General features: G+C 35.0%; 9 protein-coding genes and 1 non-coding gene across 31 annotated transcripts; 5 read left to right on the forward strand and 5 right to left on the reverse strand.

Moving 5' to 3' along the window:
* The first annotated feature begins 86 nt into the window (after positions 1-86).
* Positions 87-3,136, forward strand: LOC109858629 (asparagine synthetase [glutamine-hydrolyzing]). Of its 12 annotated transcripts, none has more exons than XM_020436078.1 (10): positions 87-208; positions 449-759; positions 840-965; positions 1,121-1,357; positions 1,454-1,628; positions 1,721-1,935; positions 2,046-2,173; positions 2,268-2,557; positions 2,629-2,863; positions 2,916-3,136. In XM_020436078.1, exons 2-10 carry the CDS (start codon positions 634-636, stop codon positions 3,067-3,069), a joined length of 1,686 nt encoding a protein of 561 aa, XP_020291667.1. In that variant the 5' UTR covers positions 87-208; positions 449-633; the 3' UTR covers positions 3,070-3,136. The 12 variants fall into 12 exon arrangements, with proteins under 12 accessions (XP_020291667.1, XP_020291666.1, XP_020291668.1 ...); XM_020436077.1 differs by having other exon boundaries at positions 1,706-1,935; positions 2,916-3,135; XM_020436079.1 differs by having other exon boundaries at positions 449-688; positions 1,706-1,935; positions 2,916-3,135.
* An 866-nt stretch (positions 3,137-4,002) lies between these two features.
* Positions 4,003-4,075, reverse strand: Trnar-ccu. The gene has a single exon. It is a non-coding gene; the product is annotated as a tRNA-Arg (tRNA).
* Positions 4,076-5,177: 1,102 nt separating this feature from the next.
* On the forward strand, positions 5,178-6,576 carry LOC109858626 (probable oligoribonuclease). Of its 3 annotated transcripts, none has more exons than XM_020436072.1 (5): positions 5,178-5,319; positions 5,610-5,698; positions 5,777-5,938; positions 6,040-6,260; positions 6,360-6,576. In XM_020436072.1, exons 2-5 carry the CDS (start codon positions 5,693-5,695, stop codon positions 6,487-6,489), a joined length of 519 nt encoding a protein of 172 aa, XP_020291661.1. In that variant the 5' UTR covers positions 5,178-5,319; positions 5,610-5,692; the 3' UTR covers positions 6,490-6,576. The 3 variants fall into 3 exon arrangements, with proteins under 3 accessions (XP_020291661.1, XP_020291658.1, XP_020291659.1); XM_020436069.1 differs by having other exon boundaries at positions 5,182-5,466; XM_020436070.1 differs by lacking the exon at positions 5,178-5,319 and adding an exon at positions 5,441-5,531.
* A 464-nt stretch (positions 6,577-7,040) lies between these two features.
* On the forward strand, positions 7,041-11,712 carry LOC109858625. The gene is made up of 5 exons (XM_020436068.1): positions 7,041-7,289; positions 8,022-8,147; positions 8,225-10,240; positions 10,368-10,533; positions 10,717-11,712. Exons 1-5 carry the CDS (start codon positions 7,224-7,226, stop codon positions 10,929-10,931), a joined length of 2,589 nt encoding a protein of 862 aa, XP_020291657.1. The 5' UTR covers positions 7,041-7,223; the 3' UTR covers positions 10,932-11,712.
* Positions 11,713-20,040: 8,328 nt separating this feature from the next.
* On the reverse strand, positions 20,041-25,683 carry LOC109858637 (CCR4-NOT transcription complex subunit 10). Of its 5 annotated transcripts, none has more exons than XM_020436103.1 (12): positions 25,509-25,683; positions 24,955-25,423; positions 24,217-24,542; positions 24,034-24,140; positions 23,701-23,852; positions 23,188-23,387; positions 22,724-23,000; positions 22,307-22,651; positions 21,828-21,937; positions 21,620-21,698; positions 21,448-21,529; positions 20,041-21,070 (listed from the first exon to the last, which is right to left on the reverse strand). In XM_020436103.1, exons 2-11 carry the CDS (start codon positions 25,361-25,363, stop codon positions 21,474-21,476), a joined length of 2,061 nt encoding a protein of 686 aa, XP_020291692.1. In that variant the 5' UTR covers positions 25,364-25,423; positions 25,509-25,683; the 3' UTR covers positions 20,041-21,070; positions 21,448-21,473. The 5 variants fall into 5 exon arrangements, with proteins under 5 accessions (XP_020291692.1, XP_020291691.1, XP_020291690.1 ...); XM_020436102.1 differs by lacking the exon at positions 20,041-21,070 and adding an exon at positions 22,096-22,176 and having other exon boundaries at positions 21,392-21,529; positions 22,388-22,651; XM_020436101.1 differs by lacking the exon at positions 20,041-21,070 and having other exon boundaries at positions 21,392-21,529.
* A 3,379-nt stretch (positions 25,684-29,062) lies between these two features.
* On the reverse strand, positions 29,063-38,652 carry LOC109858631 (transcription initiation factor TFIID subunit 1). Of its 2 annotated transcripts, XM_020436092.1 has the most exons (16): positions 38,041-38,652; positions 37,452-37,864; positions 37,116-37,361; positions 36,894-37,022; positions 35,595-36,775; positions 35,193-35,455; positions 34,691-35,052; positions 33,329-34,576; positions 32,929-33,171; positions 32,277-32,715; positions 32,013-32,155; positions 31,602-31,739; positions 31,358-31,481; positions 31,075-31,287; positions 30,660-30,904; positions 29,063-29,143 (listed from the first exon to the last, which is right to left on the reverse strand). In XM_020436092.1, the coding sequence occupies exons 1-15, from the start codon at positions 38,387-38,389 to the stop codon at positions 30,690-30,692; spliced, it is 5,706 nt and encodes a 1,901-aa protein (XP_020291681.1). In that variant the 5' UTR covers positions 38,390-38,652; the 3' UTR covers positions 29,063-29,143; positions 30,660-30,689. The 2 variants fall into 2 exon arrangements, with proteins under 2 accessions (XP_020291681.1, XP_020291680.1); XM_020436091.1 differs by lacking the exon at positions 29,063-29,143 and having other exon boundaries at positions 29,650-30,904.
* A 1,360-nt stretch (positions 38,653-40,012) lies between these two features.
* On the forward strand, positions 40,013-42,715 carry LOC109858632 (nuclear transcription factor Y subunit B-4). Its single transcript, XM_020436093.1, has 2 exons — positions 40,013-40,252; positions 41,598-42,715. Exons 1-2 carry the CDS (start codon positions 40,138-40,140, stop codon positions 42,146-42,148), a joined length of 666 nt encoding a protein of 221 aa, XP_020291682.1. The 5' UTR covers positions 40,013-40,137; the 3' UTR covers positions 42,149-42,715.
* A 456-nt stretch (positions 42,716-43,171) lies between these two features.
* On the reverse strand, positions 43,172-50,568 carry LOC109858636. Of its 2 annotated transcripts, XM_020436099.1 has the most exons (4): positions 50,225-50,568; positions 46,639-47,400; positions 44,527-44,673; positions 43,172-43,787 (listed from the first exon to the last, which is right to left on the reverse strand). In XM_020436099.1, the coding sequence occupies exons 2-4, from the start codon at positions 47,158-47,160 to the stop codon at positions 43,290-43,292; spliced, it is 1,167 nt and encodes a 388-aa protein (XP_020291688.1). In that variant the 5' UTR covers positions 47,161-47,400; positions 50,225-50,568; the 3' UTR covers positions 43,172-43,289. The 2 variants fall into 2 exon arrangements, with proteins under 2 accessions (XP_020291688.1, XP_020291687.1); XM_020436098.1 differs by lacking the exon at positions 50,225-50,568 and having other exon boundaries at positions 46,639-47,718.
* Positions 50,569-53,675: 3,107 nt separating this feature from the next.
* On the forward strand, positions 53,676-57,534 carry LOC109858633. Its single transcript, XM_020436094.1, has 10 exons — positions 53,676-53,771; positions 54,160-54,499; positions 54,625-54,844; positions 55,181-55,366; positions 55,460-55,574; positions 55,661-55,845; positions 55,936-56,167; positions 56,455-56,624; positions 56,708-56,951; positions 57,020-57,534. The coding sequence occupies exons 2-10, from the start codon at positions 54,234-54,236 to the stop codon at positions 57,214-57,216; spliced, it is 1,815 nt and encodes a 604-aa protein (XP_020291683.1). The 5' UTR covers positions 53,676-53,771; positions 54,160-54,233; the 3' UTR covers positions 57,217-57,534.
* Positions 57,535-57,625: 91 nt separating this feature from the next.
* LOC109858634 (leucine-rich repeat-containing protein 59) lies at positions 57,626-60,518 on the reverse strand. Of its 3 annotated transcripts, none has more exons than XM_020436097.1 (7): positions 60,389-60,518; positions 59,946-60,051; positions 59,673-59,732; positions 59,462-59,584; positions 59,106-59,319; positions 58,825-59,010; positions 57,626-58,738 (listed from the first exon to the last, which is right to left on the reverse strand). In XM_020436097.1, exons 2-7 carry the CDS (start codon positions 60,045-60,047, stop codon positions 58,440-58,442), a joined length of 984 nt encoding a protein of 327 aa, XP_020291686.1. In that variant the 5' UTR covers positions 60,048-60,051; positions 60,389-60,518; the 3' UTR covers positions 57,626-58,439. The 3 variants fall into 3 exon arrangements, with proteins under 3 accessions (XP_020291686.1, XP_020291684.1, XP_020291685.1); XM_020436095.1 differs by having other exon boundaries at positions 59,946-60,132; XM_020436096.1 differs by having other exon boundaries at positions 59,946-60,132; positions 60,313-60,518.
* Positions 60,519-69,671: the final 9,153 nt, after the last annotated feature.

A 69,671-nucleotide genomic window follows, 5' to 3' on the forward strand; every position in this document is an offset into this window, starting at 1 on the left:
GAAGTGCCCGCAATTGAAACAGAAAAATATATCTCTCTTTAGCTGCTTTCCTTTTAGGAGACACAGTCGACACAAAAGTCATTCTGTCTTCGTTCGGTATTCAGTGAGAAACAAAGATAGAATGACTCTTGTATCGACTTGTGTCGACTGTGTCTCCTAAAAAGAAAGCAGCCTTTGTCGATTCTCCTTGCGCTCCCATGGCCTCTCCGTGAGTATAAGCTCTATGATCCAAACGCACCGCATTCACAGGTTGCACACATACACACACATCAGAGTTCATTCATTTGTCATTCNCACACAGTCGCGCCGCAAACACACGCACGCAACGGCGCTCGTTAAGTAACACTTTCATCTGCAACAAGATACTCGAGCGCATTAATTCCAACTATCACTGCTAGGAGGCAATCGACGTAAATTATATTCGTATTATATTTTTTTTTTCTTTTAGTACGTTTGATGTAAACGCACCCGTTCTAAATTTTTGATACGCCCCAAGCTTAATACGCGTATCAAGTTTTGACGATGTAAACTAAGCCTATCTCTTATATCTTTATGGTTTCAACCACGTGGCACCGTGGCAGTGTGATACAACTGTTGGAATAAATCAAGGAAAGCAACAANATTGTAGTAAAAATGTGCGGTATTTGGGCACTTTTTGGATTTCATACGCATTCGTTCACTTGTATCTGTGAGAATTTTGATAAAATAAAACATCGTGGTCCTGAAGCTTTTATAATAGAATTTGATATTAGAATGAAAGTATGTTTTATTTTGTTGCATCAGTCACATTATTCACTGTATAATACTTTTTTTTTTTTTGTTTTTGTTTTTTTTTGCAGAATGGATATTTAGGATTTCATAGATTAGCCATTGTCGATAGCTTGTATGGAATGCAGCCGATGANAATACATAAATATCCGCATCTTTTTCTTTTGTGCAATGGGGAAATATATAATTTTGAAAAAGTATGTACTCTATGTTACATATATATAGATATTATATTAGTTACGTAACATTATATATATAAGTTTATATTTTTTGGCTGTATATATAGTTATTTTTTTACATTGTACATATGTAACATTTGGTATCGAAACATGTATCTATATACCAATTGCAGCTAGGAAAGCAACATAAGTTTGATTATAACACTAAATGTGATGTAGAAGCACTTTTGCATTTATATGCTCAATGTGGCGCAGACAAAGTTGCTCGATCCTTGGATGGTGTGTTTGCATTTTGTTTAGTAGATGTTGATAAAAGAAGAATTCTCATAGGTAGAGATCCTTATGGCGTAAGACCTCTGTTTAGATTGCGTTCGGATAATGGACAACTGGCTATTTGTTCGGAAAGCAAGGTACTGTTGTAAAATAGCTGTATTGCAAAAGTTTTTTATATATTACCGAGTACTACATCTCGATAACATAATTTGTTATGATAAATATATTATTAGGGTTTGATGAAAATTTCGCAATATATAAATGGCAATTCGAAACTTGAACCATTTCCTCCAGGTTGTTATGAGGAATACGAAATTTTGCATGATGGCCAGACAAAGTTTTTGAAAAGTGTCCATTATCACGAGCCTGGTGATAAACCTTCTTTTCAAGTACATGTTCCTTGGTCTGGTGAATATAAATTTCTACACCACATATTTACATTGAATTTTTGTGCGAATGTATCGTAATACTCGTAATTTTTACAGCTCTGAATCTTACAGATATTCATGGTAATATTCGAAAGCTTCTTTCAGAAGCTGTTGAAAAACGATTAATGGCTGATAGACGAATAGGTTGCCTGTTATCAGGTGGATTAGATTCTAGTTTGGTGGCAGCTTTACTAGTAAAGCATGCAAAGAAAAACAATTTTCCATATAAAATACAAAGCTTTGCNATAGGAATGAATGATAGTCCAGATATTATCGCTGCCAGACAAGTTAATAAAGTTTTCACACAGAGTTTCTCTCTTATTCTCTCTTTTTTTACTTTTTTTCTTTCTTCNTTACTTATTTCAAAAGTGTTTAGGCAATGATTTTCATGCTACAGGTCGCAGAGTATATTGGAACTGAACACCATGAAATTATCTTTACGGAACAAGATGTAATTAGTGTCTTAGATAAAGTTATTTATTCTTTGGAGACATACGACATTACTACTGTTCGAGCATCAATCGGGTAAGACAGTCTTCGTAATAAAAAAAAATAAATAAAAAAGAAAATATTTGATTGTTTGATCAATTTTATACTGAAGAATTTCCTGTATTTATAGAATGTATCTTATTTCGAGATACATCAAACAAAACACAGAAACAACTGTGATATTTAGCGGAGAAGGTGCGGATGAAGTGGCGCAAGGTTATATTTACTTTAGAGACGCACCAACCGCGTTAGATGCGCACAATGAATCTCTTAGATTATTGAGTGATATATATTTGTATGATTCGTTGAGAGCAGATAGAACTACTAGTGCTTTTAGCTTNGAACTTAGAGTTCCATTCCTAGATATTCAATTCACTAATTATTATTTATCATTGGATCCCGGTAGCAGACAACCTCGAGGTAAAAATAATGATTGTTTGGAGTTGTGAGATATTCGTTATGTTAATATTGATTATTCATTTATTTCACAGATGGAATTGAAAAACATTTGTTGAGATCTGCGTTTAATGACAGCGGTTTGTTACCAAACAATATACTTTGGAGACATAAAGAAGCTTTCAGCGATGGTGTTACTTCAACCAAGAAATCTCTTTTTCAAATACTACAAGAAATTGTTGAAAATCGTATAGAGGACAAAGATTTAGACGAAGCTTACATTAAGTATCCTCATTGCACACCCAAAACAAAAGAAGCTCTTTATTATAGGTAAATATCAACAATATTGTTTATTCGTACAATAACTTTTTCTTTATTTTAGAAATGTCTTCGAGTCGTATTATAAGGGCCAAGCGGAAAGTTTTACACCTTATTTTTGGATGCCTCGTTGGGTAAAAAACGTCACTGATCCATCTGCGAGATTTATTACACATTATGCTGTAAATGATGAAAAGAGCCGTGTGGAAATGATTTAGAGGAAAGAAGAAAAATCTGTGCAATATATAATTTCTCATAACCATTTTTTATTGTTCTTTCATTTTTTAAAATAATAACTTTTTACAATAATAAAAATGAATTTTTTGGTTGTCTACTTATGGTTTGCATATTTTAAGGGCCTTCTACAATAAGATAGTAGTAATAAATCAGAAGTAAGAGATTGACTAATCACAATCGATTATTCTTATGTGATTTGTATGTGATTGGTCAATTTCTTGCTTTTGACTTCTGATTTATTACTAATATCTTATTGTAGAAGGCCCTTTACAATTTTGACCAATATAAAATTATTAAGTTAGATTAGGGCACAGACTCTTTTGTACAAATATGTTGCTTGGTTTGGTGCAAAAATGGCACAGTGGACCGAATTAAGTTAGTTCATACACCGATATATACATAAATGTATTAAGCCCCTTGCACAATGCGAGAGAATAGTGATAGAGATAATCAATAGACACAGAATTCCAACTCGTTGGAAATTTTATTGCTACTGCTTATTCCGTTTTCTGACCTGCATTGATACATGTATATTTTTTTAATATTGTTGTTGTTTTTTGTTGTCAAATTGTACATATAATGTTCTACTACCATCGATGTCGTTGTGCATGCGTCATTTGACAAGAGAGGTCTCGAGGCATCTTTCTTTTTCCAAGTCTCTATCGCATCCATTTACTCGCTAGCATAGGACTCGCGCACTCTAGTCTTATATTTCTATGCGCTAGACAGAAAATCAACGAATCAAAGCCTTCTAAAACGAGAAATTGGGATGAAAAAATATAAAAAAACCGGATTGATCAATTTTTTTTATGTTTTATGCAAAAGTCTGTGCTCCGACTGTTACAATTCGTGTTTTATGTAAGATAAATGGTTAACTTGCAAACATTAAATGATTAAATTACAAAAAAAAGATTTACCCCTGGTGGGACTCGAACCCACAATCCCCGGTTTAGGAGACCGATGCCTTATCCATTAGGCCACAGGGGCGAACGATTGTCCGAGTGTTATTTTTGTCAAATATGTATGATTGATTTTGCATATAGAAGATTGTTTTTTATTATTTATTACATATTGTTTAATAACACATACATATGTTTGCGCGCGAGTAATTTGACTTATCGGAATTGTGTTTTGTAAAGCCCCTTGCACAATGGAAGGAATAGCGATAGCGATAGAAATAACACAGTTTTAAGCTCCTTGCACAATGGAAGGAATAGCGATAGCAATAGAAATAACACAGTTTTTAACACAGAATTCCAATGCGTCGGAAATTTTATCGCTATTGCTTATTCCGATTTTCTGATCTGCATTGATACATGTGTATTTTTGTATGTTAGATTCCGCTGTTCCTATCTTTATTTTTATAAATAAACTCTTTAAAACTTTTGTTATTTCTATCGCTATCGCTATTCCGTCTATTGTGCAAGAGGCTTTAGACACAGAATTCCAACTCGTCGGAAATTTTATCGCTATTGGTTATTCCGATTTTCTGATCTGCATTGATACATGTGTATTTTTGTATGTTAGATTCCGCTGTTCCTATTGTTATTTATAAATATAAACTCTTTACAACTGGTATTATTTCTATCGCTATCACTATTTCGTCTATTGTGCAAGGGGCTTAAGAATGGTTTGTTCAGCTTACGAGCGTTCGGAAACACTACAGTGTGTAGTACACTACGGCTGTGTTCCAAAATTCATTGCCAGTACTACAACCTTATAGTTTATGTCACGTATATTATACATTTGTAGTACTGGCTGTGAATTTTGAAACTCAGCCAGTATATATATCGAATTCGAAATTGTATTGCGTTCAATTGCCGCAACAGTGGTGTATGCTGTATGTATGCCACGCGCATGCGCGAAAAAAGCATCGTATTTAGCAACACTGGTGGAATAGGGGGACTTTCTAGCAGAGCTGCGTTCGGAAACATCACTAGTGTATATTTTATCTTTATTACTCATTATATATAAAACAAAGATAGAATGATGCTCGTGTGTACACGAGTGCTGGGGGTCGATTGTATATCACGAAGTCTAGTGAAAATCATAAAAATGAGCAAATTTACTAGTTGTTGACCAATAAGATCATAGATATTTTAGTAAATTTGCTCACCTTTGTACTTTTCACTACACTGCGTGATACACAATCGACCCCCTGTTTCCGAACGTGACGCAGGAGAGATGCGTAGTCCAGAGAGTCCGTTGTCACGCCATCTGACGACACACATGTTTGTGTATTTAATTACAAATTGTTGTATATTGTTATATATGTGAAAGAGATCAAGAGTTAGATCGAACTATGAGTGTTGCGCGTGTTATTAATCATTTTTCGAAATATTTGCAATTTTATGTGGCACGACATTTTAGTGACAATTGTAATTATACATATAAGTAATAAAGAGATACAATTGTGAAGTTATTAATGCGTTGTATCACACACGTATATATTTTCTCTCTCTCTCTTTTTATTAACAATAATATCATTTTTAAATAACTGAGTATTTTCATTTTTATATAGATCGTGTAACTTCGTCTCTAGTCAAGATACAAGATACAGAAATCCAAAGTAATAATAATGAAAACTATATTGTCTGGCTTGATATGGAGGTAATTCTTTAGAGATTATACAAGTGAGATATTTAAAAATTAAAGAGGTTTAAATTTCAAAAAGCTGGATTTTTTCAGATGACAGGATTAGAAGTGGAAAAGTGTCATATTATGGAAATTGCTTGTTTAATAACTGACAAATACTTAAAGCCTGTGAGCAATTGCTTAAATGTTGTTGTACATCAGTCGGATGAAATTTTGGAGAATATGTCTGACTGGTGTAAAGAGCAACACAAAAAGGTAAATATGTATCTTTCTTTGATAATAATAATGTATTTGTGTTAATGTGTTAATATTTTCAATATTTGTGATTTAATGACAAGTATTGAAAACAAATATAGACTGGCTTGATAGATGAATGTCGATCGAGTAAAATTACATTAGAGGAAGCTCAACAAAAAATGCTGCAACACTTGGAAAGTCATGTTTCGAGAGGCGTGTGCCCGTTAGCTGGAAATTCAATTTACATGGATCGTATATTTCTGAGGAAATATATGCCTTTGGTCGATAATTATTTGCACTATAGAATTATAGATGTCAGTACGATCAAAGAGTTGGCTAGGTATAACAGGAGAGTTAATTAAATGTTTTGTAAATAAATATAAATTTTATATATAAATATAAACAGTATTTCTAAAGCGGTGTTAAACTCTTGTTTCAGAAGGTGGCAACCGGACGTGGAGAAAACTGCTCCGAAAAAACATTATTATCACAGAGCTTCGTTTGATGTGAAAGACAGTCTGAATGAGCTTTCTTTCTTTAGAAACCATTTGTTTGTAGCAAAGAAATAGCAATAAACTGAAAACAAAAAAGATGTATTATTTGAACCCTGATATTGTAATGAAAACTTTTTCAAAATAACAAACTGTTTTGTTGTATCCTGAGTTTGTACTTTGTTTTACCGAGCGCAAGTTTTACTACTTTGTAACTTTTGTAGCTTTACATTTAACTTTTATTTGTAACGTTTGTAAATATTTTTATTAGATTGTCTTTTTTTCTATATCGAGAGTGCGCAATTTTCTTGATTTTTAAATATACAATTATCGAAGCTTGAATAAAACACGTGGTGTAAGTTTATTAGGAATACTTCGAAAGATCTGTATTTTCGATTAAACTTGAAACTTATTTGCGCGAATCTAACTTGATTTTTAACCTAAATTGCAAGAGTAAAGTTAAGTTAGAAGCTATTCGTAAAACAAAAATGAAGGGAAAAATATCCATATTCCTTTATTTATATACATATTACGTGTATCGCTGCGGTGTGAAAGATTCATGTAGGTCAGTATGGAACTGATAGCGTGGTGGACACAGTACCGAGACTAGTCGATGGTGGTGACAGTGGTAACAGTCGGGACTAGTTGGAATCGCACGGAATCGGATTTGGTCGAGACAGGTCGAGACTGGTCGCACAGCCTAGTGGTCGCGCCAGAGCGAAATGGAGCAAAGAAGCAATGGCGAGCAGCGATGGTGGAGGAGGAGTCTGTAATGGTATGTGGTGATGGAAGTCGAGAATCTTTCTTAACGAATGGCTCTGTCTGAAGTGCACAATTTAACCGCGATTATCGGCAACAATGCTTTCGCCGTTAGTAAGGTGAGAAAATATATATTTTTTTTTTCTTTTTTTCTTTCCCCTTCCGTTTCTCCTGCCCGTTTTGCTAGTTGAAAATTTAACTTTTGTTTCGTATTAACGGTTCGATGAGACATTTAAAGATTTCTTTTTGTTCCATTATATGTTACGTGTGTTTTGTAACACACATACAATAGCCCAAAGATTGAGACAAAAAAAGAATAGAAAAAGAGAAATTGCAATTGAAAAGAACGAGTCTGTCGTACATATACTTATATGATCGTACATTTGAGTAAGAGAGAAAAGGAAGAAGACGGTGCGATGCGATCCGTGTTTGTTTGAAGTCGCTACGAGAGAAAACGAAAAAACGCCCGTGAAGAGAAATTGGTCTCTCGTTTATTCTATATACGTTTGTTCGACGAGCAAATTCATTTGCATATTATTGGAGTTGTCCATTGAGTAAAGTCGCGATTGTAACAGCGACAAACGTTTTTTTTTTCTTTTTTGACGTCGCGTCGTTTATTAAAATTGTGTCTCGGTAGTTTACTCCGTTTTTGCACTTTGCTTCTCGTGCGTACTGTTCGAATCGCAAAACGCTTTGTAAATATTTCGCTGATTGATTGATTTGGTTATTCTCACAATACACCTTGATATTTTCGCGTTGAAGAATTTTTGTTGCGATATTCCATCTCTTGTGCTCGTTTAGTTGTTATAGTCGACGGTACTGCTTTTAAAATGGTAGGTTTTCTTCTGCAGGATAACAACATCGAACGCAGTGTCAGTATGCTGGAAGTACCGCGAAAGATTTACTCTAGAGACATTCGTGGTGTAGAGTACAGTCGTTGGAGCTATGACTTAACAAGTTGCAGCGCGAAAGGAAATGTAAGTAACATAGAGATTTGCCGAGTGATTGTTGAGTATTTTTTCATTTGAGATCTTTGAACACAATCTCTGTTTAGATGAATATCGAAGACGAGGACAGTCAAGATTTAAATAATCCAATGGTCAACGACTTGGTATCAAAGATTCTTGATGACGATTCCATTGCTATCGACAGTTGTTGCACGAGTTGCAACAACAGTGCTAACGTGCGTTATGAAACAGAATTTGCTAATTCTTGCCCCAACCAAGTTGGAGATAGTCTGGATGCCTATTTGACGGATATGAATCATTTAGAGATTCGTTCGCCGTGCGGCAAGTTGACGAACAATATTTACAACAACGTTAAGAATGAATATCATTATTCGAACAACCTTTGCAACGATATGAAAACATTGAGTTTTAACGCGTGTATGGGACAGTCTGTAGAATCGCAAAGTACTGCATGTGGCAATGAAATTGCATCGAACACGTATTTGTCCAATCCTCGATCGCACGTTATACATGCAGACGACGGAATAATGTACACGGGTGGTACCAACGTGCCATTGTGTAACGATTTGCTAACCACTACGAGTGGAATAAACTATGGCAAACAGTCCGAGAACTGGACGGAACCTCTTGTGACATATTCGATGGGAAATTACGCGAAAATTTCAAATTGTATCAAACCGGATCTTAATTTTAACGTAACTGCGTTAACTTTAGCTTTGGACTCGCCCAATTCTGTTCCTATTAATGAGCTAGAGTATCGTAACGATATGAGACATAATGCGTCGTCGGGTTCGTATGGTAATACTATAGTGAATAACATTCACGATATGTACAGTGTTGCCGCTAACACTTGTCAGAGTAGTTCCGTTGGGTACAGGCCCAACTCGGCGATGACTGAACTGAGCGCCGATTCTGGTTTCTTGTCCAACTCGCCGTTGCAACATTCAATTTCATCTGCTGATACAACTTTGCACACTTGTTTCGGAAGTAGTGCGCAACAACGTAATAGTATTGGCGATTTCAAGGATGTTCACGACACTGCTAAATTAAATATGACACGAGGTATTAATGTACCTAATGAGCAACTTCAGTTTTTGCACCAGCAAACAACACGTAGCTACAAATTGGATCAAGTTGTGGACCAAGATTATAAAAACTTGATCGACTATTATCCCGCCGTAACGAATAACTTTGTCGCATCTTCTGTGAATTTAGACACAAATGAGAATGTTTGTTCGCCTAATGATTACAGAATTGATAATAGCTTATTGAAGGTAATTAGTCCGAAGTCAAAGTCTGTCGAAACTAAAACTTATTCGCCGATCGGATTTCCGAAGAATCTGAGTTCGCGCAACTTGTACCAACCTATTGCTAAATACGGCTGTCACAGTTATCAACAGTACACTGCCAACAGTGGCGACACTCTTAAGATATTGCAACAAAATTCCCCGTTTTATCACAACGATTTGAAGCAGCAGCAGCAGCAGCAGCAGCAGCAGCAGCCTAAACTCAACGCGTACAAATTCGACGGATTTGATTTGACTAAAGAGATGGCTTTCCCTTCGGGAAGTCACGTTACCGATCGTATTACGGGATCTACGCTAGACAAGGACGCCTTTAGTCACATCGCGAAACAACGACATCATATATCGAAGATGCAGAGCATTCCCGCTGGTATTTCTCCGGGCGATATCATTTTCAATTCGGGAATAATATCGGGACCGAATACTATGAGATCGGCGGCAGCGTTTCCGTCGATGATGTCAGTTCCTGTTTCTGTTCCGGTTCATCCTCTTCCGCGGCTGTTCTCTGCTCTCTATGGAAATAACTTGAGTTTTAGAAACGGCAGCGGCGCAGCCAGAAAGACAGGTCCCTCGAGTATACTACATTTCAATCTCGAGCAAACGTATGAGCAATTTAAGCAATTGGAAAAGGAGCGCAAGAAATGCGAAGCCGGATTGGCCGCGCATTTCCCGGGAAAACGAGTAACCAGCGCGAATAACATACCTATCCCGCGTCTTCAAGGAAATCCATCGAGAGTGGATCGTTTGATAATTGATTATTTGAGAGAGCACGCTCGTGTCATTACACTGATAGCAAAAGTGAGTAAAACTAAATAATGATCTTTTCTCCTTTCCTCCTCTTTTTTCCTTTTCTCTTTTTGCATATCCGTGCGTGTGTTGACACATGTGCTTTGTACGTCAAACTTTCAATTTTGGGAATTTACAGATGGAGCGCTTACGCGGGACCACGATGAATCAACGTGTGCATAAAGCTATGGAATATTGGCTGGAAGCTATCAAATATGTTCAAGAATGTCGCAAGCAAGAAATCACGAACGTTATCAAGCGCCAAAAGGAGAATCCGCATTGCATCTTGGCGTACGATGACAATGGTAAGTATTGCAATCACTTCTGAAAAAGATTTTGATGTTGTAACACGCGTTGATAATCGATTTGATCGAAAGTAAATTACTCGCGAGTAAATATCGCGAAAGAATGTTTTCAAAGAGTTAAAATACTGATAGAGCAACAAATGTTATCGCTAATGATGATGAGCAAAGTCTGTAAACGCGCAGATATTCTAACCTTGGCTGGGAGCGTGCACGAGCTGACGAAAGCATCGCGGTACGCGCGAACGGGTATGTATAATGCACTTCAGGCCACGTTGCTCTATGACTTGGAGATAGAGAAGAACGTCGTCGAGACCTGTAAGGATCCGGTTCTCGAAATGAAAATTCACAATGAGAGTCAAACGACGGACGGAAGCAACGATTACACAAGCAATACCTAGCAAATTTGCATTCAACTACCCACTTGCTATCGCTCATCTTGAAGTAAATCCAGCAGCTTTTTACTTACGTACTTACGTAATTACGTTTTTGAAAAGCTTCCGCTGGTGTTTATTCACTGTTGAAACGAAATGCCGCCCATTATAAATTCAAAACTATCAGTCGCGATACACAAAGTAATTCAATTACGAATGAAATTATAAGACATAAGACGGAGATTTGAAAATGCGCGCAACTTTTTACTGGTTATTAATAACTCCATAGTTTTCTACCGTATGTAAATTTTACTGCTTACGACAGTGTGTAATCGATTTAGCTTTTCGACAGAACGCCGATTTAGATACGAGAAAAAAAAATTTATATATATATATATATATGTGTATATACATATATATATGTATGTATGTATGTATGTATGTATCAATCGTGTTTGAACCGGTGAACACCCGCTAGCTTTGAAGTCGTTGACAACAAGTAACTCGTGACAAAAAGGAGATTGCTCAGATATATTATATCCTTTAGAAGTTGTTCTTCGTACAATTGTCTGTTTGTATACGTATCCTAAGTTATAAACGTAATAGATAGCGTAACAGAAAGCGCCTATGTACTCAATGTACTCGTTCGAAATGTTGAACAGTAACTCGTTAGATTAGCTCAATGTGGCCTTCCTTAAATGTGCGACCCGTAATGTGGTAGTAGATGTTCTAGAATTTGAATATTTCGCCAAGTGTAAGTGCGATATCAATTTAATCGCATGTAACACGAGCTTATATTTATATATATATGTGTGTGTGTATATATATATATATATATATATATATATATATATATATAAATGTTTATAGTACTAACGCAAGAATTTTCGATATCGTTCCGAATAATGTGTATTCTTATACTTGAGAATACAAAAATTTTACGCGGAGTAACCATCTACATTACATTTGTAAGTATTACGCACAACGACATAAAGTTACATCTCTGTGTAAGAAAAAAAACATTTAAAGAGAATCATTCATCCGCATATACGTACATAAGCGTATATATGTGTGTATATATGCGTGTATACACACATGTGCATAAATTTATGTCGTTGCTGTTGTTGATCCTTTTGTTTCACGAATCGCTTATTGTTACTTCTATATCGTACGATATGTAAGAAGAACAACAAATATATCACGATAAAATCGCGGATAATGCCAATTGTGCAAACTTATATTAGATGTTGAAGTAGTAACGAAAGTTTTTATTGCTGCAAAGAATTTATCTTTCCAGATTGTCTTAAAAATATATCTTGTCTTAAAACTATATCTGTGCAAGATAAACAGGTTTAAAACAATTTGGGAATTCGTCGACTATATATTCGTCTCGAGAAACTTGACTTTAATGCGTAATACGTATCAACATGTATATAAGAATTATTTAACTTTTGTTTTTGTCTGTTTTTAAAAGAACATAAAGACTTACGTGTTACCAGAATGATGTGCATTATGAACATCTATGAACGTATGTACAGTTTATATATTACCGTAATACATATAATACATACAATAGATATATGTGACAATCGCATTTATAAACTGCATGCGATATTATGTATTATTGCGAGTTTTATATACGCATGCACGCAAACCGCAGCAAAACAGTATAAATGTGCAGTGTATATACACGTATAAATGAAAAGAGAAAGTTGTAAAAATACGGCCAAAAATTTGACAGAAACTGACCAATATTTTAAAAAAAGCTCGAGACATTATGCTGTCGTGCATATAAAACAAACGATATGTATACATAGACCAAACTCGTTATACTACGTAGATCATTTGGAACGCTTTTGTTGTACGAATATGTTAGAGCTCCGTTTGTTGAAATCTGTTACTATCCGAGTATTCGGATAGTAGAGACTGTGACATTTCAGGTCTTTTTGTACTATGCAGCAACATATATATATATATATATATATATATATATATAAAATTCTTCCTTATGATCATATATTGTACATTAATCAGTTGATAATGTGCGCGCATGCACACTAAGAAAATAACCGAGAAATTATGTGCTGTTGCAATAAATGTTGCATAGTGTAAAAAGCTTTTAGACTCGAATATTAGAACGATAGAATTGAATCTAAAAAAAATCTTAATGAAGCTTAAATACTTGGAATCTCTATCGCAAATTAATAATTAAGAGTTATAAGAAAAGTTAAAAAAACTCTTTCTTTCTATTTTCAAATTTAAAATAATTTAGAACGCTTGGCTATGTATATATTTCGTTACACAGAGTTTAAAATTTTCGGATGTATATTCGAAATTCATATCTCTCGTCGTAGTGAAATCGTGAAATTTTATTTGTTCTCTATTTCGGTACATGAAAGTAATAGTGCTTGAAAGTGATATTTAATCGACAATGGCGTTAGATTGCAATTGACAAGTGATTTGCAATTATTTTTCTAGTTATTTTTCATAGATTGATTAATACGACTGTTTTACATTGGAATAGTTTTAATGGTGGAAGCTTTTATAAACGATCAGTATTTATATTATGTTAAACACTGATGTGAGATATGTTGATTACTTTAAAGTTTTAATGAGTTTGTTGTTATTTGATTTTACTTTTTAATTAGTTGCTCGGTCTAGGTTTTATTTATGCGTCGTTACACAACTACCTTCGTAATAGATGATTTACTCGTTCAATTGTTCCTAAAAAAAAATATAGAGAGAGTCTATTATACGTAAAAACTCGCGACTAGTCGAGTATAAGTACGAAGTCTTTTTCGAGTACTACTTTGTATCACGATTTTTTTGTTCTTCCTAATAATTATTACAACGTCATTCTGAGTTTCAAGCTGACGTAGTAATAGCTCGTATGCTTATAAATTTACTATACAACACACGTACACGTTCAATAGTAATAATTCAATTTTCGGTACCACGTTTCAGATTTACATTGACGTATAATATATTGTAAACTTAAATTTAATAGTAATTAGAACTCGACACATGTGTATAAATACTTTCGCGAAAGAGCTTTCGCTCTGTAAGAATAAAGAGAATAAATAGCGTCTGTACTGATTTTGCATGTATCGTAGTTGATATATATCCGACGTGTAAAGGACAAATAGGCGAGTAATAAAAAGCGAGAAGCAATTAATTATTAAACGAGATGCAATTAAAAGGTAATACTTGCGTTAAAAAAAAACACATTTTATTTCGACGTAAGTATTACCTTTTTATTGCAAAAATCTCCAAGGCCGAGGAGATAAATTTTTGTTTTTAAAAAAACGTTGAAAGAGATTAAATTGATCAAATCTATCACCGGAAATATTATTTCTAAGTGACATACACGAAGAGACACACACATGTATTAATATGTTATAAATTCAGTATATATTCGCTGTACTGTGTATTAGGAATCGTTTTCGCGATTTTCATATATATATTGAAGAAAAAACGTCCGTTGGTCTATACATGTGATTGTAATTACTGGAAATATATAAGAAAATATTATATAAGAAAATATTCGAGAGCTTCGTAGGCAAAGCTAGGGAACAATAATAGCTCTCATACACACACACACACACACACAGACTTTCTTTCATTCTTTTCGCAATTGTAATCACAGAAATGAACAATGAAAGTCTAATGGTGAACTCAGCAGATGTTTAAGCTCCGCTATCGGTCAACGTCCTCAATTATTTATCCGACTGTGTCGGAAATCGCGACAACGGATAGCGACAGAGAGATAGGTCGATTATAATAGATAGTTGAATAAATAGTTCAGTACGCGCGATCTTAGATGATTACGAATAGCGCGAATAAGCTCAGGTCGTGAAGCTTCCTGTTCAACTGTTAACGATGTTAGACACTTAACTACGAATTTCAACAATTCTTCCCGTCGTATTGTTTGTCAATTTTTGTTTTATTTATGTTATATCGCATAAATGTCAAAGAGATTAAAACTATTGCTATTTTATCGAGTTCAATCATATATCCCTTGCGAACGATAAATGAGACAAAACTCGCTGGAATTATAGCGATTATTTGATTGTTTAAAATCGATCAGCATTTCTACGTGATACGAGAAATGGAAAGCGTTCAATTGTCGCTCGGCCGTCTATGAGTAATAATAACGCTATTTTGCCGACCAGTTTACTCGTAATGCATTGCCGCTTATTTTCGACACGATATACCTACTCTGTAAGTAAACGATATATGTGTCTATTTTATGCGAAAAAAAGAGAAAAGCTTGTCAACATGTTTTAGCAAATATCGTTAATCATTTGTCTCAGAGAGATAGTTACGTGACTCGGAAGCCATTTATATACGTTACTTGCGCTCGTATTTCGCACAGACACTAAAAAATACTTGTAATCATAGCGTTTCACAGAAAATCCTCGATTAAACTCGTCGACGTGGTCGTCGTCGTAAAAGCGTAGCCGTTGATGCTTCAATTATTTATACATCAATTAAAGATTGTTACCATATTTTTCATGCGTGGAAAGTTTTCTAAACCTGAACCTTTAAGGTTTAGGAAAAAGTATATAAGCGCTTCTCTCAATGCACTTGAGAAAGTAACTCGTTAACCATATTTACAAATGTAATTGCCAGTAAACGTAAAACTTGTCATTCGTACTTCTTATATATCAATGCTGAATAATCTTGCAACTTTTTTTCACAAACTGCAACATGACTGCATCAACTAATTGATGACTGACCGCGACTTTGCATTTCGGTTTTTTTTTTGTTTTTTTTAACTTGTTACGTCGCGATCGAGAGTTGTTAGAAAAACACGAAAAGTTTGCTATATTTTTCAATTGTTAAACTCTTACTAAAGCAATTAGACTTCTTTGCGGCGCGTCTCGACAAAGGCGACTCTTCTCTTTAACAATCAATCTTTTTTCCATTTCTCCAAATCATAATTCGTAAAGCCGCGAGAAATCAAATTTAACCAAGACAATCGCGTCACACCGCTTTGAGGCGGTACGTGCGTTTAGAATAAGAAAAGACGTTTAAAAAAAAAAAAGAACACAAAACGGTGTAACCGAGGATCGGCCTAGTCACGTCGACGAGATCGAGCGAAGGTGCTCGGTTTGCGGACCATAAAAAACAATACTGTACAACGATTATGCTACAATAATATTTAATGTGTATAAATGAAAACGGATATACGATGGTAAGGTCTCTTGTGCGGTGTATTGTAACACATTGATTCATTTGTCAAATGTATTTGTGAAGCTAATCCGATCAAGAACACGACGCATGGCGAGATCCTTTGTGTTTATATCTCGAATAGCATCAACATCTGATACGTCTGAGAGATGTATAGTTAGCGCGTCAGAATAGTTGAGATACTTTTCTTCAGTACGTGATCTCTACAGATCTATTTTTATACAGTTGCAACACACAAACGATACACGCACGAACACACACATAGAGAACGATAATTTTCAGTGGCAGCAAAATCTCTTTTTAATCAAAACAAAAAAAAACGATATTTTCGTTGAAATGACTAATGTCCTTTGTGTTGTTTCATAAGTTGTTGTGCGAACAACAATCTTAAACTGTCTTATGTCACTTATTATATTGTTACATAATTACAGAAGTAAAGGTATTCAACCATATTCTGATACCGACTATACATATGTGATTTATCTGTTCTTTTTTTATATTTTATTACAAAAGTAATATCTCTGTCGCATTTTTATAACACTTTTCCAGAATAATTGTGTTTTTCTTTTTCTCTCTCTTTCTTTCTCTTTTTTAAGTATATTTACTTTTCTCAAACATAATTCGCATAAGTTTTTCAAACGTTATAGTACGTAAATACGCAAATAGGAATGTAGAAAAAGATGTAGCAAATTTGTTCTTCGTTGTATATTGTATACTTAATTTATACATATAAAGGACACAAGAGAGAAGATTATTACTGTAAAACGTTTTTAATTTTTGTCAAACGACTTCTCTAAACGACTGTTTCACATGTACCTCTTTTTTTTGGTTCGTACGTAGTAAAAAACAATGGTATTATATACAATGTCAAAAATTTATTCAAACGCTACTTCTGCTAGTATTTGTTATTCTGTAGTCTGAAAAGAGCACTGTTTTAAAATAATAATCCATTTATGCTAATTTGATTAATTGCTATCATTAGTGAGTATTTGAATAGTTGAGTATCGCTGTGAGTGTAATTTTTCTATTTATAACCATAAGATTTTTTACTAAAAACTATTATACGATTCTATTTGCGCAATAATACGAACGAGAAAAAATATCACTTGAGAATTTAAGACTTACAGTGCTCTTTGTTAACTTTCAAAGTCTGTCAATGTTATAAAAGAAACAAACGTATTGATGTGTATTGATGTAAAGCATTTTGATATTCTCAATGTTATCGTTGTATTGTCGTCGGTCTCGTCTATGATTGATTTTCTGACCATGACGGTTCGGGCGACAGTTTTATCAAAAAAACAAAACAACAAACATATCGTGAAGGAAATCAGAAAAACACGTGCAATGTTTGCTTAAAAATTACATTGAGATAAATATATTCTACGCTCTTTGTGACGTGTAAAATTAGCCTTAGGAACGGTTAAAATGCTTTTTGTTACGTGGTTTGCGCAGATTTGTTTCTATATAGAATGAAATTATATACTATACATATATATGTATATATGTATGGTATGACAATTTTAAATATTTATATGTATAAAATTGTTGTACGTACATAACATTAAAATTATATAGTAGAGAATAAGTATATGTGTATACATACACATCTCAAGAAGGAGCGATTTATTCTCCGTGTTACATTCTTTCAAACTAAAGAAATGTTATATAATTTGTAATACTAGTATTGGAATTTTTATGAACTTTATCTCTCTTGTCCGACAATTATAGGTATTTTTTCGGTTTACAATTTAAATTTTAGTTTTAACGTATACATGGTAGAATTTCTCTTTTCGTATATTTCACTTTTTCTTGCTCGTTTTGCCAAGTCAAACGCGAAGATTCGTATATTCTTATTCGTAATTATAATATATGTGTGCGTGTATGTATATACATATATATGTGTATGTAAATATATATAATATATAGTGTACTATATCACTTCTCTAAACTTCTTATTACTGCGATACTCGCTCTCATATTCGTAAATAATTATTCTACATAAAGCAAACAACTTGACTAATTTAAATATTTTTCTAGTATTAGTGGACTGATACAAAAGTTGTTAGTATCCTGTGTGCAGTGAATAATTTGATTATGACACTGTTGTTTTAGACTTTGTATACAAAAACATTTAAAACGAAACATTTTGCTATACTAAATTTATCTTTACGTGCACTTATTGTTTGGAAGATGGACGAAAAAGAATGTTTATACATAATTTCATAAAAAAAGGAAAATGGAAGAAATCTTAAAAGAAAAAAAAACATTAATTTATTTGAAACAACCAAAAGTTTAGTCCATTTACAGTGAGAAATATCTGAAATAGTCAATGCATGTGTGAATGTGTTACCGTGAAACATATTTAATATAAAATCGGCCGCGAAAAAAATACCAAGTGCGAAGTCTCGAGGTTTTCCGTGAAACTTCAATGCTTCTAGGCTGTGATTTGTAACGGAGAAATCTACCGCTTTATTATCGAAACAAATGACAATCCTATTCGTCGAATAAAGTTGAGAACGCGAAAGAGAAAGAAGTAAAAGAAAAGAATCACGTATTATGTAATAAAAGCAGAGAAACATTTAGACGCCAATTGGACACGCTTCTTCTTTGTTTTATTCTCTGTCTAGCGCACATTCGCAATATTATATGTCTGTATTAAAACATGTTATCGATATATGTGATTCTTATTTGTTTCGTGTGAAAAAGGTGAAGTTTTATCAACAATAAAAAAAGAATTTAAAAAAAAATAAAGAGTAAGAAGACAAATACGAAAGTCTCGGGATGGTGCGTAGGACGTGAGGAAGACAAAGTGAAAAAATATATGAGGACCTTTTGTTTAACGCTTTATCTTTCACTATGTAGTACTGATGACTACGTACTATATATCGTGCTAACAACTTGCACGATACGGGACAGTGTACTAATAATACTAATAATAACAATACGTGAATAATGATATATATCTTTAAATAGGCTGTGGAAGAAACTCTTTATATAATTTGCATATATACATATATATTAAATCGGATCCTTCCGTTTTTTCTCTTTGTAGAAGGAGAAAAACGGGCGTCATTTGGAAGCGCACTTGTCTTTCGAGCGTGTGAAAGTTATTGTCCTACTGTTTTGTCACACAACGATTACCTTGCACAAAACGTACCTAATTATACATACATATTAATAGTAGGATTCGCCATAATGATTGTCAATAACATATTGTACCTATTGTATTCGTCTCTCGCGGGCAGATTGTACCGAGTTATAAACTATAAATATCTGATCTGATCTGAGAGGAAAAGATATCTTCGGTGGATCAAAACAGATCCGTTCTCCTACTGTGTATAATGCCGCTGCTTCGAGAAAGTTTCGGAAACTTTTTGAAAGAACAAACTTGTACTTTTAATACTATATGAGTTATAATGATTTTTTCGCGTATATTCAAGTGTGCAACTATGCAAAGGCGTGCGATGATCATGTTGCATTAATCTTTCGTGAACGAATATCGAAGTAGCATGGCATAGATGCGTAAACGTTTATATCAATCGCGTAGATGTAGTTTCGCTAGGTGAAACAAAGAAACGATGTTTTAGATTCTCTTGCTCAAACGATCGTTTTATTTCTAACACCAAAAACGACGTGCAGTTAAATGCATACTGTCTTTGGCTGAAGTGTAGCACGAAAAACGTGGACCATTCTATGCACTCGATCGCGATACACGCGCGCGCACACACACACGCACACACACACACACACACACACGAGATAATCACAAAATTTCTATGTCTACTTAATCTTGTAATTACTTTAATGGTAAAATAATTTTATGATAATACACACAATGTGTGTGTGTGTGTGTGTGTGAACAACTCTCCCCTGTATGAATCTTTTTTATAAACTCCTGAGTGAATATACATATTTATAGACGAATTATGTATATAAGTATGTATATGTATAAAAAGTAGGTTTTTTTTTTTTTTTTTACCTCTGATGAGTGAAATTTATAATACAAAAACTCTTAAATACTGGCAAATGCTATTTTACATCGCATAAATTGTTGTCAAGATATATTCTAAAAAGAAAAAACTGATTATTATGTGACTATGAAAATCTACGTATGTGCAAGAGAGTATATATGTAATTTATTTATTTGATTTATTCCTAACATATATTATTATCTTTGTTATTTGATATTTCTTGCAATATAACATCGTGACAGAGCATTGCCAAAGATGAGGATTCTTTAGCAGATGTACACAATCACTCCGCGCTGATGCTTAAGAATTAAACAGATGCAACAAACATTTCTGAATTTGTGTGTGTGAAAGTTCAGAATGACTAGCAAGTTTTATGTGTCGCGAAGTTGAGCATACCACGTTTTCACAAGAGCATAGTTGTAACAAGTATGTAAACTTGAGCTTAATATACTCTCGTATCGAACTCCTGTTTGTACTTTACTAGTTTATTAAACGAATCGCGTTAGATTAAAAATTAGAAGGAAATTAAAAGAAAAATTGTATTTAATGCACGTTTCATTTTAAGCTTATTATTTTTTTCTCCGAACAGTGTACGCTTATTTACGTGTACACGAATATACATACACGCACACATATAAAGAGTACATCAAGAGTACATGTATGAATGTCAGTAGCAAACGACGCGTATTCACAAGCTTTCGCTTGGAGAAACGTTTTAGTAATTCTGATAGAGATCGTTTTAAATTTCTGATAGAGATCGTCGTGCGAGCGTAATATATTCGAGCAACACTACAATAATAATAATTGGCAAAAGCTGATCGTTTATTTTCTTTGGTTACTTTGTCCAGATTTTGGTATGTTCGAATATAAAGTAACAGTATAAATATATTTTACTCAAAGTGTCCTTCCTATGTAAATTTACTTGATCGTTCTTATGAATTATAAATAAACGGTATCTTTCATGTTCAAGTATTTTTCGAGTTTGCTTATTATAAGACCTACCTGTAAGTATATTATTATCTTAATTTATATACACAAGTTCAAGAAAATTTAAGATCAATACAATGTACTTGTGTTCAATAAAACATTTGATAAAAATTTATATTTTAACTTTTTATTGCAGATAACGCAATACTTAAAAATGACCAGTCCAACATATAGATAAATATACATCATAAAAAAAATAAATTATAATTTTATAGTTAAATTAATTTAATATTATTGTACTTAAAAAAATATGTGTGTACATATATTATCTACTTTGCTATATTTATATTTATATATTATATTCCATTGACAAATCAATTTTACAAATTTGCACTCTTATATACACGTACAAATTTTAAACTATTTTTTTGTTTTTAATCAAATTTACATACATATATATATGTAGCTTGTAATTGTGTTAACGATATTGTGGACAATGCTGCTTTATTATCGACTTTGATACATCTGCATGACCTGATATTTAAAGAAAAAGACTGTATTATTTCATAATAATCCAATGGTTTGGGATAAACTTTGTTATAATTTTAACAAAATAAATATTACCTAATTGTAATTCTATGTACAAGGCTAGCATTATCACTTGTACAGGTATGTCGCAGTCTGGCTCTTTCGACATCCACACCTGAAAAATAAGTAAATAAAAAACATTAATTAATAAAAAGAAAAAAAAACAATAAAAAGTTTATCACTTTTTTATACAAGTATGTAATATAAAACGAATTAAAATCATTTTGATGAAAAATATAATTACCTGTTTCAACATTTCTCCCGCCTTGTCTAGTTCACCTCGTATAGCGTAAGCTACAGCTAAGTTGTAACGAAATATAGCAATACCGGTCGAAACTGTTGTGGGGTACCATGCTAGAAGTAGGAAAAAACAAGGAATTTTTAGTATCTACACATTGAAAATATAATGATGATGATGATGATGATGATGATGATGATGATGATGATGATGATGATGATGATGATGATGATGATGATGATGATGATGATGATGATGATGATGNAAAAATTACCTTTTATAGGTTTTTTTACGACTTCTTCCACTTTTTCTTTATCCTTTTCTTGATCTGGCACGGATATAAATGTATTTAAATCTTGATGATGATGATGATGATGATGATGATGATGATGATGATGATGATGATGATGATGATGATGATGATGATGATGATAATAATAATAATAATAATAACGATAATGCTATAAAAATCAAACAAAAATTACCTTTTATAGGTTTTGTTACGACTTCTTCCACTTTTTCTTTATCCTTTTCTTGATCTGGCACGGATATAAATGTATTTAAATCTTGAAGATTTTCTGGTTGAAGATATTCAAGTGCTTCGCTTATTTTGTCCATAAAAATCAAACTTTCTGCGGCGTATAAGTTACCTAACATTTTATAAGCTCCAGGCAATTTACTGAAACTTAGTAATGCCTTTGAATGTTCAAGAGAAAGTATATAATCTCCGAGACATAAAGAGACGTACGCGCTAGCTGCTAATACACTAATTTTTAAATTAAAAGATTCGACACTCGTAGCTTGGGACATTAATGTTGCATGTTGAACGCCTGAAAAAACCATGTAAAATAAATCACATGTTGTGTGCATATATAATGCAGATTAAAAATTAAAATTTATACCTAGATTATGATTTGATGATAATAATGATGTTTGTGTTACAGTTGTTATAGGTANATTTGGCTCACTATTGCACGGTAGTAAAAATAATGCATTTTTTAGACATAAAGACGCAAACTCCAATGTTGGCTGAGGAATTGCATAAGATAGTCCTTCCGAATGATAAACATTCTTTGAAAGACGTGGAGTTAGTATAATTTTCTTGTGGATACCAGAACCTATAATATCTTGTACCAAATCTCTGCGTCGTTTTGGAATATCAAAATCAATTTCATTTGACTAAAAAGTAAGCAATATAAATTGCATTCTTCTTAAAGCAGTATATACTTTCACATCTATTAAGTGTAACTCTCCGTTATTCAGAAAATAATATATCGATTTTTATGCCATCTGCGTAATCTAAAATTTCTTATAAAAGTATCCTACATCTTTAAACAATAAATAGTTAAAATGCCCCTTTACTTACATGTTTATAATTATAGATACAACATTCTGCCATTCTGAGCCAAACTTTAGGATTATTGTGTAACATTTGTGCTGCTTCTGTGAAGCATTCAAAAGCTATTGATATTTTGCCAGCATGTAACTTGGATACCCCCAAACTGTACATCAACTCGTAATGTTTATTTCCACCAAGCGTGTATAACGGTTGACAAGACAAAGGATCTATGTGTGCAATAATTCTTTTTAATATTAATAATTGTATGTACAATAAATAAAATAAGTAAATAATAAGTAAATAATATAAAAGAAGTGAATAAAAAAGTAAATAATAATAAAATAAGTAAATAATAAATTAAATAATAATCATTTACTTATTTTATTTATTGTATATACAATATTAATTTATCAGTTTGTTGAGATACATTCACATATACGATCTTGGGTGGTGGTCAAATATATAGTTTTCAAATGTATAGTTTTACAAAGTTTGTGATAAAATTAATAACTGTTTAACAACCGAGAGAGTAAGAATTACCTATGTCTTTGACTTGCATGCTCTCTACTGCAGTTTTATTCTCTTTCAGTGCTTTTGTGAGATAAACACCGGCCAAATGTGGCTTACCCATTGCAAGATGCAAGCATGCTATATTGTTATAATAGAAAACCGCTGAAGATTCTCCGCATACTCTACATATAAAATACATTAAAGAAATTTTCTTACATTAAAGAAATTTTAGAAAAAATTTCTCTTTTGTTTTTTAATTCTGAATCTTAATACAAAATCTATGCAATGCTAAGAATTTATAGAGTACATACAAATAAATTTAAATATAACATGCTACTAAATTTTATTTAACATATAACTTACTTGAAATCCAAATTTTCAATTGATGTAGAATTTAATATTTTTATTGCTTTTTTATAATTTCCTCGCAAGTATTCAATGTTAGCCTTCAACATAATTGTAGAATTGTTCTGAAAATAATCAATGTTAAATATTACAACACAAACGCACAAAAAAAAGAGAAAGGTAGATAATAAATAACATTACCACTGGTGTTCCCAATGAAACTAATGTCTTCCACTCTTTTTTACAGAGCTTTAGTTGATGTGTAAGAAGATATATTCTTGCTTTACATTTTAACAGTTTTATCTTGAATGTGTTATTTGCTATATCGTTAATATCTTTTTTCTGTTCTTTTTGCTCTGTTTTAACAGATTTTATTACACTCTCTTTGTCAACAGATAGTTTACAACTATCCATAGATATAAATTGACTCTCTACGTAATGTAATATTGACAGAGCAGAATCTGGTTGCTCTGTTACTAAGTATAATTCGATCAACAACAGACAGACTTTGTGCGCTAAACTTTCCTCTAGGAAAAAAGCAAAATATTAAAGTTTTGAAAGATAAAAGATCAAATCCAGTATTTTCAATTAACTTAATCAGTCAATCATTCTGAGAAATTAACCCCAATCGTGATTGACATTTAATCAGCTAATTAAGTTCATTAGATATGATAAAACTGGTCTAAAATATTAAAATAAATTTTAATTAACTTTTACAGTTTAGGTTGATTTTTGGATAATTTTTTGAGTTTTTGAGCTATAATTTGTTCATGTATAGCAAAGAATATAACAGTAAACATTTAGCTTACAGAATTTAAAAGTTAAGGAATAAACCAGCTTAAATGATATAAGTATTAACAATTTTATTGTTCTTAATATTCTTTATTAACTAACCATATTTATTATTTATCTAGTTAAAATTATATATAATATATTTACCCATAGGCTCGATAAAAGCAAAAAGTCTAATCATGATCTGTAATGCTGCCTGATATTGCTTGGTATGATAAAGTAACACAGCTTGATTATATCTCATGACACATTTTTCAATGTCATCAATAGTTTCATTATAATCTGTTGTTGATATTTGGCCACATATAGCATTTAAACTTTTTCGCATCAATTCAGTCTTTCTCAATTCACTTTTATAATATTCTACAACTACCTTGTTGTGAGTAATCTTGAGATCTGTTGGTCTAAGGCTTTCCAACTTACTTAACGCTGTTAAGCAAGAGGAATAGAAACCTTTTTCAAATTCTGACAATGCATTTTGAGCCAAATCACGTTCCTGCTCCGTTATAACAGAAGTGATGTTATCTTTACTTTGTGATTCTAAACTTTCACTCATTGTGGCACATGTAATATTCGCTTTTCAAATAAATTCTAGATTTCACAAGTCATCAAATTCCTACACAAGTTCTCTATTTGAATTTAATGTTTTATAATTTCTTGTTTTTTTCAAGAAGTAAAAAAGTTATGACACATGTACTTACAGTATAGTTGAGTTTGAGTTGTTAATGGCTCTCGAGCTTTAAAAATCCACTCATACGCCATTCTTCAATTGTTTATGTTTCAAGTATTACCAATTTCAAGTTTCAAGTCTCAAGTCTGTTTCACTGGATTTATAGTTTTAGCAGAGAGAAACCTGAGAGCGGCCATCCTATTGTAATTTTTTACGACGGTTTCAACCGCTGGTTTTAGCCGTATTTCCACAAAAGTGGAACTCAAAGGCCGTTCTACATTAAACGCAAGTAGTAGATCTCGTGGAATTGACCAATTGCAGAGTCAAATCAGCCAATCGACCAACGTGATTGATCAGTTCCACGAGACCTGCTACTTGAGTTTCATGGAGAACGGCCTTTGAGTTCCACTTTTGTGGAAATACGGCTAAAACCAGCGGTTGAAACGTCGTAAAAAATTACAATAGAATGGCCGCTCTCAGGTTTCTCTCTGGTTTTAGATGAAATCCAAACCACTATGTTGTTCCTGGTTAGGTTATATTATAAAATATATAGCTGATGGTTTGTCCAATACTTATTGAAAGCCCGACACCTTACATTTTGTCTTTCATTCGATATATATGCGATCTCTGCAATCGGCAGAAAAAAAACCGGCTCGGAAAAAATCTAGATACTAGGCGAATTTAAACTCGAGACCTCCAAGTTTGCAGCTCTTATACTACTTAGGGATAACTTAGGGCCGGTTGTTCCACCTTTCGATAAATCTCAGTTTACTCGACAGGTTATTATCTATAGGATAAGAACTTGACTAGCGCGTCTTCCACTGTTTTTTATTTCTACATATTTATCTGTTAGATACGACTTACACGGTACCGAGAGTGCCGTGTAATTTATCTTTTGGTTTTTGGTCATTTACCAGATATACAAATTTTAGCGACACGTGGAACAACGCTTTAATCATTAGGTAGATTACCCGATAGTTTACCTGAAAGTGGAACAACCGGCCCTTAAAGTATATAAAGTATATATAACCTATTGAGAGAAAAAAAAATTTCTGTTTCAAAATGCTTTCTGTGTGTTTAAGAAATTATTCTCAACTTTCTGTTACAAAAAAGTTTAATATTATTATTTAATTCTATTTTGTTATTTAAATAAAAAAATGATAGAAATAAGTACATACATGTTTCTTGTTAGGGCTAAAGCCCCTTGCACAATGGAAGGAATAGCAATAGCGATAGAAATAACAGTTTTTAACACAGAATTCCAACTCATCGGAAATTTTATCGCTATTGCTTATTCCGATTTTCTGATCTGCATTGATACATGTGTAGTTTTGTATGTTAAATTCCGCTGTTCCTACCTTTATTTTTAAATATAAACTCTTTAAAACTTTTGTTATTTCTATCGCTATCGCTATTCCGTCCATTGTGCAAGAGGCTTAATAGAATTGTACACATATATTACATATTATATACATATATATATTTTTGTGTATACATATATATTTCTATTTTTATATAAAAAGTTTAGTTTGGTGCAAAGATGGCTCTCTCAGAAGCGTGTTATATTTATAGTCCATACGCCATTCTAAAGGTACCTTTTCGTACACGCTGCGGCAGTAAAACGTCACGTGACTCAAATTTTCTAGGACTGCTTCCGCTAGGTATATTTGCTGCTGTTCAAATGAACAAAAGCAGCAAAACCGGGAAAATTTTATTGATAGTTGATACTTATGCAATAACTATATAATTCCATCAACAACAAAGAATGGCATCGAATGAGGGTTAGGTAAGAGCAGCAAATATAACTAGCGGAAGCAGGCCTAGAAAATTTGAGTCACGTGACGTTTTGCTGCCGCAGCGTGCTGCTGTATGAAAAAGTACCTTTCTAATTATATAAATTTATGTTATATTTCATTTTTTCGCATTGTGCATTACGTTTAAGCTCTGTTTTTTATTCCTATTTCTAATATTTTTTCTATTATGCTCAGGCCCTTACGTATCATTGTACGACAATCTAATGATCATTAATTTTTTATTTTTTTCTTGAATCTTCTCAAATCTCTTTTAAAGTTTTTCAAGTAATTACTAATTTAATGAAATTTTTCTAAATTTATATATACATTGTGTTATTATAATTTATTTTAATTGTCATGCCGTTAACGGGACATCGTTTTAATTGAAGCGGAAACATTTCCAAAGACCATAGCGTGTCTCCCAGTCAACAAAGAACAGTTCTGGTTTACTACAAAGAGTGTGATGCAGCGCAAAACTATATTGAGACTGAATAGGAGGATTGAAATGCGGTGCCCATTGCGCTCTATCTGTTACAATTCTGTTTACATAATTGTAGAACACCTTGGCTTTATGTATCCAACAGAGGAGAGACATAATAGAAACAATTGTGGCGTGAATACGACATGCCAGTTCTATATGATTTTGCCATTGGAAGATGATTTCCTGCAAATTCATAGCGAGACAGACTAAAGCGGCAGCTGTAAAACCGCAGGGTACCTCGATTGCAATCAGACATACTGTACGATACGTCGTTTCCAGATTCATTATTGAATCCTTATGGTTTACTAGACTCTCTAACAAACTGTCGTGCAACAGCTCGCGGTTCAACTTAAAAAACAGCAAATCTTCCTCGAGACAGGATGTAACGTGCAGATCAAGACTCGTGTGCTCGAAAAAAATTCTTGGAGTATCAAAGATCATCCGATTGTTATTACGATCTAGCAAAAATTGTAGTACTCTGTTGCCTAGCAAACTAGTCAATCGACTATGCGATCTTACCATCTGCATCAGCAGCGGAAAGATTGCCGGCGTGAGCGACTCTTCGTATAGGTCTACTTGATGCGTATAAGCGGTGTATTCTAGCGTGCTACCAAATTCTAGAACAATTTCGTCAGTTGTGTCTTCTGCAATCGTCCAGGAACACATGTGCTGTATGATTATCAATAGTTTAGCGTTCGGCAAGTTCTTTATGACGTTCAACAAACAAACCTCTAGACCTTTCTTGAAGTTTGCAAGCGGCATTGAAAACTCAGTGGCGAGTGATTGCGTGTCAATTATGCTAGCATGAAAAAGTTCAAGCAGTCTTTTTATCGCTATTATTGTTTCGCTCGTATCCGGCCACTTGTATACTTCCAGCAACTCGCATAGTATTCTAAGGACACCGCGAGCTTCGGTAACGTCGATCTCTGGCAAGAGCAGTTTATCGCAGATCCTGTGAGTGAATAATGCACCGCTAGCTGAGTTAATGTCTAATAAGCTGCAGATGACTTCGAAACAAAACGTCTCGAACTTCCAAAGCTGATCTTCATAGATTATTTCTACCATTGTCTCTACAATCTCTTTTAAGTTTTTGGACAGATAAATCCTTAACAGAGAATGATAACAATCGCGAGCAACTTTGAATTTTCGTCGACGCTTCCACTGGCACAGTCCGTCTGCATGTAAAAGATCTTCATAATGTAATAAAATCTTCAGTAAACATTTTATGAGCAAGCGATAATCGCGAAATTGCAATTGCTTTGTTGTCGCATTTCTGATGATTTGCGTGATATTATTCAGAATTTTATCTCGTTCTATTGAAGAAAGTAAGGAACTTTCAAAGAGGTCGTTTATTCTCTGCGTAAGTTCTTCATCGGTAATCATTGACGCTTCCTAAAATCGTTACAAAACTTGTTAAAAGTCTGAAGAGCAAATATAAAAACACAACCACCAGAGCTTTTTAAAAAAAAAACGAAATAAAGTTATTTTCTAAAATTTTTATATTCAAAAGAAAGAGTAATAAAATGTGTCAATAAAAAATAATATAAAAAGAATATGAAGGTGTATACACAAATCTTCCTTCTTTTTTAATAAAAAAAAAAAAGCATCACAAGTTATGTATACAGATTACAATCTTGCTTTTAATTTTTTTATGGAAGATTATAATAGAGACAGATAAAATTGCAGCTTTTGATATATATAAATCAATTATATCTTTATAAAAGATATTATTAGCAATGTTTTTTTTTCAACATCACTTATTGCTTATAATAAATATAATTTTGTTTTTACATAAACGTAACATATTACATAAGTGTTCAAAATTTTTAACGTTGAGATATATAAACAAAAACAATGATTTATTCTATATATACAAAATTTGTTTATGTATGTATATATATATATATGTATGTATGTACACACTTGAATTGTGTGTACGTATATGTGTATGCGCATACGTAAATAAGAAGAGTAAATGATAACTTCCTAAACTATTCAATCAATTTTGTTACAAGATAAATTTGTATATATATATATATATATATATGTGTGTGTGTGTGTGTGTGTGTGTGTGTGTGTTTGTACAGACCCATATTTATAGTCGTTACTTGAATCTCATTTCAAGAGCTATATAAAAAAACATACATATATATTATACATATATTACATTGTACATTATATATAATGTAGAATGTAATATATGTATTTAAACATTATTTATTAGGTTGTTTGAGAAGTAGTGGTTTTTTAATGAAATTTAAAAGCTTATTGTATTTACTCGCATAGACTGCGTTATTCACTGTCAGTACTCAAAATCTATAATTTATGTGACATATATTATAGATCTCGTTTTGAATATTGGATGCAGCCATAATTTGACTTCTGGAAATATTTTGTAAATACGGTGCTGTTCGATATGCTTAGTATCTGCGTAATGTTTCGAGTATATATTGCCATCTATGACAATGCCATTTATTGAAAAACGCTGCGAACTTTCCGAACAACCTGTAATATATATCATGGAATCAGAGTAGATAATAGTCGAGTTCAACAAAATCGAGCATATAATAAACGCTTTGTCATTATTACTTTGTTGTGTCACTGACATATACTTTCACATTTATAAATCTAGATGAATAGGCTAACCCCACAGACAAAACGCTAAATTCTTTTGAACACGGCCATTATGTAATTTCTAAAAGATACCGATACATATCCAGACAAAATTCTCAAAATCGAGTCGTATCTTTAGTAGTACTAAGAAACTACTCAAGTCATAAACTGACGTACATTCAATTTCTTTCCACGAATCGACGAAGAAACAAGTAAAACCGCAACTATAAATGCGGATCCATTTTTAATTGTTTAGTTTGTTTTGTTTAACATGTTCAAAATATTGTTTTCTTACATGTTTTTATAACAAAGTAGCAAAACATGCTTAGAACCATAAATCACCCCCGACATCCTCATCCGGTTGTTGTAGATGCTGCTGTTGCTGGTTCTGTTGTTTAACGACGCTCTCAGTGTCATCGTCACTTTCAGAAACGGCCAAATCGTCTTGAATTTTATTTTCGCTTTTCTCGTCTCTGGCCGGCAAACCGGCCAATAGAAAATCTGACGGGTCGTAATTTGGATCAACATCCATGCTCTCATCTGCGAGTGAAAGGTCGAAACATGAATTATAAAGTTTTGCAAACGATTAGTTCTACCGATATCTCGAATTAACACGATAAAATAGTGCGATTTAATATAATCTTTTTATGTAAAAAGAAAAAAAAACCGATTCTATGGTGTTGCATTTTTTTGTTTTTATTATTACCTACCTTGTTGAAGAAGCTGTTGTTCACCTACATAAAAACCGACATTGCCTAATTGCACCATTGCTTCGGCAGCCTGTTGACTGTCATCATCCGCTAATACGACAGCTTCTTCTCTGACTTCGCCCAACTCCAGTGTCTCCATCTCGTTTTGCTCGGAATGTTCATCCGTATTAAAAGGTACTTCATCAAATTCATCTTCACTAGAGAATTGAAGATCTGCAATAAAACAAATTATATTAAGTAAATACACATATGTGTGAGTTAGAATATTATTATATTGCTTTACCTTCTTCGAGTACATCTTTTTTCTTCGAATTTCTATCAATTTCCATGTCTCCTTCTACATCTACAAAGTCGAAATCGTCCATATTCGACTTGTTAAATGGATTTTCCGGAGAACTAGTTTGGCTCTAAAGAACAAATATTAATGACATAAACAATGTAAGTAAATTATATCTACCAATATATACATCAAAGATATATTATTGAAAATTATTATTTAAAGTGTAAACTTTTATTAAGAAACTTACGCCTCTGAATTCAGGTTCCGCAATAGTATAATTTTCCTCATCTGGGCCGAGCCATGAGGAATCGATATCGGCTTGTTCCATTGCACGCTTCTGTACAAGTAATATACTTTTCTCTAGTTGAGTTAGATGTTCATCATACTAAAATCATAGAAAGTACACACTTGTTAGCACTTGCAATTTTTTACTTCAAGATTCATACTTTTTATTTTTAAACAATTATGACTTAAGGCTCGTTGAAATTAAAACCAAGAAATATATAAAGCCTTACGAGCCTTATATATATATATACACGTAGTTTCCGCTCAACATCCTGGGAACGGCTCGTAAGGCCTTATATATTTCTTGGTTTTATTTTTACTCTAGCAAATATTCTTCACAAAAAGCTCAATTAGTATATATTAATGTTTGTACCTCGTCTAATGTCTCTTTACACACTTTGACTAGCAACTCTGCCTTGTTTGTAAGCGGAGAATCTTTGCCGTTATAAAGTATACAATTCTCCAAAATTTGTTCAATATCTTTGAGAAAATCGTAACGACTGTGATATTTATGCGCTGGAAAAGTTTTAAGAATAAACGCACACATATTAGATTATTTTTAAGAAAGAAAATTTTCTATGTACAAAACGCATACAGATATACACAAAAAAGAAGAATAAAGAATTAAGTTTCTTACCAGCTACTTTTTTAGATATTGTTTCTAGATCCATCGGCCTTTTGATAATATTATAATAGTCTTTCACCATCTTTTTATTGACGGGCTTCATAAACGGCCATACTTCTTGCATAGATTTCAACTTGTTATTAATGACGTTTTCCAAAATAAACGTAAGAGCAACTTGATCATCATCATCAAGAAGAGGATTGATGGCCTTTTCCAGCCTCATCAAACGATCCTCTTTCTCACCAAGTCTTTCGACACACGTATCCAACATTCTTTTAGCAGCCACAGTTAATGAACTCTTAGCTCCGTTATAAAGCGTTGAGTTTTCTACGATTTGATTAACATCTGCCAAGAACTCTTCTCTACTCTGATATTTCTTCTGCCTTAAATTGTCTCTTATAGTCTGTAGATCCATAGGTCGATGAATGATCTTGTGATAATCAGGAACAACCTGATGTAACGAGTATACGATAAAGCATTAGAATTTACATTATTGTTACACATAAAAAGTGTACCTACATTGTAACTTAATAATCTTTTCATTCGATTTGCGATGTATAGATATAAATCTTTTATATGAGAAGTTTTTTTTTAGATTTATATTGCTGAACACAATTATAATAATGTAAGATGATATTTGTGTTGTGATGCAAGATGATCTTACTTTGGCGTTAACGGGAAACAAAAACGGCTGCACATCTGGAAGATCTCTCATTTCGTTCAGAATACTTTCCAACATCGTTGACATTACGACAACCGGATCCGTTCTACGCCTGTTAACTGGTCTTTGATGTCGTTTCAAGTAATCACAATGATCATCTGTGGGCGGTTTCCTGCGTTTTTTTGAATTTACTGCCTCTTTAGGTACTTTGAGAAGCAATGTGCGTCTCTTCATCTCCTCAGCGTGCTAAAATAAATGAAACAAATTTTTTTATTGCAATCTTTGAAATAATTTTTAAGTTATTTGCCTAGATTCCTCCAATTGAAAGAAATGAATCTTACAAAAAACGAGATATAAGAAATAAGAATTGAATGCAGAGGTAAAAATTGTTAACAACATTTACCTTGATCAATTTTGATGACAGCTTTACCTTGGTGCCGTCAACATTTACTAAATCTTGATCATCAGTATTTAGCTGTTTCTCAATCTCCTCTTCTTGTTCCTCTGTCATTGCGACATTAACGGGTGCCGTGGTGATGCTGTTTTGATAAAGCGGACATGCTTTGTTGGTTCGCATATGACCGACGTTGCCACAGGCCCCGCACTTGAGCTTAAGATCTGGCTTAAGTTTAGGCTTTTTACGTTTGGGAACAGATGGTTCTGGTTTAGTATGTTTAGACGCGGAAGTAGAAGAGGATTGGAAATTACAGAATGGAAGGATACTGGTCGAGGAAGTGGTTGTTGGAGTATTAGTGCCGCTACGGTCAAACGTACTGTTGTTGTTCGAGACGTTAATGGCGTTACCATTTATAACCGCCGTCCCGTTACCACCCAACATACGATCTCTTTCCTGATTCCTCTTGATTCGCCGCAACTGTTCTTGAATTCTGCGTTTCTCCCGTTTCATCTCTTCTTTCTGCGCTTCGTCCAACGTCGCAAATTGCTTAATAAACGTTTCATCTTTTGAGTTACGAATCTTGATGTACGTGTCAATTACCGCGGGCTTTCTGACTATTTCAACTCGCGTAAACTCTTTGCCTTCCGGATTCCGGAAAGTACGATAGATCTTTAATACGCGACCCTGTTGCGCATTGAAGTTGTTTACCGGACTGTCATCTTCCTCATCCTTTTTTTTGCTCTCTTTGCTCTTTTTATTATCTTGCTCTTGAGCCTCGTCTATCAACAACTTTCGCAACTCGTGTCGCTGTTGCTCCTCTCGTTCTAGTGACAGTTGCGTGCTAGTCTTCTTGTTCGACAGCATATTTTCGATGTTTTTACCCATTTCTTCGATATCGGAACTATCCTCTTCCGAACTTTCACCTTCATCTGTACTCAGCACTTCATTCGATGCCAGTACGCGGTTTTGCAAGTCAAAGATGCGCTGGCATTCCTCCTTATAACGCTCCTGATGCTCGGCGATGGAAAATCTATTGCCTCGCGAGAACTTGGTCATACCTTCTTCGCCGGCCTTTGCCTTCTCCGTCGACAAAGTTCGCACCACATCGATTACTTCCCAACGAGACAGCTTTTTAATTTCTTCCTCAGGTACGCCAAATTTTCGTAGCAATGCTTTTGCATTGTTTAATGACAATCTCCTCAGATCTGCATCTGTGCCAGTCACAGTTCTCTTTGGTTGAGCCTCTTGCTCCTCCTATCAATAAAAAAAATGAAGTTTTTTGCACTGACTATTAACTAAATTGAAAATTATTTATTTTTAAGAAATATTATCATTATGATATGTTTCTTCAAAGTTATTGAAACAAACCTTGCTAATAGTAGGCTTATTTGGCACTCTAACATATGAGAAACCTTCGCCACAGCCGGTAGGATCGGCAGGACCGGCTAATTGTAGTAGACATTTCCCCTTCATGGCTTGAATGTAGGCACGCGTTGTATTCCATGGCGCCACTTTCACCTCGTCATCCATCTTAAGCTGCATATCTTCATCGTCATCATCCTGCGGAGTGAATAAAAATTTCTCGCCGTATCCGGCATCTTTCAGACGTTGCTCAGCTGCTATCATGCTGAAATACGCGCAACATTGTTCGGGCGACACCATTGCGCGGATTTCCTCTTCCGTTGGCAATCTAAAATCCGGTTTTATCACCCACCAGTTGGAGTCCATGCCTATCTCGTGTGTAAAAACAATGTTTATATGTATTATTATGTTAGTAATAATACATTTATAAATTTGCGAGGAAACAACACATATGTACAAGAAAAAAAAAAAAACAATTTTACTACTTAAGCCGTTGTACATTACGTACCGGTTCTTTTAAAATCTGCACATAATTTTAGTCTCTTTCTAATACTGCTCTCACTGTGAGATGGAAAAGCTTTTTTTATGTCATCCATTTTAATCCGTCGCGGAGTATCACGCGATTTCCAGAATAGCCGATATATAAAGACTTGCAAGAAGTCTCGTACAAAGTTGTTTGCTCTCTTCGAATTAGGTCCTGGCACTTCATAGAGTGGACATTCTTGTCCAGCAACAAATAGTGCATCAACTTCTCTAATGTGATATTGTTGTCTGGAAAAGAAAGAGATTATAGGTCGAAAAAAACAATCTTAATTAAATAAATATGTAAAATATAAAGTAAATTAAAAAAAAAAAAACAAAAAAATGTAAGAAAATAAAGATAAAAGACATAAGTTATTGATCGTAATACCTCGTTCGTATAACCAGGAAATCGGTATCAGGAATTTTATGCTCGTAGATGGGCGCACGGTACATATTGTTTTCGATAGCCTGAATACTTTGTCCGGGCGTAAGAATACCGAGGAAAGGGCTAGTGTGAGCGTATGCCGTTTCGCCATATCGATATGTCTGTGGACCTTGATCTTTGCCAGCTCTCCTTTTGTAATAATTCTTCACTTTAGAGCACATACCGACCTGATTCATAAGCGGCGGATGTTCCTCGGAGAATTCGATGAGAACCAATTCACCGTCCCTTCCAGTCAAGTCCTCAGGTGTCCTCATAAAGAACACGTCACCTCCACCGGAAGCAATTCTCTCTTGTTCGCGTTGCTTTGCTTTCTTTTTAATGTGCTTCAGCAGAGGCGAGACACTGTGAGGTCCTGGAAGAGCTAATGGACCATGACTAAACCTTCGTAATGGCGGTCTGTGAAAATTCCTCAATCGCATTGGACCCATGTGTGTTTGTACAAAAGGCACACGTAACTCCACTACAGGAGTGCTGTGTTGTATCAAGTTGCCACCACCGACCTTCAGCCTCAGAGTAGTTTCCGAAGATTTCGGCATGTAATACGTATCATTTGATATGTTGAACGGATCTCGGTCGGGCGACTTTGGGGGTGGTGGCGGAGTGTCCTCTTCGAGAACATTAATAACACCTGCTTTGCCTAACAATAACTTGCTCTTCTTCACGTGCGGATGCGGAATCTTTACTTTAGGTTGAGGACCGTTATCTTTGTGCAGAAGAGCCGGATCGATATCATCAGGTATGCCCAGAATTATATTCTCATCATTTGGGTCTAACGTAAGAATTTTTGGCTTCGGAATTTTTTTCATGTTCTCTGGATCCCAAATGACTTCTTCTTCCCACAAACCATAGACCAGTTCTTCGTTTTCCACAGGGAATATAGAGTACCAAGTGTCGTCGTAATTTTCCTCTCGCTGCTGCTGCTGATTTCCTTTTCCCATATTAATCTTATTCTTCTGAGACTGCATGTGCAACGGCGTGGTAATTTGTGAAGTAGCTAGTCTAACATTAGGTGCCATAGGGACAGGCGCACCTTTCCCTGGCTGACTAAAGGCTTGTGCAGTTCTGTTACCACTAGAAGGTACCCAACCAGCTGCGTTGTTCTTACTATTCAATTTCTGCATTACCTATATAGAAGACACACGCACACGTGTATATGTACTTCATTAATTTTTTGACACAGTATATTGTAAACACACACATTGTTTTTGTAAAATTAATTTTGTAAAATTGAATTAAACTTACTTTATGCTTTATGTCATCTCCATTCCAGACGACATCGTCCTCCCAGTGCAACTGAGATACCATTAGGAATGCATCATCAGCAAATTCCTCACCCTTCGCTTCCGACATGCTGTTTTCTTGCTCCTCTGTCTAATTGTAAAATTCATAAATTTAAAATTTAAGATATATGCGCGATAATAAAGTAGGTATTAGTACTGAACATGAGATAAAATAGCCACATACTTTTTCAGTTGTCTTGAAACCATAATTAAATCCGTCTCCGGTTTCAGGCACTTCAAGCATATCGTACCACAACTGTGCAGGCCCAAACCTCCAATCAGCTACTTTGGGTCCCATATCGCCATTTTCTCCTGTCTCACCCATTTTTCCAGTTTGTTCTTTATCTTCTACTGGTAGCAACAGTTTGCTCTCATCATCAGAACGACATGCCTCTGCACTAGGTTCTGGACCATATTGCATAATCCACCCCTAAAACAAATAGAAATCTAAAATTAAATATGGACAAATAAGTGTTTGTACTTGAATATCATAAAAATATACTGAAAATTTATCTCGTACCTTGAATCTAGGTCTTTTATCTTCCAGATCAGAACCAGAATCCGAATCTTTAACATCATGGTGTTTTTTCTTCTTACGTCGCTTTCTCACACCTCTCCAAATCTGTGGTAAGCTGCTTGGTTTGCCAGGACCAAACAATCTTGAGAATCTAAGAACTTTATCGGTGCGAAAGTCTGGGAATAATTCAGTAACATCAACATCAGCATACTTTGATGGCAACATAGAAGCCAGAGGAGTTTCCAGTTTACGTTGACGTGCTGCCTCTGCCTCCTCTGCTGTCAGCATTTCCTTTTCCTCGGGTATTGGTGGAGGTGGCATCAATTGTTTATCTGACTTGTTGTCAACTTCCTCATCATCAGCATCATAATCTGCATTCTCTTTTTCTGTTTTCTTATTAAGTTCGTTATTCTTAGCTAAAAACAATTTATTTCTTAATTTTTTGTCATATTTGTAAAACTATAATTAATGGTATATAAACAATTTTTAGCTCAATATATGTGATTCCATATTATAAACAAATATATACAATATATAGTAGTTAATATAATAATTTATGATCATGCACGTTTTTTATAATAATAATACTAACAAGTTTCTTCATTTGTATCATCTGCCAATTCATTTATATCAGAAAAGTCTAAAGCTGTAGGTGATTTTGTAAAGTAATCTACATCCATATCATTTACAGTTGTATTCTGACTTTCTGACTTATTATCTGTTTCGCTTTCTTTTTCTTCGTTACTACAGTCATTCCGCATCATCTCGTTGATAAATGAGTTTAAACCAAGACGACCGAGAGAAGCTAAATGTTGTTTGGCATCAGGATCCAAGATATCATCTTCTAATTGACCATTATCATCAATATTGCCAAAAAGGAAACCAGTAATATTGAGGCCAGACGCAAAATCTTTCTCATTCTCGTCTTCGGAATCTCCCATTTTTCTTTTATTGAAATTTAAACGTCACTTACTTAAATGATTTTTAAAAAGCCTACAAACGTTTCACTTTGCAACTCAATCACGAATCAATTCACTTTTTTTATCGCGTAGATATATACATGTATATATTATTGATTTGTGGAAAAAAAGTATCAATTCAATTTTTGTAACTCAATATCGAACAGTTGCGTACAAATCACGATTTAATATGTATTTACATAGTATTACATCTATAACTGTACACAAAAGAGACATAAATCCAACTGTGGGCATGTGCGGAACTCTACGCGTTAAAGGCCGAAGTACAGACTTTAAAGGGTCGTCTACAATGGAGAGTTTTAGACTGTAACAGTAAGAAACTGACAAATCACAATCGATTATTTTTCTGTACTTTGTCTGTGATTGGTCAATTTCTTACTATTACGGCCTACAACTCTCCATTGTAGACGGCTCTTAAGGGCCTTCTACAATTAGATATTAGAATAAATCAAAAGTCAGAAGCAAGAAATTGACCAATCACAGATAAATCACAGAAGAATAATCGATTGTGATTAGTCAATTTCTTGCTTCTGATTTCTGATTTATTACTAATATCTTATTGTAGAAGGCCCTTTAAGAGCCGTCTACAATGGAGAGTTGTAGGCCGTAATAGTAAGAAATTGACCAATCACAGACAAAGTACAGAAGAATAATCGATTGTGATTTGTCAATTTCTTACTGTTACGGTCTAAAACTCTCCATTGTAGACGACCCTTTAAAGGCCGAAGCACATACTTTTGCATAACGCATAAGACATAAGAGAATCAACCAATCAAAGCTTTCTAGAACAAAAAGTAGAGATAAAAACAAAAAGCTGGATTGGTTGATTTTTTATGTCTTATGCGTTATGCGTTATGCAAAAGTCTGTGCTTCGGCCTTTATAGCTCAGTTTCCGTCATGTTGTTGGTAGTAAAGATTCGCTGCGGCAGCAAACGTCACGTGACTCAAATTTTCTAGGACTGCTTCCGCTGGGTATATTTGCTGCTCTTATCTAACCCTCACTCGATGCCATTGTCTGCGAAGTTCAAACATACAAAAAGCAGCAAAACCGGGAAAACTTTATTGTTGATACTTATGCAATAACTATATAATTCCATCAACAACAAAGAATGGCATTGAATGAGGGTTAGGTAAGAGCAGCAAATATACCTAGCGGAAGCAGTCCTAGAAAATTTTAGTCACGTGACGTTTTGCTGTCGCAGCGTGCTGCTGTATGAAAAGGTACCTTAATACAACGCATGCGCTGTAGCATTTCTTCGACGCTATTTTCTTCAAGTGACTCTACTGGTTATATATATACTGGTCTAGTTTCCACCGAAGCATTAATTCACACCTAATGCGGCGCAGAATCAAATTTAAGTCAATGGAAACGCGTCAAATTGCGCTTATTTCACTTCCGCTTTGATTTATAAGAGGTCTGTTCTTTTTACCTGAACTGACCGCACTAGTTCAGAGTTCATCTTTTTCACTCTACATTGGAAGAAAAAAGATAAACTTTGAACTAGTGTAGCAAGTTTAGGTAAAAAGAACAGACCTAAGTATTCTACTTCCAATGGAAACGGAACACTAAATTTGATCTGTACCGGAGTGAAACCGAATTGAGAGTTTCTGTGGAAACTAGACTACTGTGACTGCAGCGAACCAAAACAAGCGAGGAGTTACAGCAAGTGTTTTCGTTTTATTTTAAGAAATAATATATTATTTCGGTAATGGAGAACAGTGGTGAAAGCGGAGATGACAATGGTCCTTTAGGATCAACAGCTTTTCTAGGAGGAGGTTCTGTTACAGCGTCTTATATTGGTGTACAATCTGATGATATCGAAGGTAGGTTAAAGTTTTTGAGAAGGACTGTATGAAAAATATTTATAATGAAGCTATACAAATGTTTTGTTGTACTTTTGAAATATTATTTACATTTTAAATTTTCTAATTCAATTTTGTCATTTTCTGTTGCTTGTTAATTTCCAAGCGTCGGAATGTATAATTTTTTGGACTATTTATATATATATATATATATACATGTGCGAATGAACCAAAATCATACGTGTAGCAGTGTAATGGTTTAAATAGATGTTTTAGCTTTTTTTCCTATCTTAGTTGTCTTACTTGTCAATTCTACTACATTATTATATTAATCCTTCACGGACAGACATGAGTCTCCCAGCTCACTTAAAATTTGCGCATCGGCGTTTCTAGTGTAAATTATTTTTTTTTAACGCTTATATCTTCGAAAGTATTAAAGAGTTTTTCCATTTTTTTGTCCACAGAATTGTTTAAAACAACAAAATTTAAAAATTAATTTTTTGCCGAAATATTCGATTTTAAAGTGGCGTCTTACGAGTCTGTCTGACTCGTAGGTCATTTTTGAGGTCTGTCTGTAAAAGGTTAAGTAATAACAAGGGTTCAGTATCCTAATAGGCAAATTGTGAAAATATTGCACAAAAATGACATCATGAATAACGATCCTGCAATGATTGCACTAAGATGATTCGCCATAATGCAACAGTTTTGTCGAAATAAAATTTTGTAAATAATATTTGTCAAAAATTGCGAAAAAGTCATTATGCATTTCCATAAGTATATGCATGAATTTAGTTGATTTCTTCATATGCAATATTATATTTCTTCATATTTTAAACATCACATAGCTGAAATTTTTGTCTCAATTATTGGACAATTTTTTTTTGAAATTAATTTTGCAAATATACTACTAAGATAATTCGCCATATCGTTATTCTTTTGCCGAAATAGTATTTGGAAAGTAATTTTGCAAACAACTACAAACATTTTATAAAAGATCAATGTTTTTACATCTATTTCCTAAAATATATCTGTATAATTACAAATTACAATTTTAGTGCAAGATTTTGTCACAATTTTGTAAATGTTTTCCTATTAGGGATAATAACAAAGATAGAAATATCGGCACTATTTACATACTTTTGTTAATTTTTATATATTTAAATAATCTGTAGATAGATCTATATATATATATTTTTAAATGATTAAAGTTTTATAAATTATTGTAAAAACCAAATATGTATTTTATTATTACTAGCGGTATTGAAAATCTATAAGTTCAGGTTACATATATACTATAGATTTTTAAATACTGTCAATAATAATAGGATAGATAAAAAAAGATTTTAATAAATATTACATTAAACAGATGATCCTGAAAACACTGATGATTCCAATCATGATGCATCAGATCCTCTGCACAGCCCTGGAGCTTCCACTGGCGGTGGACCTCTTCGTGAACAAGATCGCTTTTTACCCATAGCAAATGTTGCCAAGATCATGAAAAGAGCCATTCCTGAAGCTGGAAAGATAGCTAAAGATGCACGTGAATGTGTTCAAGAATGTGTTTCTGAATTTATCTCATTTATCACATCGGAAGCTAGTGACAGATGTCACATGGAGAAGCGTAAAACTATTAATGGTGAAGACATTCTGTTTGCTATGACTACGCTTGGCTTTGATAATTATGTCGAGCCTTTGAAAGTATATCTGCAGAAGTACCGGGAAACAACAAAAGGTGACAATCCTACCAATGCTGCTACAACTTCTGGCAATGGAAAGACAGAACCCCAGAGTAATATGTATGAGGATCAATTATTTGCTATTACAGCAACTGCATCCAGTGTAACTACTTCTGATCCTTCTGTTATCTATAGTAGTTACTCGTCCAATGAGCAGGTGCAGTTTCCACTCTCCTGATCATTGGGAATCGGAGTAATTGGTGTAATGTATTATAATGTATGAGGACATATGTGAAAGAAGATACATGATGATGATGATGATTGCATATCATTCCTAAATCAAGAAGAAAAAACAATGCCTAACATTTTCAGGCAAAGTAAAGTATTCTAAAACTTAAAACCTCATTGTTGTAAGAAATAGACACAAACGCGTTGTAAAGGTTGTTGGTTAAAACTGAATACTGAGAGGTAGAGTAATCTTTATAAAATAAGGAATTTATGTAATAAACTTCAGACTATGATAAACTACAGACTTAATTAATAGTGATTTTGTTTACTGTTTTGTGAATTTTTTGTTTACTGTTTTGAACACATGACAAGGATAGAAAAAATGTAGTCGATTCCTTTATTTTTCTATGGTTTAAGTTCTAAAGACGCACTTAGACTACTTTTTAGGCTGCGAAAACTCGCGGGTTCAGGCCGCAACGGAAACTAGAGCCGAGTAATCGGCTGTAAGAACCGGCAGTAAAAAATGGTATATGTATATGTATATATGTGTACACACACGCACACACACACACACACATATATATATATATATATATATGTATATGTATATATGTAAATGTGTGCGTATACAGGGTGTCCCATAATTGTCGTCTAACCGCTCGTAGGTAGATAGAAGGGGTTATTCTAAGACGAAAAGTTCTATACTACTTTGCAAGATTCGCAATAATTAACGAAATATTAATTAATAAAAATCCGTTAATCAGCATGCATCCAGCCTAAGGACAGTCCAGTCTGTCGCGCCGTAGCGACGGAATACAATAGCGCGGATAGCGCGCTGCCCGAACGCAGCCTATATGCTGTCTATGTATGCACGGGTTATATTCTATTAGCTCCTTCCATTCTGTCGCTACGGCGCGACAGACTGTCCTTACGCTGGATGCGCGCTGATTAGCGCATCTTTATTAATTAATATTTCGTTAATTATTGCGAATCTTGCAAAGTGATCTAGAACTTTTTGTCTTAGAATAACCCCTTCTATCTACCTACAAGCGGTTAGACGGCAATTATGGGACACCCTGTATATATATATGTAATATATGTATAGAATCCATTTTCGTAAAAAATATTCATGACGCGACCTTGGATGTCCTTCACTCCGTTAGTTGGGCAGGTGAGAGCAAGAGCTCATGTCCTTTGATTGCTGGTGACAGAGAGCGGCTTGTCAGTGCGATCGGTCGTTCTTGTTGCAGTTCTTGCTGCGATGACGGCAGTAGTGACGCGGTCGGCAACATTTTTGGTCGCGTGTCCACTTTTCTCGCCTTCTGCTTCTTGTGCGAAGTATCGACGTGACAGAACCTTCGACACCGACAGCAGCGGCAGTGACAGAGACATAACAGCACGCGGAACAGACAGCACAACAATCCGGCACAGAACAGCGTCGGACCAATTAGTCTCAGCTGTGGAGTCAGAAAGCCTTTCTCTCCGCTGCCAACAAACGATATCACTAAACCGAGCGCCGTGGTCCCTAAACCCGCATAAAGTACGGTATTGACCGCCGCGCTGACTTGTCCTCTGTGACGTAAGGAGTTACTGCTGTCATCTTCGTCGTCTTCGCCGCTGCTTCCATAGCAATAATTGGCGTCTCTGATCTAAAACATGTAATATCACAGGGTATTATATTTCTACTTTTGTTATCTCTGCAAAATGAAGTTTTTTCTTAGCTGATCCTGTTGAGCATCCACGTAACATTTACGTTTCGATCATAGACAAGCCTTTAAAAATTGAAAAAAAAAAACGATTGTTTGGAAAAATTAAACAGCAATTCTTAAGAACAAGAAAGTTAATCTTTATTAGCTTGAGGAACATTTTGTCACTGTGACAACATCCACTTGGCACAGTTGTCCAAAGATAGCTATTAAGTTTTTGAAATCTATTTCGATTGAAATTTTGTTTTTCTATTATTGCTCTATTAAGATAACAAAGAACACAAAATTTTTGATCGGAATTGAGTCAGAAAAAGTATAATAGCTATTCAGCTACTCCCGAGAAATAAAACGCAGTAATGTTTTTTAAATGATATTGCTTGTCGAACGATATATGGTAACGAATTCAGACCGGATCCCACGTTGCATGACAATAAGATTATATTTTTCTTTGTTTAGTAAAAAAAAAAATAAATAAATAAAAACTCGATACGCTAAATACGACATCACTAAATGAATATACATTTACATTCGCTGGTGTATAGATATAGTAGAATAAATTAATATTTCAATTTTTTAACAATGGAGGTTTTTTTATGTACACAATTTAAATCTATATATATAAAAATGATCTCTTCCTCTTTAATATTATATTAATATTATATTAATTCTAGAAAAAAATTACTCTGTTTCTTTTCATCCATCTTCGATGGGCTTCGCATTGCTTTGTTCTGTAACCGTCTCCGCGGTAACCAGGCGATGTGGGAGATAAAGCAAGCGACGAAGGTCTGTTGCATCCTTCCCATGCTGCCTTACTGCCAGGTCCGGCGCACTGAAATATGTAACTTTTAGACATATCGCTATAAAGAAATTAATATCAATATAAGAATTGTATAGTCTATTATTACGAGTACTTAACATACATTGAATAATTTAATTGTTTTTAACATTATTTAGAATTGTGAGATTATATTTTGTAATTACTTTTTCACAATAGTTTCTCAAGAGAGAAAATTGTTTTAAACACACTTTTGAATTTAACAAAGGTTTTTTAACTTCCTTGTGAATATACATTGGCATCTATATTTTTTGTGTTATATGTATGAGTAAACAAAATATTAAAACTTTTCAGTAAGACAAAAATGAGCAATGAAATGTGATCTACCTAAAGAGCACTTGATAAAGTTTGCTTCGAGAAATCGTCTCAATCAAAATTTATACTAATCAATTTCACGATTTCGTGTTCGCAAAACTTTTCTTATTAATATGTTCGGTTCTAAATGTCGGTCGGCTTTTTGGAAGAACTGCGCAACGTCGTGTAATCTGCGATGTTCACGCGACAAGGAATACGATTGCTCCTCGACGGCCGTGATCTAATACTTACCCCGTACACGTAAGATCGTGGGGGATATCGTGGAAACGGTGGAATAAGTCTGGTGGCGAAGTTGGAAGGTAATTCTCGAAAATTCACCACCTTACCCCCCCGTAATCGGTGTTTCTCCCGTCTAATCAATAAAGCAGCCTGCATTCCGCTCATTCATTTGCAAGTGCCGAGATCCCAATTTTCTCTTAGCCCCTCACTGATAGCCAGATATTTATTCTTTCTCTTTTTCTTTCTCTTTTCTTTCTCTTTTCCTTTTTTTTTTTGTTTTATTTTTATTCTTTTTCCCGATAATATACGTGAAAAGACCACTTTTTTTTAGTTCACCTCAGAGATCTATCACTGAGATCCCATTCGGTGCTGGACGTAACGATCTACATCTAACATCATTTTACCCGCCATCATCATCGCTGTTCCTATTTGCCGGCGGTAATTGTGGGGGACATGTTTCACGCTATACTGAAATTACATTGTGAATTTTTTAGCCAACCTGGGGGGCAGGCCAAGAGAGATTTGGGCGTAGAGAATTTGTCGCCTCTCTCTTATTGCTTGATAGATTTTTATCGCGTGTTATACGCCACCAGACAGCCGATCGATGCTATTTGCTATGTATGTTGCACGAAGTGTCGGTAAAAGAGAGATGAGAGTGGTGCAATACCAGAACGAGAGAGAGAGAGAGAGAGAGAGAGAGAGAGAGGGAGAGAGTAGTAGTAGTAGTAGTAATAGTAATAGTAGTAGAGCATATATATGTACACAATGTGTGTAATTTTTTAAGTGAGAGTGAATCGCGTTAAAGCGATAGTGAGTTCGTATAATCTCCTTTAATCTAATTCATTAATATAATTACACTAGGCAGAGATAATGATTGTATGGTAAGAATAATCGAATCGCATTTGATCATGGGTCAGCAGATGTCTTCTTGCCGAAGATAATAAAATTGAAATTATATCTATACTTGCTGACACAAAATTGTATATTAGAGAAATAGATAAAATAAAGAAAAGTAGAATACAAGTCAATCAAATACCGTGAGCATTTAAAGGCATAAAGAAATTTCTAACATATAACACAAGTTATTTCCGCAATTACTAGTTGGTCTTATGATCATTTGATAGTTTATAAACTTATTTATATGACTCAACGATTTTCTCTGCCTAATGCGCGCAGTGCGTGATTTCTTTTCGCTTTGCGTGATTTCTAGACGCATGTAGAAATAAGTAACTGGACGTAAGAATTAAGATAGAGGATAATGATCGGTAGTAACTCTCGAAGCGAGAAAAGAGAGAGAAAGAGAGAGAGAGAGAGAGAGAGAGAGAGAGAGAGAGAGAGAGAGAGAGAGAGAGAGCGGCTAAGAAACAGCATGTGAAATCTCCGGAGGAGGACTGATGAGGAGAGAATGCTCGACAATATACCCACCTGTAGCTCCGAAGGAGGCGAGACTTGGAGATCGAGGATCGAGGGTGGCGGAAAGGGAAATTTGCTGGACTTGTCAGCTGGATGGTAGGAGGTAGTGGCGGACGCCGAGGACTCAAGGGAAAGCGGAGGCGGCGAGATCGGGAAATGGATCGGTGAGATCGGCGCAACTGGCTGCGATCTGTCAGTGGTGACGATGTGACGACGCCGATCGTCGACGACCGGATGGAACGCGGCAGACGACGACGACGTCGATGTTGGCACTTGTCGCTGCTTTGCTCGCGAGACGTGTGACGTAATTTGGTGCGGACGGGCGAGCTTGGTCGAGTGAGCATGATGATGATGGTGGTGAGAGTGGTATTCGTATTGGTGCTGGTGTTGATGATGCTGCAGGTGATGATGACGTGAGGTTGGTAGACCACCCTTAGATTTTGGCAGTACGACATTGACAGGCTGTTTGCTGAGCTGCAGTCGTTTCTGTTTCCTTCGATTGGCGATGCTAGCACCACCCGCCGCGGCGTACATCGCTCCGGAGGTCGCTGCTTCCCAACTTCTTGTTTGCTGGTCTCAAAGCAGTTCCGGGCCCTGTTCCCGTTACGAATGTCACTTGCGTTGCATAATGTTGATAATCGTGCCATCAATGTGTCATCATTTCATTCACTGGTTGCTTCTCATCTCGTTCTGTTTCGAATTTTCCTTCTGTCTCTCTCCTTTTTTCTTTTTCTATTTTTTCTCTCTTTCTCACACTTTTTCTCTTGCCCCTTTCTGGAAAGGCAAGAAACGTGACGGAGCTCCGCCTGTTGTGGCGCCCGTCGTTACGATCTACGTTCTCTAAATCGCTACGCGGCAAGCACGTTGAAAGCGGTTTTTTTTACATTGGATCGAATCGCTGCTAATCAGCGAACGCGTAACGCATTATTTATTCGATGACTTGTGTACAGACGTCGAATGGAAGTAGACCGAACACGAGTTTTTATTTCCCTGACTAAACAATGTTCCGAATTAATACCAGATAAAACAACATACTATAAATTAGTTTTTTTTTTTAACTATATATTTCTGCAATTTAAAGCGATGTAAGAATATATTTAAATATTAGGTGGAGAAAAAGGGAAAAGTAAAATTATAAGAAAAAAATATGCTCAAAAAGAATTATTTATTTTCAAATTGGAATATAAAAAATCACATAAACTTCAAATTACAAATATTAAAAATCAATTGATTATACATGCTTGAAGTATATATGTATTGTTTTATACAGAATGTTATATATATATATATATATATATATATGTATATATATATATAAAGCATTTTGTGGTTATGCGTTCGCTGGATATATTTGAGAGAAGCAAGTATTACAATATATGCAACGAGCAATTCATCGGTGTGTGTGTGTGTGTGTGTGTGAGTGTGTATGTGTGCGCGCGCGTGCGTGCGTGCGTGTGTGTGTGCGTGTGTGTGTGTGTTATATAAAGAAAAACCATATAAATATGTATAGAATCTAAACAAAACACCTTTTGAAAATAAAATATATACGTAGAAAATTGGAAATAACAATTATACATAGAAATAACAATTATAATAAAATAAATAAATATATATAAATTATTTTGAAATGAATTCAAAAAAGCAAATTGTTTTTACTTTCTGTATGCACGACATGTACAGATCTCAGAATGTTTTGCTCTGTTTTGTTCTAACTTCTAAAAGAGCAAAGATAGGAGTGTAGGAGAAGAGTTGCTATGTTTAAAGTATTATATGTTGTAGAACTCTACTCTTCTAATACAAAAAAGTTCTATGTACATCTTTCGTCTCACACACACACACACAAAAGAAAAAAGGTTTTATGAAATTCGACTCTTCAAATTTCATAAATATTAATGATGTCTTTTCTACTTTAAGTTGACTATAAATATTTTAATAAAAGGTTTATATTAATTATTAAAGTAAACTTTATATAAAGTATTTTTAATTGCGTAATATGCTACATATATGTGTGTATATATTATAGATATGATTTATTATGTGATATTTACAATGTCGCTGTATCGTTAAAAGTAAGAGATAATTTTGCGTATGAAAAAATAATATATTATTATTTACAAATAGGAAACTGATAAGTACATAATATGATACTGTTATAGCAATTATTTGTTTAGTTTTACTTTATAGTAAGTGAAAATAGTCGCATTTTTTAAATCTAATTTAACAAATAATAGTTCATATAAATGTAAGATACCTTAAAACTGTTATATAAATTTATACAATTAAATTTGCATGCACAATTCTTTTCAGTAGTTTCATAATATTTAAAGAAAACAAAATTTTTTTATGCATGTAGATATAATTATACATATACACAGTGGTTAACTATACACTACAAATGTCTATTATGAAGAAAAGGCAATAAGAAGAGTTTCAGCAAAATAAATCGCATATAGGCTAAGTGCAAAATATATAAATTTTTCTTACCAAGACAACCTTCGAATCGAATTATTTTTTATAACTGATTTCAGCAACATTTTTATAGACAAAGATGTTAAATCATATCACAATCTGCTGTTTTTGTGTAGAAAGAACTATTTTTTTAGACAAAAAATCAATTAAACACATTATTATAGAATGAAAAATAAAGTAATATATAGGTTCTCAAATTGATAACTTCAATATTTTATTTACGTCTTAAATTACTTCTTGTAAAGTAAATAGAATTAATTAACAGAGAAGAGTGATGCAATTAATTATTTTTCTTTTCTTCTTTTTCTTTTTAATTCAAATTTTAATAATTGATACTATAGGTAAAAATCAATCAAATTTGATGACACAGATAATAAAAATTATTCATGTTTCAGAAATCAGCTGTTAGAGTCACAAAGTTACAAAAACGTTCCCCACGAACTCGTCTACAGTGCGGTGATTAAAAATGTATGACGGATGAGTTGGATGATAAGCAGTAGTCGCGCGCTGTGACGATAGTGGATAAACGTCATACATGCAACAATACATACGTGCACGCGAAATATATATATGTGTGTGTGTGTGTGTGTGTGTGTATACACACACACACACTATACATATATACATATATGTATACATATAAGCAAGAAACGTATTTTTACACAACACAACGTGAAAGTTCATGGATATTCACAGGAACCAAGAAAGTTCAGGATGAATACGACATGTAAGAGATACACAGAAGAGAAGTGACCTACTGATATACATATATCTATTCGTGATAAGAGAAGTTATATACAGGCTGACTGGTGGCCTTCAGGAAAGTCATGTAATTCTCTCTTTTTCTGCATCGTTCTTTCAACGGGGACGAAAAGTTTTTTGTTTTTATGAAAGGAAGCAAAGGGATAAGGGAACACAACGAAAACGACGACAACGACACGACGAGATAATGTAAAAAAAGACTATGCTTGATCACATCCGTTCTCTTTTTTAACTTGATCGCTAACGACCGCTGCAGCAGCGAACATTTGCGGCTTCAACGGCGGCAGCAACAGCAATATGTAGCAAACAAAAAAAGAACAGGCATCAAGCCAATCAACATCAAAAAAACGATTGACTCTGCGCGTACCCACAAAATTTGAGAGAAAGTTAGTAACACCGTGTTCAACTCTCTTTTTCTTTCCTTCTCTTTCTCTCTTTCTCCCCGTTGATTTGTTCACGATAAATAATGGTACGTCGACATTTTGTCGCCCCGTTGATCGGGAAGGGGAAAAGATAGGCTCGTTCCCTCTTTTCTGTCTTGTCTGTGCCACTTATCTACGGACAAGTTTTGGTATATACATCGGTGATGCGCGATGCGTCTCACTTGATTGCCAGCAAGACGCACGATAAGATCTCCATCGTTCCGATCGCAAATACAGACGCGCCCGTCAACCGAGAGTGCATGCATGCGTGCGTGCGTGCGACCACCCACGACCACCGCGACTGACAGCGATGTTGGAGCAGCCGCAGACAGCGGCATCGCGCGCTCCGCTCTGCTCTGTTGCCCCCTCGCCTTTTTCTCTTTCTCTCTGTCTTTCCTCTTTTGCTTTTCAACCCCGTCCATTTTCGACGCGCGCACAGCGGGAGCCCTACGCGCAAGGCTGAAACTGAAACTAAGCAGGGGTAAGCGAGATGTGCGAATATGACAGCAGCTGTGACTTGTCACTTTCACCACACTCGAAGAAGCAGACATTCACAAAAGTTATAACAATTTATAAAAGACAAAACAAAATGTGATATGATTGCGAATAAGAACAAGAAAAGGATTTGTTTATTATAAACAATAAAAATTATCAGGAAAAAAATTACTTATTTGATTAGAAAGAAGATATATATATATATATATATATATATAAACGCATCATTTATATGTATATACATATATGTATATGTATATATATACATATGTATATATAATGTATGATGCGTTTATGTTTTTCATAGATCTTATACAATTAATTTTATTTTATACTACTTTATATGTGTGTCTCTCTCAAAGAACAAAATAAACACATATGTAAAAGATATAACCAAAAACTATTTTAAATATTATTGTCAAATTTGCAATATATAAATTTATTATAGTCATGTCCCGGTAAAAAATTTTTCATACATACTTATACATAAATTAAGATTATTATATCTAATTATGCAAATTTATGCCGAATATGTCCATACAATTTTATACGGAGAATTTCTTTTTTTAAGAGAATGGTTTCAGAGATATTCCATATCAAATTACAAAATACTCTATTAGTATCATGTTAGATACAAACAAATTATATAAAACTATATTTTCACTATATTTTAAAAAAATTGTTTGATATATAATCATATATACTTATATAAATCAAAATCATATATACTTATACAAATCAAAATTATTATTTAATTATGCAAATTTATATGCCAAATAATGTCCATACAATTTTATGGAAAATTTTTTACCGGGGTATATAATTTTGTCATGTATAAAATGTAATCACATATTTACAAATATAATTTACAAATATAATGTCATCTTTCTCTTTATTATTATATCTTATTATTGTGTATTTGAGCATTTCTCTAGTATTATATAAACAAAATGCATGTATAAACATGTGTACGAAAATATCAAAAGTTGAATGCTAGGATGACCCATTTTCGCGTTTGCCCACTACACCGACTATAACCGGGTTACCTCGTTCTCTCGATCTCACCTCGAGTCGATATCCGGGCTAGCATGTTGCCTTTGACCTTTCACCTTTACATACTTTAACCTGATTTCACGATGCAAACGAATGACCTGCCTTATCGATTTTTTTTTATATCTTGTTACATAATTTCTCTGACAGTCATCTGTATTTGAAAAAATACGCTATATAAATAAAACAGAAACAAATACAATATAATGTGCAGTATAATTATATATATGTATATATATATATATATATATATAAATTTTTCATATATATTTATACACATATATGTACATACACATATTTATGTATTGTGTACATTGTATTATACATATAATAAAATATAAATAAATAAAAATAATATGTACATTTTTATAGAATAATTTAATTTACACATAGAAACTTGAAAGATGCTCTTTACTTTATAAAAATTATTTTTAATTAAAACAAAGTTTGCTTTATATATTACAGCCCTTTTCTCTATATGTAGCCGGTTTCAAAATATATATTCCCTGATAGAAAACCATTTACAAAATTATGTGACGAAATCTTGCACTAAAATTGTAATTTGCAATTATACAGACATATTTTAGGAAATAGATGTAAAAACATTGATCTTTTCTGAAATATTCGTAGTTGTTTGCAAAATTACTTTCCAAATACTATTTGCAAAAGAATAACGATATAGCGAATCATCTTAGCAGTATATTTGCAAAATTAATTTCACAAAGAAATTGTCCAATAATTGAGAAAAGAAATTCAGCTATGTGATGTTTAAAATATGTAGAAATATGATTGCATATGAAGAAATGCAAGAAATCGTTGTCACTCATAATGTCATATTTGTGCAATATTTTCACAATTTGCCTATTGGAGGTATATATTGTGGAAATGCGTAACGACTTTTTCGCAATTTGTGACAAATATTATTTACAAAATTTTATTTTGACAAAACTGTTGCGTTATGGCGAATCATCTTAGTGCAATCATTGCAAAATCGTCGCCATTTATGATGTCATTTTTGTGCAATATTTTCACAAATGTGTCTATTAGGGCTGTAGCTATTTTATTGACATTATAGAAAATAGATGTGACTCTATTCAAAAGGCCATTTCACGCAACAAAATTTTAAATCATAATCGTAAAGTCATAAGCGAACCAACCAGTCAGTCACAAGCCAATATTTTAGCTAACGTAACGTAATACTAATCTATAAGTGGTTGAATTGATTACGATTTTATGGTTACGACTAACTTTTTCACAGGCAATGATCTGTAAGCTGCTCATAGTGAGCGATCGCCGTTTTCAAAAGTGTAGTTTTATTTGCATAGCTTTACACTCTTTCGCGCCAATTTAATAAAAAATCTCTAAATGTTATTAGAGAGAAGAATGAGAGCGTCCAGATTCATAAGAGTTTTTACAATCGTATCTTTTTTGTGGACACGGTTCTATTCCGTGCTATGAGATCACCGACATGGTGGGGATACGCACACAAGCGAGAACCGCCGTCCGTGTGCGCTCGTGGAAGAGTGCAGACCTTGCAAAGGTAGAGAATACGCAGTCTATACATTCTACGTTCTATGACCAAAAAAACCATGCCCCTGTTCTGGCTAGTCTTAGAATGGCGTATGGACTAACCGTTATAGGTCCAAGAGCCACAAGCGCACCAAACCAACCAACCATGCCCCTGTTATGGCCTATGCCCAACTCGTGCAGGGGCAGGAGCCAACATGCCCCTGTTCGGTTATTACTAGCAGTACTGAAAAATCTATAATATATGTGACGTGAATCTATAGATTTTCAGTACTGCCAGTAAAAAACGAACGCAGCCTGTATCTCCCGATAGCTATCCTCTGGATAAAGATATACAAAAAGATATACTTCATATTTTGGATAAAGTTATCGAAAACTTATCTAGAAGTGAAAAAATTAGACCTCAATCTTCTTTTTGCTGAAAGTTTCTCTTCATTTTTGTTTGTACTTATAGGTTAGGTTAGGTTAGGGTAGAGATTATGTGATTTGTGTCTAATCGTGTCACAATTACAAATAACGTATCCACTTGTCCGTTTTTAATTGTATTGTGGTCAAACGGAATACGTCTGAAAAATTTTTCTTCTGATCCGAATGGTGTTTTTTTTTTGGTATCACACTTCATCTTGATATCTAACTTCAAACGTTTCCGAATGGCATGAGCAGCGCATGTACTCGAGTGAAGTTTCCAAACATAGCCCTATATAATAAATCCAATTGATAAAAAAGTATAAAAACCTACAATGCGAAATAATAAATATTAAACTGTTAAACGTGCTAAAAAATGAGAAGAAAATTATGCTTGTTGCAGTGAAAGAAATACATAGAACGGAACGCAATTTACAAACAAATAAGAACAATGTTATAACAAAATTAGTGTCACAGATGAACTTAAAGGTATCAACTAATGCTGATATACAAGTTTCTACGATCGAAACAGTACCTAGCATCTTTGATGCTTTTGCCAATTCATTCATTGAAAAAGCGGTTCCTGAGGTGAAATTGGAAGGCTACATGTTAATTAATGAATCTCACCAAAATAATGTTTATAGTGCAACTTTGGCTTTGCAAGATTATATTAATGAAGTGATAATGATTACACACAATTTGCTTAGACAAGACGTGAAAATACCAAACTCTTCCAATTATAAGTGAGATATTAAATTTTGATTAAATGTTTCTGCCTTATAATAGATATAAACATTTACTTTTATATACTAGATGTACAAAAAGACAGATAAATAAGATAAATAGAAATATATTTACTTTTTTATAGGCCACAAGTTGACGACTTTGTTTGCTTTAAAGAAGAAAATAGTTGGTATAGAGGATATGTTTTAAAATGTCCTTCAATATCAAATTTGTATACTATCATGGCAATAGATGATGCTAGAATTTTGCAATCAAGTAAAGTTTTGCCATGTCCTAAAAAATTCTCAAAAATTTTTGCTCTTGGAGTCATGTGTATTGTGGACCATCTCTCTGTCAAATTGGAGGTAGATATTTTTAAATGCTTTATTTATTACAATGTAATGTTCTCATATATCCATATCATTTAAAAAGATATCCTTAAAATTTTATTGATTTTAAAAGACTGTGCTTTATCAATATATAATTCTTAAGAGAGTATCTATACATTATTTGATATCCTAAACATTATAAAAAATAGAAAAATATATATTCCTTAAAAAATACATATTAAAAAATGTCATATGATTATTTAAAAGAAAATAATTTTTTTATGTTTAGAAAATTAAAGGTTTTAATATCTACAAAGTTTTTTTAAATTTTTCTCACTAAATGTTTATCATCAAATATTTGTTATTGACAAGGTGGGGAAAAAATATAAAGTTATAATAGTTGTGAATGAACAAAATCACAAGCAAAAAAGACTTCCAATAAAAATATCTAAATGTTCTGAAATTATAACAGCTACGATAAAGCTTTGGGAACCTGAAGTCAAAGAAAGTTTGAAACCGACAGGTTTTCCTCTCCCTGAATTTAAGAACGGATCTAAGGTTTGATATTTATCGATTTCAATTGTGTATTTGTACTAAAATAAATTGTATTGTGTTATTGTATTGTCATTTATAATGATTATTATTTTGAAGATATGTCTTACTAGTTATCAAAATCATTATGTTATGTATGCACGTTCTTTGGAAGAAGCAGAAATAGAACATTATTATCGTGTTTTACAACGTGTTGCACTTTGCGCCCAAACAGGTTAAGTAATTGAATAAATAACGCAGAAAGAAGAGTACTCAATTAATTATAAATGGTTATAAAGTATTCTGTGTGTCTGATTGCAGCACCGCATCTATCTGAGCCTCCAAGTGTCGGACAAAAAGTGATTGCACCGTTTTGTGACGGCAACAATTACCGCGCAGAAATCATAAGAATACAGGACAAAGTTGAAGTAAAATATATCGATTTCGGAAATAAATATGAAGTTGATACAAAAGATCTTCAAATCTTACCGGACGACTTAGCCCTTGTTCGTAACACACACTTGTTCTCGTATATTAACACAAAATAAAAAAAATGTATGTGTAATATATATGATTTTCTATGTTTTTCTTTGCAGGAAAGAACTTGCTTGAGAAATATATTCTTAAAAGATGTTCCTCGTGACGTGCTTTTGAACACAGATGTCGATATTTATCTTCGCAATTTAACAGGCAAAAAAGTAATTATGACGTGTATGTATGAAGGTGCATTTAAAGATGGAGTTTATTTAAAGACGTACTCAGGAGAAAATGTAAACGACAAAATAAAAGACTTGTTGACACCAAGTTGGAAGCGATCAGATTATGATGGTAAATTATAAATTCGAACTGTATAAACTAAGTGCAACACACACACACTTGCAAATTCAAAATATTGCTTTGAAAATTTTTCCTAATAGAGTCCAATTTTAGTAAAGATGAAAATGTAGTTATAGTTTAATTAAATATAGTGGGGGGGGGAGGGAGAGAGAGAGAGAGAGAGGGAGGGAGGGGGGGAGAGTTAAATATTTACACATAGTTTAGTTATATTTTATATATGCATTTTTATATATTTTATAAAATAAGAATCAAATTTATTGATTTTTGTTTCTATATAGACACAACATGTTATATGTGGAGCACAGATATGGAAGTTGCAAGCTTAGGAGGTGAAGGCGACACAATAAATGCAATAATATTGAATATAATTGCAGATGGACAAAAATATTATATGTGTCCTGTTGACGGCGACTTGATATTTTATATTGAAAAAATATTGCCTGCTCTGGTATATATCATGTTAAGAAATATATATATTATATTAGATATTTATCACTTGACACCCAAGTATGTGGCATTGTTTGGTTGCAGTTAAAACAATATAGCGAGGAAAGATCTTATTATGTGCCCAGATCAAACGAATTATGTTTGGTATTACATGATGGTACGTGGTATCGTGCTCTTTGCATTGATCCGCGAAAAGCAAATAGAACAGCTGCAGAGGTTTTTTTAGTTGATTATGGTAATATACTAACAGTAAAACATAAAGATATTAGGTTAATGCCCAAAGAATATACTGTACCTTCGCTATTGGCAAATATGACTAAAGTTATTAGTAAGTATTATTGCACAGTTATTTTAGTTAAGTAATAATTGTGTTACTGCAAGTTTTATGTATTGTAGATTTAGCTCCTTTTGATAGTAGTGAGAATTATTCGTCTACTATACAGCAGAGAATAAAGCAATTAGTGAAGCTAGATTCGATCGTAAAGATTAAAATTGTGAAATGTGTCGAAAATGGTGACTATATAGTCGAATTACCAGATGTTCACGCCACGCTGATTGAGGAAGGTCTCGTATCCTCACAAAAAAAATTTTAACTCTTTCAGTATACTAAAATTTAGTTACAAAAACAGTTTTGCTAAACAGTCTTAATTAGAATGTTTATCATGTACTTGAATTTTTCACAATAGTGAAAAATTAATAGTTAACTGGATTATTCCATAATGTTGCTGCAAAACAGTTATAATCACCTAATAAAATAATTTTATAATAACTATTTTACAGCAACATCATGGAGTAATCTGGTTAAAATATAAATTACAATTTCATCCGTTAGCGATGTTTAAGTTCTTTACTTGATTTGGTTTTTTAATGACTGGTGGGTAATCACATTGAGATCAATTAGTATTTACGTTTGATCTTGCATCTTTTCCGACTTGAAAACTGAACACAATCATTGCATATATTTACCAGTAAATTTTTTACTTTATTTTGCAATATTGTAATTTCTTTTAGAAAATTTATTTTCTGACTGTTGAATATAAATAAGAGCGTTTTCTTTTGTGCGCCGACAACTCAGAAGTGCAACATCGTTGCAAACATATAATTTTATAAGTGAAAACCTTGTAATTGTAACTTTGTGAACAAGATAAATAATTTTTTTTTACAAAAACAACATTAGTGACGATTTTTACATCGAAGGCTATGCTCATATTCTTGATCAACCCAAATGGATTTGGATTACAAATTTGGATTTTTGAGTTACACTTTGGATTACAAATTTTTTATTTTGATGAAACTTTTTTTGTACTATTTGATTTCTTTGTCATGTTTACGAAAAAATAAAAATACAAACAGAAAAAATGAAAATACTGTTTTCTTATTTTCTACACTCGATTCAAGACTAAAAAGAACTGGATTGATTCAGTTATACGCAGAGCTATATAAAAATTTTATCTCTTCTTAACTTTCCTAACTCGTATATAGTCACAAATTGCCTCACACTATATTGCATGTAAAATATTACTTATCGTTTGATTATTTGTATTACAATTTACTTACATATTAATTTATCTACATGTGATAATTTATATGCAATAACATGTATAAAAATATAAAACATGGTTCATATTAATCAGACTAAACAATGTGTTAGCAGAGAGTTTTACATTTATTTATTGTCTTACGAAAATAAGTTCCTATGATATAACACAATATCAAATGTGTTTATATATATTATTGAAATATTATTACACACACGCGCGCGCGTATACATACAAGTGTGCTCATTTCCATTACTGATGAAAAGAAGCGAACGATTTTATAATTCTTGTTCTGTATTATTTACATAGTTTCCAAATTGTGTTTTACAGAACTTATTCATAATATCAATAATTGATGTTAATTGTACAGTTGTGATTTTTATTGTATATTGCAACATGTCTGTAGTATACTTGTAATAATTTTTTAGTGGCAATCCCAACAGTGTCTGCGCACTTTGCAAAAACATATCCGTTTGTTGTTCATAACGCCATGACATAATAAGTGCTATGGTGAGTAATAAACTAATTACGAAGAACCATACAATCATATATGTAAGAGATTGGCATAAACCAGTATCTGAGTTGTCAGCAACCATGAAAGAATTCACAATGTTAAGCGAATAAGACATGAAAAAAGAAAACCAAATTACAAAACATCATTACCTGTGGATTTATATGATCTATGTGTACACGTATTATTTGATAATTCTGTTAACAGTACATTATCATTACTGTCTTGACAATCTTTGTTCAATTTCTGAGGCTCAAGTTTATTTCCATTTAGTTTTGCTTCTTTATCTGAATTTTTTTTCTTTTTTTTTTTACCCTCTTTCTTTGCAATTTCCTTTTCTGTAGAATAAATAATGAGCAAAATTTACACACAAGAGATTAATAATTTTTATAATAGTTAATATATCTAATGTAATAATACATAATATACTTACCTGTAATGTTATTCAATCTTCGTAATCGTTCTTCTTCTATTACAAGTTTAACATTAGACAGATAAGTGACTATATTACGTGCACATGCTTGGCATTCACTCATGTTACTACATGGTCCTGCTACACTGGCTACAGCTTCAGTTAAAGGATTTTCTTTTAAATCCAACCATCTCAAGTTCTTTAATTCACTCAAACTCAAAGGTAATCTGCTAATCTGTAAGATATATATTTGTTTTAAATAATAACAACATCAAAAAGATACAAATTAAATAAAAATATTGTAAAAAGAAACATTCTGTTTTACACTTCAAAAAATCAAAATAAAAAAAAAAAAGCATATAAAACAGTTTATTTACCTTATTAGAATATAAATCCAAATATTTTAACTGTGTCATCTCACCAAAATTTTCTGGAAGTTCCACTAACAGATTTTTGCTGAGATCTAATTTTACAATTTGTTTTAGAGTAACAAAAGTGATCTGTGTAAATAAGTAAATAATTCATGTTAACACAATAATACAAATATTTATATTATATGAAAAATTGTGTGTTTATATAAGAACATACCGGTAGTGAAACCAAAAGATTAGTTGATAGATTTACATTTGTAGCTTTTCTAAGAAATGCCTGTCAAAACAAGGAGGTTAATTTTTTTAAATATTTTTTTTATTGTTAAAATATTGCAATGTTTATAATTTACAGCAATCTCTTTCTTTCCATATTTCAAATTTATGTAAAACTATATTATTGCAAAATATAAAAGATTTTTCTCTCTATATAAATGATTTTCATGCATATTGTACATCATATTTTAGTTTTGTAAGAAGCAAGGAAACTTACAATTTCTCGCACAGGTACTTCTTCCAGATCGCACAAACTAAGATCCAAAGTATCATCCTTGAGTTTATCCTTCACATCTTTCAGCTTCAATTTGACAGTCATGTTTCTTAGTTTTTTTTTTTAAGATTTTTGATAAATACAAAGTCGGAAAATACAAATATGTTTTAGGTTATTGTAAGGTAAGGGCCTGAGCACAATAGAGAAAATATTAGGAATAGGAATAAAAAACAGATGTTAAATATAATGCACAATGCGAAAAACGAAATATAACATATAAATCTATATAAATATAGGCTGTATATCATGCCATGAGATACTTCCTGTATTTATACATGTTATATTTTATTTTTTGTCATTGTATATATACCACGTTTAACTTCTATTTCTAATTCTTATTCCTAATATTTTCTTTATTGTGCTCAACACGATAACTTGATAATTACAGTTTTGCACGAAACAGTTTAATATCCTTGTCTACTATATTCGTTTATGTATTTCAGTTTCGTATACGTAAGCAAGCTCGACGCGTTAACTCAAATATCTATTTCTAATTTGACATATGGAACGTCAAGAAACTCATGGTGTAATAATATAAGGTGTAACATTCCGTGGTTGCGCAGTAGCCAACCAATCAGATTTGGGTCAAAATGCTTGGAATATGGCGTCCAATATATATAGTGTCCATGTGACACATTCTGTTACAGATGTATTTTGACCCAAATTGCCGCCGCCATTATGCGCAATGTTACACCTTATATTATTACACCATGGTTTAACGTAAAGTTTCGATGCTAAACTTCGGTACTAAATAATGCTACGTGGAGAGATGTAACGCGTATTCAGTGACTAGAATCACATCACCGCGAGATAAGTCGTATGTCTATAAAATGACAAACCTTATTCTATTCTCGAATAATAATATTGTCTCTCGGTCGAAATTGGACTGTAAACTTTGCAGAAACATCGGAGCACGGAGAGAGCACTCGAGTCTCTCCCACGTCGATATACTCGCGCACTCGAAGTCAAAGAAACCCGTCGTCTCGGGATTTGCGCGCATGAACGAAACGATATTTTCATAAGACGCCGGGGCTAGAAATCGACGTTTCCGCCTCGACAATTTTCCGCATGCACAGATAGGGGCCACTCTCTGCCGGACGTGATTGGCTTCTGATAGAATTACGAAGGGTGGACACACACGGGACTACTACCCCGGTCCCGTGTGTGTGTGCGTGTGTGTGCGCGCACTCGCGACACTGTGCACTACACACATACACACACAGATAGAACCACAAACGACCCTCGCTTAAAACAAAGGATGGAGGATGCTGCGTCGCTCCGGCGCATCTTCATATAGTCGGGATCATATTAAGTTTATTTTTTGTCCCTCCGCATGGAAACGGGAAATTGATGAGGTCCTTTCTATGGTGTACAGGGATGAAGAGGACACGATCGTGTGTTCTCTCTCGTGTTTGCCGGCCGTAAGAAGCAGCGACGTCGATCGTTTCATTACGTTGAATAGAATTCGCGTGCCGTGTATCTATGACGTTCGCTTCCGATCGAATTTTTACTCTTAAACTCAATACTCTATTGTTAAATCTTAAATTAGTAGCATGTTAAATATACATATGTATACATATATATGTGTATATATATATATATGTGCGTGTGAATATTTGAAGAAATAAAAAATGTTTACGTGTGTTTGTTATATTTTATCCTAGCCCTAGAAGAACTCGACTTGGATACGATTTGAAGACGGTGCCGTTTCTAACACACCGGGGGATGCGGTAGAGCAAGGGCGTGAATGGGGTCGTGAAATTGAAAGATTCGAACGGCATTCATGCCAATTTCCTTTCGACGCGATTTCATAATTTTATTGGCAATTTACGGCCCATTTACCGCTTGCGTGTAAGGATCGCGCAGACGCCGTTTGGCCGCTTTCTCGATCGGCGCCACGATCTGCTACTTCCTCGTCACTTGTGTCACCCATATTCGGGAGGGTAACGATATTTTTAGGGTTACGCACTACGCGCGTACACTGAAATCTTCGTCCGAACGAAATTTACGAATGACGGCGCGCTGATTCGATGTACGATTCGGAGGGTCTTCCCGCGGGGGTGTTCGTGTAATTACGCAGTCCTAAAGCGGACGAATATTATCGAAGCCTTGCAACAAATGTAATTTGAAAATCCTTTCGGGGTTTCCGTTGAATGGAAGGCGAAAATATTATTTTTTTTCGCGTTACCGCTCCGGCGCGAATAAATTTTAGGTATCGTCAATGTAATATTACTGGCGAATTTCGGAGTTTATAATGCGCTTTATCGCCAATGAATTTCAATCGGCCAATTTTATTCTCTTTATCTTTGTGCGAAAATTGTTTTGATATTTTCTCGACTCTATTACAAAGATACGAAGTTTGGGACCTTTGTTATATCAATATTGTACAATTTTTTCATTTGTTCATTATTTAAGCATTTTATTTGTTAAAATGTATTAAAAATAATTTGCGGTCTTTTCTTTAATAAAAAATAAAATTTCAACAAAATCGAAGCGTATATTCGATCTCTATCGAACGTAAATAAAGAAATGATCAAGACGTGCGTCACTTTCTAAAAGGTACTTTCTATCCTGTGAAAAAATCGTGTTTAGTAAGCCGTCGATTTTCGAGGCGGACTGTACTCGCATGCCAACAGCGTCGGTCGCCTGAAAGTCGAGCACATCATTTTATCTCCATGATAAATACGCTACATTTTATGCGCATTATTTTGCGCCCCCTCCATCCGCACGTGAGAGCTGCCCAAACCTCCGATCCACCCTCGTGCAACCTCCGCGCCACCCGCTTGCCTCCTCGTAGCGTTTCTCACCCCCTCGAGCGACACATACGTGCAACGCGGTTGTATCTCTCCATGCTCGTCGTTCGCAACCCGACGACCCGCTGCCCCGCCGCCCTCCGGCCTCTCTCAGCACCGCCACCTCCTCCGTCCAACGTCCTCCAACCCCTTCCTGTCCTGCTCTCTCGCGCGTCCGTCCGTCCAGCCACCGCCACCCCGTACACAGCCCATCTTTTTTAATGTTAGGCAGTTATAGCCGTGCGCAGCGCGAGCTGTCCCTCTCCCATTCTCTCTTTCTCGTCGCCGCTCTTCCCGTTCTGTCTGTTGCACTCCGCGTTTCTCGCTCTTTCTCGCTGTCACTGTCTCCCTCTCCCTCTCGTTCGCGCTCTTTCGACAAAAAAAAAAGAAGAGGACTTAGGTCAATTTTTATCACACAAACCGGCCGACCGAGCGGCGCCCATAAAAAATGCCTCTTTACGTATGGCGATTGGTCCGCAACGGGCTTCGGGGGTAATGCCGAACCGCTCTCTCACTTCCTCCCCCTCTCGCGGTATGCTCCTCACCGTTGGCGTCTCTTTTCGACGCGCGTTCTCCGCTTCTCTACCTGTCCTCCTCGTGCGCTCTCTTGCGCTCCTCTGTCTCTTTCGCCCTTTCCTCCTTTTTTTTTCGACGCGGGGAAAAAATGCGCGCCGCCCGTCGATTGGTCGAGGGGACAGATGACGTAGTGAGCGACGTGCCACCCCCCGGCTTTGGGGGTGGGGATGCACGCGAGACGGTGGTGAGAGGGCGCGCGGTTGAGTGCGAGCGCCGGCACCGACGGGTGCATATATCGAGGGGGTGTTGCATGCGAGGGTGCAAAGGGAGAGGAAGGGGAGAACCTCAGATCAAATTGGAAATATTATTATACGTAAAGAATCTTCGCGGGATCTCCGCGCAGAGTGAAAGAGCCAGTAGTTCTTGTGCGTCCGGCAAAACGCGATATCTTTAAATGTAAGAAAACTAAATATGATCGAGATCGATAGTCTCCCTCTCTCTCTCTCTCTCTCTCTTCTATACAAATTATTCATTTTTTTAATAATATTTTTAAAATTGCATTTGATAAATATGCGTGTAATTTTCATGTTCCTCTGAAAAGTCAATATTAAAAATTTACGTGATTGATTGGTTTTCGATTTTTTATTTGACGCGCGTCTCCGATTATCGCGATACAAATTTTTCGCGTCTCACATCGTCATCCGACAAGGAAAACACTTAGTGTCGAATTAAACGTAACGCTCGAAATGCATTTCAAAAAATATGCACGCGGACGAAAAAGAAAAATAATTAAAACATTTGCCGTCGCGGTTGTGCAATTGATCAGTCAACTTGTTGAATTTCTCGTGCGAATCGCGTCCATCTCCAGCGGCTTGGAAACAGCTCTAAAACATCGACGAAAAGCGCTCGAGGCGCGCATCGTCGCGGAAAAGAACGAGCGCGCGAACGTGCATATATACGATGCGACACATAAAACTTTTCGGAAGGGACGGTCTGTCGGCGCGATCGCAGGAGAATCGAACAGCGGACCCGGCTACGTGAGAGACACAGTCGTACATTTTCGTCCGCGCGGGCAGATATTTGTTTAGCCAGCACCTCGATATGACATGATCAGCGCATTAACCCCGCTCGCATTTTTCCATCCGCGCGGTCCTCTTCTGGCTGGCGCCTGCCTGGGATGCGTTTTTATCGATTCGTAGACCCCTGCCCCTCGCGCGACGGCGCCCGTGTATCTGTATGTCCACCTCCACACTGCCGGCGTACAAAGCATCGATAGAGAAGCATACAGATTGGACTGGGCGTCCCTCTTTTTCGAACGCAGCCCTCCCGCGCCCGGGGACACCCCATCGCGGAACTTCCGAGAGAGCCCCGGAATAATAAGGCCTCGTGTAGCCGCGCGTGTTCCTCTTATGCTCTTTCGCGCTGGTTTTGTAAATATATCCCGCGGCCATCTCTCGGAAATCGCGTTCGTTCGGATTACTTCGCATTTAACGCCGCGTTTCAATCTTCCAGTCGCTGACTTACATTGAATTGGATTATTATTTTTTTTTTTTTTTTTATTTCTATTTAAATTTTTTTTCAGACGCATCGAATATTGGAAATTTGCTAGATCGATAAGATAAGTATCTTGAGCGATCGCTTCTCGTCGTTACGAGAATCGCTTTGCTAAATTTCAAAGCTGACGTAAATTTTACAAAAAAGAGAGAGAGAGAGATCCCTTTTTGCGATCACTCGGGCTATTCGCCGTCGAATTTTTTAAAACCACTTTAAATTTACCACCAGGCTGTAAAAGGTGGATAATAAGTTTTATGGGCCGTGCTCGCCGACCATCTGCGATCCGTCATAGGCCGGCGTTCGCGTTACGTCCGATTCGTTGCCGATACATCGTCATGGGTTACACACAGGACGGCGTAACGTTACATCCGGTCGAGTTTCCGTTATTTGTGGACGCGTCGGATTTTGTCAAAAGATACACAAGAGTTTCGTCCGCTATTTCTCGATCATCTCTTCAAATCGATATGACGCGCGATAAAAAAGAAGGAAAAACTTTTGACGCGACGGGTCTAAGCGAAAAGATCGACCCGGAGAAAGGAGCAGGAAGTCGGGCGCCGCGGTCGGGGCTTTTATCGCTTACGGAAGTGCCAAACACCTGTGGAATAACGGCGCGACCAAGTACATCGTTGGCAAAGAAAAACGAAAGTATTTAGCACGCGAGAGAACCCGCAAGATAGGGTTTTATTGCTCGCGCTGCCGGCGTGCCGGTCGTTCGTGTGCACACACGCGGTCTACGTACACGTTGAAGAGTAAGATCGATACGTTCTCCGTCTCGATCCCGGACGCTAGTAATTGCCGCAGAGACTGCGGCGGAGACCGGGAGAAAAAAAAAAGTTTCACCCTCGCACCTCCTCGTAACACGGATCTTTTATAGGTTTCACTGAGTTCTGCGAAAGAGCATGTTATTGCATTAAGAGATTACTTTCATCCTCTGAGGAAGACCAATAAAAAAGAAAAAAAAAATCGACCGATATATCATCGCTGCCGATTAAAGACTAATCGTGGTAACATCCAAAGTTTAGATGTAGATTGAAACGATTAAACGAGCAAAAAGAGAACTTTTTTTCTCTACAGAGAAGCCGTAGAGTCAAGTAGCAACTTGATTGGCTCACAGCGAACAACGCATTAAATGCGAAACGCGAGCGCGATAGTAATCCTTGAATCGAAAACAGGAGGAGAGAGAGAGAGACACGTATAAAAGCGATGTTGAGAGAGCAAAGAACGGAATCCTAGACCAGACGTGAACGCGGTGGTGCCGCCGTAAGGAGGCGAAGGAGGAGAAGAAGGGTGGTATAAGCATAACAATCGCGGTGGGGGATGCATAGAATCGGTTGTAAAGTCAAATGCGATACTTGGCTGACCGTTTCGCTTCGTCGGGGCTTCCCCCTCGCATTTTCGAGGATCGGCCGCCGGTCTGTAACTATGGTAACCATGGTAACTCAAGCTCATAATGATCTTCTACCGGCGGTCCGGAGAGTCCGGCACCCTTCTCACTTACCGACACACTCGACAACCGCCCGCAAACGCCGCGCGCCGCGCACCCCGCGCAACCCCTACGCGTCCGTAGCAAGATCCCTACACGCGCTCATCTTATTACAATAAAGTTATCGCAAACTTCGTCCCGCAACGTTAATCGCCGCCCATATAAACTTGAGAAGGATTAGAGAGAACAAAAATAAATAACACAGAGCCACTCGGAAGCGTCGGACAAACGTCGGAATTTACAGATTTTACAAACGTTATTAAAAAAAAGAAAGAACGCGTTACATAAAAATGACGCCATCTTTGGTCGCTTCGGTCGCGTCCGCATTTTTATAGGAAAAACGCGCAGATCACTGATAAATCTCCGCTCGTAAAACTTGAGCTCTAAAGTACGCTCTGTACGACATCGTTACGACATACACAGTTGCGGATTAATTGGGCAATTAATATTAACCGTTGAACGATTGTCGCGTATGTCCGCCGTCGTGAAAAAAAAAAAAAAAAAAACAAAAAAACGCGCCAAGTTACAGTCGCCGTGCCGGAGGCCATCTGAAAAATTCAAAGCCGCGAGCTCTGTGAGCGCAGAAATTTCACGGTAATCCAAATGCAAAACCCCGCGCGCTTTTCTGAAATTCAACGTATTACGACCGCGCTTGCTTTCCGTATTAAGAGAACACGCTAAGCGGGTTGTTTCCGTACAAGAGCGAGGCGTTGTCGCGAAACGCCCCGGAACGCGAAAAAAACGAACCTTAACTCAATCTGTGTAGCGCGCTACTGAGAGCCCGACGAGCGCCCAACGCGGCGGCCTATCAATTTTTCAACAGCAATTCTCATTGCGGTGAAATTTTATGCCATAAAAAAATAGGAGCGTTCTCGCCCATCCTCGGCAACATTACATCGGGCTTCTGTCGGCGGGGAAATACGGCAGTAATGCAAAACGCATTCATTTCAACGTTCCTGCATTCGTAATGACGCGTCCTGGTATTTTAATCAGTGGCGTAACTATAAAAATTACGCGCTCGCACATACGATCACGCCTGTCGCGGGGTATTAAATTAAGAACGAGCGATTCCCAACGCGCGTGCGATAGCGCGCAAACGAGAAAGCGCGCGCGCGCGCGCGCGGGGTGTATCTTCGATAATGTTCTCTCTTTCTCTCTCTTTGAAAAAGCAATCGCGCGCGGTTATAACGTCATAAAATATCAGAAATACGAAATTAACAAAGAGTGTAATGTTTTATTGGCGATATATTTACTGGATTATTTTTCTCATTCGTTTCGCGGATATTAATAATTTTTCCGTAAATGCCTTATATAGGATGAATCGACTCAATTGCTTGTGAAAAATAATTTTCTATTTATAGAACGCGGGCTCTACTAATTAAGATCATTTCTGTGCGATCACGGCGGATAATTTGATCTTCTTAATCATTGGACATTCATCGCATGAAAGAGTCTTGATTTTAAGTGCGGCCTCTAATAATTTCTAATAACGATGCGCTCTTCACGGGTCTGTCATTATTTCGCGAAGTTACACGCTCGCGCGCAACCGATCCGTCCCCCTCCCCTCGTCCTTCGCGCGCGCGCGCGCGCGAGCCACTTATGCAAATCATCGGAGGGTTAATTCCGCCCCCTTTTTCTCGTATTTCCCTACCGCTGCATCTGACGCTATTATGCGTAGTAATTTTCGTCGACAAGATTTTTATGGTCCGAGCGCGCACGAGGCGGAACGGAATATAACGCGTTTATGTGAACAAACCCTCCTCCGATGTGAAGTACGGTTTTTTTCTCTCAAAAACAAAAACCAAAAAAAAAAAAAAAAAAGAAAAAAAGAAAAACAACAACGTAAACGCATTCTTATGGCAATCTCTCTTTTTTTTTCACCCCGCGACGAAACAACGCAGTTACGTCACGAGACTGCATCATTATTCACAACGTATGCCGACACCGAATAAATTCAGCTTCGGGAATTAAACACTGTTGTCTGGTATTTGCAGACTGGCGGACACTTTGGCGAAATTTTAGGAAAAAAACATGTGTACGTCAGGGCGTGTGTGCGCACTGCGGAGCGAGAATGAAAAATGGACTTTAAAATCGAATAGCTCCTGTCATATTATAAATTGAATTTTGGCTTCGGGAGCGTGTACCACCGAGATTTTTTTTTCTCCTTTCGCACGGCGCTTTCTCTTTTCCGCTTCCCACGAATTTAGCGTTTATACATATATATCTATACATATGTGTGTATACACACACACACATATATATATATATATATGTATATATTTTTTTGAACGTCAGTCAGCGGCCACGTCGAATATTTTTGACGAATTGATAATGAACGCCCGCGGGAGGGACGGCTTTCTCGAAAGTTGGCACGTAACGCCGTTGACTGGCGCGAGTTTGTCGGCATGACGTCGTCGAATTTATCGCTCGACGCTCAACGAATTTATAACCATAGAATTACAGAGCGCCGGACCTGCGTGGAATATGATTATTAGGTTTACATTACGCCCGAGCGTGAGAAAAGATTGTATCAAATCAAACAATTAATGTTAATTAGATTACAGTGCCGCTTCCTGCTTTCATTTCAGTTCACATTTCAAATATTTACGATGTATTGTTGCCTCGCAAGGAAGAGGACGCTCTAGATTTCGTGTATTTTGAAGTTACATTTGAGCCTTACTTGAACGAGAACTGCCGATTGTTTTTTTTTTTTTTTTTTGTTTGAGAAACTTGTAGCTTTTCAGTTTCTTTTTTTTTTCGCAAAAAAAAGAAACTAATTTTCTAATTCCCTCTCAAGCAAAGAAAGAAATTGAACGTACACGGTTTTTGCATGCCGTGCCAATCGCTTCGATGTTTACATCGCGGCTTGTGTAAAATTGTTTATTGGAACGGAACAAATCACGACCGCATCAATCTTGAAATCGAGGACGTCTAATGGCCCTTTCTCGCTGCGCGTATAGCTCAAGGCGATATCTATCGCCGTGTGCGATGCTAAACAAGCAGGTGATCATTCTCGGTAAACTTCCAATGGACACTGAGAGAAAAAAATAGTTGCAGTTATCACAATTGCACTATAATTTATAGTGATTTAAGGTGCCAACTATTTTTTTATAGTTATTTTAACAATGCGCCTTATAGTTGATTCAATAATATATTATTGTTGCCATAGCTTTAACATGCATTCATACAACCATATGCATGGTTTCATACACTATAACTTGTGATTTATGTATAGTAAGTTGTACTATAAATATGATAATAAGGACCATAATTGAAAGATCAAAACACTATATGCCATAATAAGAAGTCGTACTTATATAATAG

The sequence above is a fragment of the Pseudomyrmex gracilis genome, unplaced genomic scaffold, assembly GCF_002006095.1.
Source record: "Pseudomyrmex gracilis isolate BER0280 unplaced genomic scaffold, ASM200609v1 scaffold_215, whole genome shotgun sequence".
Lineage (NCBI taxonomy): Eukaryota > Metazoa > Arthropoda > Insecta > Hymenoptera > Formicidae > Pseudomyrmex > Pseudomyrmex gracilis.

Excerpts from the sequence above, each read along its gene's own strand:
- LOC109858632 (XM_020436093.1), top strand. The coding sequence starts at position 40,138 with ATGGAGAACAGTGGTGAAAGCGGAGATGACAATGGTCCTTTAGGATCA. Across the intron at positions 40,253-41,597 it reads ACAATCTGATGATATCGAAG|ATGATCCTGAAAACACTGAT; the intron begins GTAGGTTAAAGT and ends TACATTAAACAG.
- LOC109858633 (XM_020436094.1), top strand. The coding sequence starts at position 54,234 with ATGAACTTAAAGGTATCAACTAATGCTGATATACAAGTTTCTACGATC. Across the intron at positions 55,367-55,459 it reads AATTTAAGAACGGATCTAAG|ATATGTCTTACTAGTTATCA; the intron begins GTTTGATATTTA and ends ATTATTTTGAAG. Across the intron at positions 56,168-56,454 it reads GAAGCGATCAGATTATGATG|ACACAACATGTTATATGTGG; the intron begins GTAAATTATAAA and ends GTTTCTATATAG.
- LOC109858634 (XM_020436097.1), bottom strand. The coding sequence starts at position 60,047 with ATGACTGTCAAATTGAAGCTGAAAGATGTGAAGGATAAACTCAAGGAT. Across the intron at positions 59,585-59,672 it reads ATCTTTTGGTTTCACTACCG|ATCACTTTTGTTACTCTAAA; the intron begins GTATGTTCTTAT and ends TTATTTACACAG. Across the intron at positions 59,320-59,461 it reads TGGATTTATATTCTAATAAG|ATTAGCAGATTACCTTTGAG; the intron begins GTAAATAAACTG and ends TATATCTTACAG.
- LOC109858636 (XM_020436099.1), bottom strand. The coding sequence starts at position 47,160 with ATGTACGCCGCGGCGGGTGGTGCTAGCATCGCCAATCGAAGGAAACAG. Across the intron at positions 44,674-46,638 it reads CGCCTCCTTCGGAGCTACAG|TGCGCCGGACCTGGCAGTAA; the intron begins GTGGGTATATTG and ends TACATATTTCAG. Across the intron at positions 43,788-44,526 it reads GATGGATGAAAAGAAACAGA|ATCAGAGACGCCAATTATTG; the intron begins GTAATTTTTTTC and ends TACATGTTTTAG.
- LOC109858631 (XM_020436092.1), bottom strand. The coding sequence starts at position 38,389 with ATGGGAGATTCCGAAGACGAGAATGAGAAAGATTTTGCGTCTGGCCTC. Across the intron at positions 37,865-38,040 it reads TGATACAAATGAAGAAACTT|CTAAGAATAACGAACTTAAT; the intron begins GTTAGTATTATT and ends AATTGTTTTTAG. Across the intron at positions 31,740-32,012 it reads GTAAAGAGACATTAGACGAG|TATGATGAACATCTAACTCA; the intron begins GTACAAACATTA and ends CTATGATTTTAG.
- LOC109858626 (XM_020436069.1), top strand. The coding sequence starts at position 5,391 with ATGAGTGTTGCGCGTGTTATTAATCATTTTTCGAAATATTTGCAATTT. Across the intron at positions 5,467-5,609 it reads ACGACATTTTAGTGACAATT|ATCGTGTAACTTCGTCTCTA; the intron begins GTAATTATACAT and ends ATTTTTATATAG. Across the intron at positions 5,939-6,039 it reads GTAAAGAGCAACACAAAAAG|ACTGGCTTGATAGATGAATG; the intron begins GTAAATATGTAT and ends AAACAAATATAG.
- LOC109858625 (XM_020436068.1), top strand. The coding sequence starts at position 7,224 with ATGGCTCTGTCTGAAGTGCACAATTTAACCGCGATTATCGGCAACAAT. Across the intron at positions 10,241-10,367 it reads TCATTACACTGATAGCAAAA|ATGGAGCGCTTACGCGGGAC; the intron begins GTGAGTAAAACT and ends GGGAATTTACAG. Across the intron at positions 10,534-10,716 it reads CTTGGCGTACGATGACAATG|ATATTCTAACCTTGGCTGGG; the intron begins GTAAGTATTGCA and ends GTAAACGCGCAG.